The sequence below is a fragment of the Chenopodium album genome, chromosome 18 (genome assembly GCF_948465745.1).
Source record: "Chenopodium album chromosome 18, dcCheAlbu1.1, whole genome shotgun sequence".
Taxonomy (NCBI): domain Eukaryota; kingdom Viridiplantae; phylum Streptophyta; class Magnoliopsida; order Caryophyllales; family Amaranthaceae; genus Chenopodium; species Chenopodium album.
Genome location: NC_137851.1, coordinates 45,151,157 through 45,220,818, shown reverse-complemented (window position 1 = coordinate 45,220,818; position 69,662 = coordinate 45,151,157). Strand labels below are relative to the sequence as shown.

Genomic DNA, 69,662 nt, shown 5'->3' with positions numbered 1-69,662 from the left:
AGAGTTCTATTTTTGATAAATTTCCAATACTTCATTTTGTACGAAGATATAACTTTCAATAAATACCTTATAAATTTGTTATTTTTACATCAGCAAATTATTATTTGGTACTAAAGTATAATATTATTTTCATATATTTTGTAAAACTTTGCCCAAAAAAAAAAAAAAAAAAAAAAAAAAACTAAACTCTCACATTACTAGCAAAAGTGTCAGCAATTTATTTATTTTTTTTTTTTTTTGAACGAAAGAAGTAGTTCAATACAACATCTATTTATAATATATTTAATCGATTAAAAAAAATATTTCACAATCTACTACGTAGTATGATTTTCATACTGTAAATCATTAGTTGTCGATCATAAAATTACTAATGGTGATATATTTTTTATTTTACATATATAATTATTAAGTGATCATTAAGTCATGAATGGTAGACAAGTATATAATTATTAAGTGATCAATGAGATTATATCTAATAATACCTATGCATTAGTAAGACATGTATGATGTCAAGTTAACAAAATTTGTATATATGTATATTTCCAAATAATAGAAACATTATTTTAGACTTTTTTTTAATGAAAAAATTCTAACATTTCTTATGTACAAAATTTTAAATTTCAATAAATATAGTATAAGTCTGTTATAACGTAATTTTATAAAATGAAATTCATTTTAAAATATAATGTAAAATGAGATCCATTTATGGTATATTTAAATTAATTAAAAATAAAAAGTTCATAAGATTGTTACAATTCAGGCATTGCTCGTGGCACGAAACTAGTCTATATATATATATTCATTACTCCCTCCATCTCCGAAAGAACGACCCTTTTGGGTTGATTTCGCTGGTATTAAGAAATTAGAATAAAAAGAAGTAAAAGTATATTGGAAAGATAAATTTACATGGGGTTTGTAAAAAAGTAGAGAGAGAAAGTATTAAAAATACATGAAAAAACATTGTGCACAAATATTGTTGTAAATTAGTGGATATTTTAATGCAAATGGGTCAATCATTTTGAGACTAAAATTACACTAAAAGGGTCGAACTTTTGGGGACGGAGGGAGTATATATTAAAAGGCGTTTTGAATCAAGTCTACATTCCACGTGGCACTCTCTTGACTTTCTTTATGGGTTATTATTCCATGTCATTACACATTTAAAAATTTAATTAAGAACATGATTTTTACAAGATTTAATTAATGGAAACTTACTCATTGAATTATGTTTTAACATGTGTCTTTAATAGCAAAAAAAAAATTAAAAAAATAAAATAATAATAATAATAATTACTCCCTCCGTCCCAGAATATCAGGGACATTAGGATGGGCACATAGTTTAAGAAAACTTTGATTGAGACCATTTAATACATTTGTTTAATGTAAAAAGATTCCTTTTGATTTTTTTTATCTGGCTGAAATTGTTTCTCAAGAATCAGTGGGCCATGGAAGAATAGAGAAAAATACGGAGTACTCCCTCTGTTTTTAAATACTTGCTCCACTTTTCATTTTCGGCCGTTTTTAAATACTTGCTCCATTTCTTTATTTGAAAAGCTTTTATTTACAATATTAAATTACTTTCTCTCACCTAGTGAACCCAACATATTTATATTTTATTAATTTCATACTCTCTCTCCTTCAATTCTCTCCACTATTTATGTTTAATATAATACTCCGTATTTTATTATTCCACCCACCCCACTACCTCCATATTTTATTACTTTCTCCAATTTCTCCTAAAACTCCGCGCATGAAGAAATGGAGCAAGTATTTAAAAACGGATGGAGTAGTTTTTAACTAATGGTCCCATGCTATATTTAGTAATGTGTTAGTTATTTTGTGACAAACGAAAATGGAAACTGTGTCAGTTATTCTAGGATAGAGGGAGTATATGACAACATAATATACAAAAAAATCATTAAAAGTAGGATTGAATCATGAATGTCATGCACAATCATTATAATACAAGATTTGAATCCTGAATACCATTCACTCTTATTGTAATACATGTAATAACCTGGAACATCGCTCGCGCCCAAAAACTAGATACATAGTGAAATTAGTGGTTTTGGATCCACCAAAAAAGAATTTTTTTGTCATTTCTCTAATTGGGCTAAGGCCTTGTTTAGTTCACCTTATTTTTACTTATTTCAGAAAAAATAAGTTCAGATCAGATCAGAAAAAATAAGTTCAAATCAGAAAAAATAAGTTCGAATCATATCATCGTTTTATGTGCAGTTTTTCATCGCTAAATATCTTTAATTTCTTGAAAATCGCATATTAATAAAATACACATTATTACGAATCTAACAAGACCCCACTTGATATATTTTTTCATATACATTATTGTATATTTAAGGTCAAATTTTGGTCAAATTTGACATTCAGATCAGATCAGACCAGACCAGATCAAATCAGACCAGACTAGACCAGATCAGATCAAAGCAGACCAAATCAGATAAGTTCAAATAAGCTATAAATTTTTACCTACACCCCATGGCAGGAAACACTGCCTGCACCCCCCTTACCCTCTGCGTGTGCCCGCTCCCGCCCCTTTTCATTTGTGAATTTCTTGTAAATTTTTATAACATGTTCATTTTTGTATTGGTAAATGTTCATTTATGTATCATTAAATGTTCATTTTTATCATAAGGAGTTTTTGTTCAAATTAATATATTTTTTGAATTGAATTTTAAGAATTTTCTATAAATAAAAATGATAGAGCAAATTTATTTATAAGGATTACTGCGTTCATACTGTTTTTATTATAAAAAGTATTGAATCATCCAATGTTCATTTTAGTTTATTCGTGTTTCAACAGATGTTTATCTTTGTATCATCAAATGTTCATTTCAAAAGCTATGTGTAAGTTTTATAGTAAGATGTATGCAAACACATACGTCTTAGAATTCTATTTATTTGAATAAAACGCTGTTAAAAAATAATTCCCAATATAAAATAAATTTAATTTAATTACAATAATAACACATTTCTATACAGATATACTATTACATGTAATTGTTTCATATACATGAAAGTGAACCAAATGTACATATGTGCCTTGTTAAATAAACATTTTTTGTTACATTTGGTATAATAAAGTGTATATATATATATATATATATATATATATATATATATATATATATATATATATATATATATATATATATATATATATATATATATATATATATATATCCGCCTTGTTGTACATCTAATTATATATTTGTGTGTTTTCCATAAAACATAATAACAACAACGCATTCAAAACAAAACTACGTGAAATCTAAGGATTTAAAATTGAACATTTACGCATGAATAACAATTACGAATTCAGAAACGAACACACTATAAAGATATAAAAATCTTTCAATATGAGAATGAAAACGTATAAAATCAAAATGAATATATATTAAATTCTAAGGAAACATTTATTAATATGAAAAAGAACATATATCAAAATCCAAATGAATATCTATTAGTATGTAGATGACCATTAATAATAATTCAATACGTCAAAATACAACTTAATATATATTGATATTATATGTGGATGAAATACCATAAGATTATATTATATTTTAAAATAGAATCATCAAAGGTTTATGATGAATGAACAATATGTGATTTATTGTTGAACATTATTTAATATGTGAATGAACATACATTAATATATGTGTGAATATACACATATTCAAATGAACATCTATGTATCAAATTCGAATAAACATCTATCAATATTAGAGTTAAAATTTATGTAGTATAATATTCAAAAGGTGGGCAGCCCGGCAAATAGACATCCACAACAATTAGTTTATCGATTCCTCGAACAGTACTATAAGAATCGGTACTGAACATCCCCCCTGTAATTGTACACGCCCCCATAGCAATAACATATTTTGGTTTAGGCATTTGCTCATATAATCTCACTAAAGAAGGTAGTTGCTTCTTAATCGTAAAATAATTGCACAAATAGCTATATTCAATCCAAATTGTATCCGATCCTTTGTAGGAACTACCCGTAATAACGAACTTGCCAAATGACGCTCATAAGCATATATTAATTTAATACAAAACTAGGGCAATCTTCTGTCAAATTGTGATTGATCATTTTATAAAATATAAATGTTCATTATCCTTAATTACAATGATTCACACTTAAATGGAAAAAGGATCACATTAATATATTTGTACATGCACATTTATACATGTTCATAAGGTTACCATATGAACAATTAGCAACAATCAACATGTGATTAACCATATATCCATATGAGACTGAACATATATTAAAATTCCAATTGAAATGAATAGTTGCCAATATGTGTGATGATTGACCATGTACCCATATGAGAATGAACATGTATCAAAAATAAATGAACATTTTAGGTTATTGAAATGAAGGAGTATCAATAACCAAGTATATATTTGTTAATATGTAATACACAAGTATATATCAATATCTAGATGAATATGCACACAACGTTATTTAAATGATCATATTTTAATATGAAAATGAACAATTATTAGAACTCAAATATGCATCTTTTATATTAGTATGTATTAACGTCAAATAAAAATACAATTGAACATCATATTATCTTGAAATAATTAAGCATCATATTATCTTACAATGCACATTTGATTTCATATATATAAATGAACATCTATTAAAGTAAGAATGAACATCTATCAAAACGAGAATAAACATCTATCATTTTATTAAAAAGGAAAATTCTTAGCAATTATACGAAATAGATTAATTAATCCAGAAAATTACAGCAAACGTACATGTATTATTGTTCTCAAATTTTTTTGTCCAACAATGATAATCTAATAAATTTAGCACAAAACTAAAAAAATCCTAAGTCTCTCCCCAAAAAATAGTGAAATCACAAACTCATACCTATTTTTTTAGATTTATTGGAAAATACTAGAGTATATTAAACGTTTCCATGGTTTATGATTCAACCAATATTTTAATATTTCCTTCTCTATGATTTGATAATTAAATTGGGGAAAAAATTAGGGTAAATAAATAAAATCAACAATTAACAATTATACCAAATTGTTGAAATGGAAAAGGAGAGAGAAAATAGTACCTTGTCAATCAATTTGTGCCGATTATAAAGCTCCGGCAAGGGGTGACTTGAATAGATGATGATGAAACTCTTATGAGGGAAAACATGGAGAATTTTGGAGAGAGAAAATGAAGGTTGAAAGTTTTTGGAGAGAGAAAATGAGAATAATAAAAGTTTTTGGAGAGAGAAATGATAGGATGGAGCTTTTTAGAGGATAACAATGGTGATGATGAGTATTTTTTTTTTAACAAATAATACGTAAAACTTTAATTGGGAGGTGGGTAAGGAGGGGGGTGTAGGCTGTAGGTAGTGCTGTCAAATTTCAAACCGAAGCCGTTTAACTACCCGAAACCGACCGACCCAAATGAGAACCGAACCGACTAAAAATCGAATTTTTTGAAACCGAAAACCGACCCGAACCGTATTTTAGTAAACCCGAAACGGAATCACCCGAGTAATGGTAAACCGTTTAAGAACCGAACCCGTTAACAAACCGAACCGAATATAAACCGAACTGAATGAAAACCGAACTGAAAAAGAACCGAACCGTATCTAAACCGAAACCGGTTCCAACCCGAAACCGTTTAAACTGGCAAAAAAACCGGTTACACCGAACCGTTAGCAAACTGCTACCCGTTTGCACCGAACCATTTAAAAACCGAACTGATTGTAAACCGAACTGGTTATAAACCGAACCGTTTATGAACCAAACCGCTTCTAAATCGAACCGTTTACAAACCGTTAGTAATCAAAACTTTACTTACAAACCGCTGCTTATGCTTTTTAGTCAATTGCATCCAATATCAGAAAAGCATACTTACAATTTAAACAAGTAGGTATATATCTCTGAGAGACTGAGATAGATAATATTAAATATAATTTAGGAAATAGTCTATGCAACTTATATGGCATGTGGGCAGTGTGCCTAATTGCCAAATTTTGTCTGCTCAATCTGGTACAAAATACAGTAATATATATTACATGTAACATTTGATTAAAAGAAAGAGAGTATTAAGTTACAATCTATATACTCATATCAGTCATATGTAATATTTGGTAGCAAGACATGATAAAAGAAAAAGGGGATATATTGAAACATCTGAAAGTTGATCATGTTACGAGTTTTGGAAGCAATTACATACAAATAGTTGGGAAATCTTCCTGCCCAACTAGGTCCTTAGCCTCACAAAAGCCTACACTAAAAATGGCTGTGCTATTTTGCTACAAGCATATATGAAGTCTAACAAAGTCCTAAAACTGTAGACATGGCAGCAGCAGACACAGCAGAACAGCATACAAGCAGAACAGCAGACCCAACAGAACATCAGATACAAAAATGCCTAATACCTATTGCATAAATCCTGAAATAAAATCAAGCAAAAAATAGAATAATCAAGCACTAAAGACTGGTCTAAACTTAGAATAATCAACAATTTAGATGAATAACAGGACATAAAGCAAGGAAACATGCCACAATAACATAAGCACATACAAAAGATACATAACATAATAACATGACTTTCTGAAAAGTGAATGAATAACAGAATATCAAAGAAAACTACCTATAAATCTAAACATGTATAACAATGACAAAACCCAAAATAATCAATTAAAACACTAAAAAAAGGCTAAATACAGGATACCAATTTGATATCTCAGTATAAATTGAGACTTCCACTAAGTAAACGAAACTAAATTGACTGAGGGTACATCAAAAAATATATGCCAAGTAGTGATTATGCCTCTTATCCATGCAAGGAAATAAGGAGAGTACAAAACTAATATATCCTTAATTCCTTATAAACAAAACCCCATTCTTCAACACTTTCAGTCAATTCATCCATTCATCCCCAAATTTACATTTTCAATTGCCATGCATTACAAGAAATACATATACAAAATATAAATAATAATAAAAAAAAAAAAAAAAAAAAAACAATTCATACCATGATACCAACAAAACATATCAATTAAAATCTAGAGAGAGAGTGGTTACCTGAATTTGGAGCATTTAGGGCAGCAAACACCAATGACTCAATGAGAGAGAGGCGCCAGGACAGCTTCAGAATCAGGACAGCAAACACCGTGAATGAGAGGCGCCGTGAGACGGAGAGGCGATGAGACGAAGAGGCGCTTAGCCGTGAGAAGGAGAGGCGCCGTGAGGATGAGTGGTAAAGTGAGAGTGGTAAAGTGAGAGTGAACGGGTTTCAAAAGGGTGAGAGTGGTTTTCATGTAAATCTAACCATTGATTTTTTAATCTATGGTTCAGATTGGTGATCCGTGTGTGTTGTGGGAGAAAGAATCTAACCATTGATTTTTTTAATCTATGGTTGAGAATGGTGATCCGTGTGTGTTGTGGGAGAAAGAATCTAACCATTGATTTTTTAATCTATGGTTGAGAGTGGTGATCCGTGTGTGTTTGTGTGTTGTACATTCATCTACAAAAATATTATTCCCTCAATTCTTTAGTATTTTTTTGCCCCATTTGATCGGGATCAGTGCCCAAGACACGTATTAAAACATCTACTAGTATATCTTTATTTTCATACACGTAAAAATTATACAAACGTTATATTAATAAAATGTATAAATAGGTTAATTTAAAAAGATCACTAATGAGTCTATAACATTGTACTAATACATACGAATAACGATGATACGAATATTTATCTATGAGATATTGAGATGGTTAGATGCCACGTGTTAATAATGTGTACATATGATCGATTGAACTAATCAATATGACCTTGTTAATTAGTCATTAGTGTTTTCTTTCATTATACAAATCAAAGCACTTTGTAATATCTTCATAATTTCATGAAAATATATAATGATAAACGAGTCATAATTATAGTCTTGTTGACTAATCAAGTATCGAATTACCAAATTGCAAATTTCCATTTCACAAGAAGTCAAGAACTCATCAAGTCATGATTATGATTGTATGCGTAGTATATAAATGATTAAATAAGAAGCATATAATAACCTAATTGTATAACAATAATACATTAATACACTAACTCTTATAATCTACTTCGTAATAAACTAGTAAAATCAGTATGACTAAACTTGAAACAGAACATAATATGTATTTATAAAATCAATGAGAATTTGTTTATAATGATTCGCGACTTGCCGACTTTATTTAAAACTTGTGAACGCAAAAGGTTAGCAAGTACTATCAAATTTCAAACCAAAGCCATTTAACTGCCCGAATCCAAACAACTCGATAAACAATTTATTTTTTGAAACCGAAAACCGACCCGAACCGTAATTTAGTAAACTTGAAATGGAACCGATATGAATAACGTTAAAGTGGTTAAACCATCGAAGAACCGAACCAATTATAAATTGAACCGAAAAAGAACCGAACCAGTTAAAAACTGAACCGAAAAAGATCCGAACCAGTTATAAACTGAACCAAAAAAGAATCGAACTGTTTCTAACCCGAAACCGTTTCCAACCCGAAACTGTTTGAACCGGGATAAAAACCGTTTACACTGCACCGTTAACAAACCGCAACCCGCCTGCACCGAACCGTTTACTACCCGGGCTGTTTACAACCCGAACCGAATTAAAACCGCTTAAGAATAAACCGAAACCGAATCGAACCGATAACTATTTAAACCGAACCAAAACCGACCCGCGAGACAATTAAACCGATTCCAAACCGACCCGATTAACTACCGAACCGAAACCGAACTGTCAAACCGTTTTGACAGTGCTAGCTGTAGGTATCCCTACCTATAATGGGGTGTACGCATTAACTATTAAAGATAAGTAAATATAAGACGAACTAAATAGAGCCTAGGACCTAGGCTATGCCCAACTGCCCAAGGCCCAAAACAAATTTTCATCAGATAAAATACTTCGTAATTATTTATTTACCAAAAAAAAAAAAAAAAAAGGTTAAAAATCCTGACCTTTTTAATGACACATGCTTTTAGTTAAAATTCATCCGTTATGTTAGTTACTCGTACGAGTACAATGTTTGAATTCATTCAAAAGTATAATGCCGACAAGATGTTGCAAAAATCCCAAGAAATAAAAAAAGGTGGGGTCAACCCCACTCATACTACGCCAACTTGTAGTTTTCTGATTTGTAAATCAATCTATCCACTAGTATCACAATCACATTTTATATTGGCTAATTTGTCACTTCCCTCTCTCACCACATAACACTAATTAGTCAACAACTATACAATTAGTAAGCTCCTTAATTAATTATTTTTTGGATTACTTAGCATCTCAATCAATGTCCCACCAATTTTTTTGAATCGACCAATCTTTTGCTAAATCCAATTTCACCAACTGTACGTGGAACCATTTAATACCTGCAATTATTTATCAAATTTCCCTTTCAAATTTTTGAGGTATATGAGTGGATGCTATATTCATTACTACATTACAGTAGTAAACTTGTTAATGGGCCTTAATTTAGGATTATAATATCTTCATTAATTGATTATGTAAAGTGCCTTTCTTGAGATTCTGTTCATATTATAAAATTTGAGCATTGAAATCTGTAAAATTTGAGGGTTTTGGTTCAATTTTTAGTATCCCCTCTTTTTTTTCTATGTGGGTTTGCTTGATTTGATCAAATTGAAGAGAGAAAATTTCTGGGTTTGTGTTTATTTTGGAAGGTGATTACAAACATGGGGTTTTTGAACACAATTCTGAGTGTTTTTGGGTTTGGATTTGGATCTTGTGTTGGGCTTGTAATTGGGTACTATTTCTTCATCTTCTTCCAGTCTACTGATGTCAAGGTTTGCCTCTAAATTTTCTCTGTTTAATTTTCTGCAAATTTTCAATTTTTGCTGATTAGAAATGCTAATTTGTTTATGTTAATACTGTAAATTAAAATTTTTTATTAGTGATATAAACTTTGCATAAAATTAAGGCAATTTCCGAAGATTAATTTAATCTTGTTTAACATGTAATATATGTTGGTGGGGTTGAGTAATTTTTGTATAGTCTAATATTTCACTACAGGAAGATTTCATCAAGCAATGTGACAAAAATTTGTAGAACTGTTGATGATGATGTTTGTGTATGCTTTATTACTTATGATCCATTTGGCTTTGGATTTACACACTCATCTGAATCTTAATTGATTCTTAGGATCCCGAAGTTCGTTCGCTGGCTGATCTCGATGCCAAGGACTTGCTGAGAGTTCTTCCTGAGATACCACTTTGGGTGAAAAATCCAGACTTTGATCGTGTATGTGCTCGTTCTCGGATCCTTATTATCCTAAATTGACTAAAATTTAGGGTCATTACTCATAAGTGAAGCTAATTTCTATTTACTTTTGTGAAGGTGGATTGGCTTAACAAGTTCATACAGCATATGTGGCCCTATCTAGATAAGGTGCTTACCGTCAATGCAATTTGTTTTAGAAGCTTTTTCAGGTGCAATTACCTGACGAATCTTATGTCATCAATTTAACGATTTTTGTAGGCGATTTGCAAGACTGCAAGGGATATATCAAAGCCCATTATTGCCGAGCACATTCCAAAGTACAAAATTCAGTCAGTTGACTTTGAAACACTTAGCTTAGGCACCCTGCCTCCTACTTTCCAAGGTTGGATTACTTGTTCTCTCTTGCAATGTATGTACATTGTGTACAGTGAAACATGACATAGTCCCTCAAGTACTTTTCACTTAAGATTGCTTGTTGGAAATAAGTGAAAATTCTAGTTCAGTTACTACTTATTAGGAATTACAGGAATTGAATCAGGTTTTACTTTTACAGACATATAAGTCAAACAAAATGTTTCAATGGAACTTTGTGAATGTCAGTTATGCAGTTGAGATGAAAATAATAGAAGATATGTGCTGCACAGGTTACAATGAGCTTTCATTATATGTCAATCTTGCAGTTAAGATAGAATGCTGGAAGAATGGTCAGATATATCATGTACAATTTCAAACATCCTTAACGGATGAAGGGTTATCTTGCTGATTTGCTGAAGAGAGTGTTTTCACTGTTCTGTGGACTACCTTTGTACAATTTATTGCTACATATCATGCAAGCATTTGTAGATCAGTTGTTTGTACATGTGCTTAAGGTGGTATGAATGTATGATAGCATATATTATCATTCTATATAATGGACCGTGGACGGAATCTTGTACAAGGCATATTGGAATTGCTCCATGAGTCAATGTTTGTTGAGCTTATCAATCTGGAGATGGTAATGTAGCTTTTTTTATATTCACTGAGATGTATCAGTGACTGTTTCTTGAAATAATATCAGGAATGAAGGTATACACTACTGAAGAGAAAGAGTTGATTATGGAACCAGCATTAAAATGGGCAGGGAACCCTAACATTCATGTGACAGTCAAAGCATTTGGATTGAAAGCCACTGTGCAGGTATTAATAAATCCAAAAGGCAACCACCCCCCCCCCCCCCCCTCTCCTCCTTTCCCTTCCTCAAACTGTGCTGTTTAACTACCTGCGGACTAATGTAACATGTGATTCCATCAGTAAAGTTAATATAGCTCATATGCTTCAGGTGGTCGATTTGCAAGTGTTTGCTCATCCTCGTATTACATTGAAGCCTTTGGTGCCAGCATTTCCTTGCTTTGCCAATATATATGTTTCTCTTATGGAGAAGGTAGGTGATTTCAAGTGCCTGGTACCTCCACCCTTTGCATTTTTACCTAGAGGCTAATAGTCCTCTTGCAAAGTCATTTATATTGTACATTATTTTTGGATCCTCATAAAATCACAATATTTATTCTAAAGAAGTCACTTTCTAGAAATATTTCCTACTGTTTAACCGATGAGGCTTGCCCTTGGCAGCTTGGCTGTCTTGTGAACTACAAATCAACATTTGTTTGTTATTTGTGAATGTTGTCCTTACATTTTGTTGGCTCACAAAATGAATTGTGGATTTGGGAAATCTGCAGCCACATGTCGACTTTGGCTTGAAGTTGTTAGGTGCAGATGCTATGGCGATTCCAGGCCTGTATAGATTTGTTCAGGTATGTCTTTGTCTTCTTTTATATCTGCCTTTATTCTTCTCATAATGCTATAGAATGTGGAATGAGCACTCTTTTAATAACAAACATTAAGCCCCGTGGAATTTTGTAACCGGCACCCTAACTTCCCTAACAATTTGTTTTACCTTGTCCCGGAGAATATTATGTCCATAATTGAATCAACGTCTGTCAAATCCCAACTATCGTTATGATTAAGACAATGGAATAATAACAATACTAATTTTCCCTAATCTAATATTGGCAGAAGCACACCCATTTAAGAATGAACAAATAAACAAGTAATGTTGGAGGTAGCAGAAGTATAATGGGCAATAGGATCAAATTATTGAGAAATATATGGAATTTTATATATGGGAAATAAGTAGAGCCGCAAACACCTATTATATCAATCATCCATCAATCAATCATCAATAACTATATATTAAAGACACACCAGCAATGACACGTGTTATTTTTTGGTTTTTGTCCATAATATTTTTCTTTTTAAAATAGAATAATTTATTTAAGGAAGTTAAAGTTATTTATTATTGATTATTTATATGGTTGAATTAAAGTTGTTAAGAAATAGACGAGGATCGAACAATTTAGGTAATGTGTAATATGCGCGAACCATAGACAACAATGTGTAAAATGGATGATATGCCATGTTAACTCATAATGCAACAAATAATCTTTAACTTTGACTAAAGACTCGGTCCACTGAACCATAACTTATGCATGAAGATAAAAAAAAACGTCTTTATAAAGCTTGTAATGGGGCTAGGGAAGAGGTAGGATGATACATTTGGGGAAATATGACAAATGAGCCAGGTGAGTAATAATGATTTACAATAACAAAACAACCAAATGCATGTCAAAACAACCTCTCTTAGCATTTAATCTCCCCAAAACGTTATAAAAGCCAAATAAATAATAATAAAATACCAAAGTAATTTAATTTCCTCTTCTTTCTTTATTTCTTTCGGCCCTTTTTTCTCTTTATATAACCCCTTGTCTTCTTTTTCTTTTTCTTTTTTTTTCAAAACTCTCTTTTTGTTCCGTCATTTTTAATCTTTATTAGGGAATAGTAACCAATTGAGGTTAATGGCTTATAATATGGCTATTCAAACATGCGTAACAATTAGGGAGCAAATGCACAAAACCTTATTTCTGGAGGCTTATATTAAGAAAAATAGAAGACCTTTATCATTTCAATCATATACTCATCGCAACCCATTTATTAAGAGACTTAAGACAAAATCAAGATCAGTGTCGCATTAGCAACTATCACACATACAAACAAAAATATAGATGGTTATAAAAATTGCAGTTAATCAGTCATGTTTTAAAAAATCACATGGATTTGGACATTTGGTCCACAAATTTCAACTAGCTAGACTCAAAAGGAACAAAACATCTTACCACAAACCAATCAATCGCAAGCTACATTGCCACGTAGTTATCAACGTCTAAAGCACACCAAGTGAATTTCAAAATCATAACAAAGGTGAGAAGAAGCTCAAAAGAGTTTTATCTAGTCCGTACACGGTTCAAAGTCAACAATGCAAATAGAGGCACATGAATACGTAGACTAAAGGAAAAAAAGGAAAACAACTAAACTTAAAAAGTAATACATGATTTTTGTTACATGTTAACTTCCATCCCTAATAGATAGTACAAACCGTGTAACACCTACGAAAAGCAATAAAAACTACTGTATGAAAACATTAAAAGATAAATTCCCCTCCTTAAGCTAGAATTGAAACATAGTGTCCTTACCGTAGAAAATTAAACACATGCAAGAGGGAGAAGAAAGAAAAGGTCACTCAATAGGAGCCTCATTGACCGAAGAGGAGTCGATTGGAGTCTCAATAGATGTAATGGTGTTGTCAGAAGCTACTCTTTGTTGGTGAAGAGAGATGACCCCCGAATCAATGGTTTGGAATTGTAGCTCCAAACCAGATAAATATCAATGACCTCTTGAAGAAAGGTACTAATGTTATCCATGAATTCCATGAACTCCTTTAGAGTGAGTGGATTTACGCTAGACCCCTTGAAATTGACATTATGGTTAAAAGGGTGGGCGAGGAAAATGAGTTGGATTTCTTTAGAGTGTCTTCACCAAAGGTAAAGGATCCAAAAAAGTGATTTGCTGTCCGCATGATCGGCTTGATGTTGTAAGTAGGTAGAAACAATAGAGCATTTGGTGTACCCATAAAGGAAGTGAGCATTTGGTGTACCCATAAGGAACCGGGTGAGAGTCCTCCTCTCCTTTAACCTTCCATACAAACATATCCATCTTGGGTATCATCAACAAACCATACCGTTTCATGCTCACATGATCAAGAGTATATTTATTTAACTGTTTAAAGGAAGACAAATTGAACTCCACATTCTTAGCAAAGACCTTAAGGAAACAACTATAGTGATAGGCTCTTTTGGATTGATTCTCTCCACAAGAAATGCAACAATTAGGAATTTCCCGAAATCAAGTTGTCCCATCCTGTCCCAATTTCCATGTAAGAACCACTATAGCGTCTTGAAATCGCTAGTAGCAATTTGCCCCATCTCCGTCTTTGGATTGAATGCTTGTAAAAGTAGGCAATGTAATATACGCGGCACCAAGTTTACAATTGAAAAAGACTTAGTAGAACCAACTTTCCAACCCTACACCCAAAAGGTCTCTCCAAAAGACCTTTTGGTGAAATCTAAAGTCATCCTTATCACCACAAAATGAACCAAAATTTGTGGGACTAATGGTTCCATCACAAGGCCACTCAAAAATTTCATTAACCTTTTTTGGCCTCATTGTATTTTCCACCCCATTAAGAAAGAACAATATATCATTATCTTAAAAAACTATCAAAGATGCAAGAAACTCCACAACCAAATCCTGATAAACCTCTTCCTTCAATTAAGGACCTTAGACCAGCCACACTTCCGAGCAATTGCTTGTAAACAATCATCAACTCCAATTTTCTTACCATCTTCATATGAGAAATGAAAGTGTTGTCTTGATTTCTTGGCCTTGAAGTGAAAAGTTGTGTTCTTGATGAGACTTGCTTAACCTTGAAAAAGGGTGGTGAGTGAGAGGTGAAGTGGTGGGAGAAGTGAATGGAGGAGTTTTGTGTGGTGGTTTGGGTTTTTTTTTTTTTTGTTTTTTTTTTTAAGGTGGAGCTCTCGCTTTTCGTAGAGGGTTTCTTTTTGTTGGAGTGGATCTTATGGGTGTAAGTGGGAACTAGTTGTTCTTGTGGTCCTCATGGTGCAATTTAACAATCAACTGAGACTATATTATTGTTAATTACCTCAAATTATGAATCAATTGGATTGCATTGATCTCTAAGATTACACTGATCTCTTTAATGGCCCATTGTAAAAGATATTCTATTTCGATGAGTGACATGCTTGCCATACACCAACCGATACAAAGTTCTCCCAACAAAGTCTTGTAATTGTAGGTCGTTCGCGAAGCCCATAATTTATCATCTAACTTAGACGACCAATCTTTTTGGATCTTTTTGGGACTTATTGACTACCTTTTCAAGTATTCTCTTTATCTGTCGACCATATACCTCAACTTCGCTGCTTGTTTAGGGATGATAGGCCAAGTCGACCTTGTGGGTTTGAAAGTTCGTTAATGGAAATGAGAACCCTAATCACTAATCACAACCCTTGGAACTTCAAAATGCAAAAGATGATCTTCTTAAATACTCCCTTTGTCCCTTTAAAGTTTCCGTTTAGCTAAAAACACGGAAATTAAGAAATGGGAGGAGAAAGTACCTAAAGTACATAAAAAAGAGAGTAAAGTACAAAAAAAAAGTGGGTGGATGACAAATAATAAGTACATGAAATAGAAAAAAGGACATGCACATGGGTGGGGCACATATATTTATAGAGAATATAAGGGTATTGTAGGTAGTTTAGTGAATAAAAACAAAAAAAGTGGGGGTAATTTGGTATTTTCATTGTGTATAATAATAGAAAAATATGAAATGGGAATATCATGTTTTAGGCACCTAAAAAGGAAAATGGGAACTATATTTGGGGACTGAGGGAGTAGCTTCATAACGACCTTAGAGTCATTAGTTAACGACACTATAGCTGCAACCCACTTTGTAACATAGTCTCGACGATAACTAAGGTATACCGATTCCCACGAGATGAAGGGAATGATCCCATGAAATCAATGGCCCATACAACAAAAGACTCGACGTCAAAAATCCCATATTGCAGCATCTCTCGCCTCTTTGATATATTCCCTGTTCGTTGACACTAATTACATGCATTACAAAAGGCACGAGCATCCTTAAATAGTGATAGTCAATAGAAACCACATTTAAATTCTCCGAAGACAATCTCAATAAAACCAAGGTGTCCACTAGAAGGTAGGTTGTGGCGATGATGAAGAACACCATAAGTATTATAATCCTATACACACCTTCTAAACATTTCATTAGCACACTTCCAATTCAAATAAGGACCATCCCAAAAGTACCACTTAGCATCATGGTAGAACCACTTACGTTGTTAGCAAGTCAAATCCGGAGGATGTAAGGATGTGAACCACCTAGCATAGAACATAGTAGAAACAGAGTAAAGATGATCAAAAGGAAAATAGTCATCAATAAGGCTATATGAAGATGACTCAAATCTCAATCGAGGAAGGTGATCCGCAACGACGTTCTATGCACCCTTTCTGTATCTCGAATCTCATAATCTAACTTTTAAGGAGTAGAATCTATCAAATGAGCCTCTGGAGGGCGGCATGGTTAGTGTAAACAATCACTTTTGAACCAATGAGGGAAGGTCGAAACTTTGTCAAGGGCATAAACAATCACTAGGAGCTCCATCTCAGTGGTAGTATAATTCATTTGAGCTTCATCCAAGGTTAACTAGCATAGTAGATGACATGCGAAGTCTTGTCCTTTCATTGTCCAAGCACAACTTCCAAGCATAATCACTCGCATTACATAAATCTCGAATGGTAAATCCCAATCCAGAGGTTGTATGATTGGAGTTGGTATCAATGTTTCTTTTATCCTACTAAAAGACTCCATACACGCGTCAATAAATAAAATTATGGCATCCTTGAGCAAAAATAGAATGAAAGGTTACGCAATTTTTGAAAAATCTTTTATAAAACGGCGATTTAACATGCGTGACCAAGAAAGCCTCTCATTTCCTTGACATTCTCTGAAGTGGGAGGTTCCTAGATCATCTCAATTTTTGCTTTGTCAACTTGAATGCCATAATTAGAAATAAGATGACTAAGTACCACTCTTTCATTGACCATGAAAGGGCACTTTTCCCTATTCAAAATTAAATTCACTTCCATACAACGTTTAAGCATCAGTTTGAGGCTGTGGTAAATACATGAATTAAGGTTTGAGTGATTCCAATTGATTTATAATTTAAGGTAATCAACAACAATTTAGTTTCAATTTATTGTGTAATTGCACCATGAGGACCACAATAACAGCTAGTTCTCACCTGAAATCTACCCATTCTCATCTTGTCTAGATTACCATGTAAGAACCACTAAAGCCAAATGGGCCTATCACTATAGGGATCTTCTTAACCATCTTTGCTAAGCATGTGGGGATTGATTTGTCTACCTTGAAGTAGTTGAACAAATATACTCTCCTTGATCATGTGAGCATGGAACAATATGGTTGGTTGATGATACCGAAGATGGATATGTTTGTATGGAAGGTTAAAGTAGAGAAGGACTCTCACCCGATTCCTTATGCTATGTTTCCCACTCCCTAGACTCGTATGGGTACACCAAATGCCCTATTATTATTTCCTACTCTCGATATCAAGGCGATGTACATAGCAAGTCACTTTCTGTCTTTCTCTGCTCCTTTACCTTTGATCGACTAAAGAAATCCCACACTCTTTTTTTTCTTGGACAGATCCCACCAACCCTTTTCATCACAATGGCAGTTGGGAGGGGTCTAGTGTAAATCCAGTCACTGTAGGGGAGTTTAAGGACTTCATGGATAGCATTCGTACCTTTGCTCAGGAGGTCATTGATCATTTAGCTTGTTTGCTTGTTTGGAGTGTTGATTCCAAACCATTGATTCGGAGGTCGTCTTTCTTCGCCAATAGACAATAGCTTCTGACTACATCGCTGCATCTACTAAGACTCCAATAGACACCTCTTTGGTCAATGAGGCTCCTGTTTAGTGAGCTTTTCTTTCTTCTCTCTCTTACGTGTTTTATTTTCCACAGTGAGGATACTGTGTTTTATTCTATTATTGGGGACGGAAATTTATGTTTTAAGGCTTTCATAGTGTAGTTTTTATTGTTTTTCGTAGGTGTTACACAATTTTTATTGTCTATCAAGGATGGGATTTTACGTGTAACAAAAAACATGTATTGCTTTCTTAGTTTAGTTGTTTTCTTTTTTATTTGCTTTATTCTATGCATTCATATGCCTCTTTTGCATGGTTGACTTTGAACTGTGTACGGATTAGATAAGACTCTTTGAGCTTCTAGTCACCTTAGTTATTATTTCGGCCGAAGTGCTTTATACGTTGATAACTACGTGGAATGTAGCATGCGATCGATTGGTTTTTGGTAACATGTGTTGTGCTTTTTTAGTCTAGCTAGTTAGTTTTGTAGACCCAAGCCATGTGAGTTTTTGAAATTTGACTAATTAACTGTCATGTTTTTAACAGTATATTTTTGGTGTGTGATAGTTCCTAGTGCAACATTGGTCTTGATTTTATCTTAAGTCTCTTAATAAATTGGTTGTGATGGGTGCATGATTGAAATGATAAAAGTCTTGATTTGAGCATCCAGAAGTAAGCTTTTGTGCATTTGCTCCCTAATTGTTACCCATGTTGAGCTTTACCCTTCATTGAATTAGCCATATTACAAGCCATTAGCCTCAATTCCCTAGCCTAGTTTGGGGGAGTGGTTTATGTTTAGATTTGTGACTTTTATTTGGCTAAATGTTCTATTTGAGGTTCAATGAAGGAGATTCTCAATGGAAATTCAAAGTTATTTTGAAATTGAAAATTTTAAAATTGAAAACAAAAATGATGAACAAAAAGAGTTTGAAAAAGAAGAAGAAGAAGAAGAAGAAGGCAAGGGGTTATAGTTGAAAAAAAAATAAAGAGAAAAAAGGCGAAAGATAAAAGAAAAGAGGAAATTAAATTATTTTGGTATTTGGTGATTTTTTATTTGACTTTTATGGTGTTTTGGGGAGGTTAGATGCTAAGTGAGGTGGTTTTGACATACATTTGATTGTGTTGTTATTGTGGAACATTGTTACTCTCCCATGTGGCTCGTCTCTCACATTTTCCAATATGTATCATCCTACCTCTCCCCCTAGCCCCATTATATGCTTTATAAAGGCCTTTTGATCTTCAAGCACAAGTTAAGATTGAGTGGACCCGGTGTTTATTTCTCGTCAGTGAATTCTGAGATAAGTAACATTAGAAATCTGAGAGACAATCAATTTGTTTTCTTCAAGATCAATAAAACTATTACTCTCGCCTCTTTGTGCCAACACGTTGTTGGTAAACCACATAAATTTGTGTGTTTTTTTCTTGTTAATTTAACTTTCAATATTTGATCTTTCTTGCATCCGTTATAACAAAAAGAAAGAGATGTAACCCTTTCTTTTTTTAAACTTCAAAGGCATGTACATTTGTATTGGCAAAATGCTGCTTCAATAAGCTTGGGCCAATAATTTGGTCCAATAAACTCCATGGTATCAATATTGACTTCCAACTTGCAAAGTTGTAAACTAGTTTTCAATCAAATCCTTCTTTACGTGGGGGTATGCAACCTAAATTGTTAGTATCTTCAATTCGACTGGAAATTAACTTATTCACCATTCTTGCCGTTACAAGTATATGTATTTCTGGATTGCCTTTCTTCCTAAACAAAATACATTAGTGATTTCCTGGTTCCTTCTGTATTGATTGCTTCCTATTGAACTAGAAAGGACAATGATTGACTAAGGCAAGGCACAAGTCTATCCACTAATAAAAGTTCAGTTGCACCTAAAACTAAAGTAAGAGAAATATCTTAAATCTTTTTTCCCAACATCTAGCCACAATGATACACCCCTCGTGTTGGTATATAGTAACCAGATCTGATCATAGACTGATCGCTTCTGATTGATGTTTCAAACTAGAAATTTGTTATAGGGGTTATCAACTTATTTCCTTTGCGACTTCATTCTTGAATTCTGTTTAAGTATGCCTATATGCAGTGGCACCAATGTCATTGGTGGTCCATTTTAAGAAAAACATGATCTTTTTACTCTTTTATTGATGAAGGGTCATTCTCCTGATCCCTAAATATCTTTTAAATTTGGTAACATTTTTTTTTCTCCTCCTTTAGCTGTAGTACGTTTTTTTTTTCAAAAATAAATTTCATCTCTCACCACTTATGTACTGTATGCAGGAATTAATTAAAGAACAGGTAGCCAACATGTACTTATGGCCTAAGACCCTTGAAATACCTATATTGGATCCTGGAAAGTAAGTGACTTGTCTCTTTCAAAAGTCTTCTCTTCTCTGTTGCTCTTTCTATGTTCCTCTCTGTCTCTGTATATATCTATTTTTCTCACAACTAAGTGGTTGCATGTTTGCATACCTTTCTTTATTATATAATGTGCTTTCTCCAACTTTACAGGGCTAGGAAGAAACCTGTTGGAGTTATACATGTCAAGGTTGTGAAAGCTATGAATCTAAAAAAGAAAGATCTTCTTGGAGCATCTGACCCATATGTCAAATTGAAACTTACAGAGGATAAGCTTCCTTCAAAGAAAACTACTGTAAAGTACAAGAATCTGAACCCTGAGTGGAATGAAGAATTCTCTATGTCCATCAGAGATCCACAGACTCAAGTTTTAGAGGTCTTTGTCTATGACTGGGAAAAGGTATATAACTGAATGCTAATGTTGCCAATTAAAGTTTACAAATAATAATTTACTTAACATAAGGTCTTCCTTCTTGTAAATTAGTTCGGCAGCCATGACAAGATGGGAATAAATGTTGTTCCGGTGAAAGATCTTACACCAGAAGAAACAAAAATCTTGACTTTGGAGCTCCTGAAAAGCATGGATCCTGAAGATGTTAGAAATGAGAAGTCACGTGGACAGCTTGTTCTAGAAGTTACATACAAACCATTTAAGGAGGATGAGATGCCTGATGATCCTGAGGATTCTGGAACAGTTGAGAAGGCTCCAGAAGGGACACCTGATGGTGGTGGTTTACTTGTAGTGACTGTCCATCAAGCTCAAGATGTTGAAGGAAAGCACCACACAAATCCTTATGTTCGCCTAATATTGAAAGGCGAAGAAAGAAAGACTAAGGTACGGCACCAAACAACTCTCTGCAAAAGCTTAAAGTGCTTCCGTATTTTCATATTCTTACTGCTAAACTGGATAATTTACACTATTGCTGTTTTAAATTATCTCTTCATCATATAGCATCTATACATGTAACTAATGTAAGACTTGAACATTCATACTGTCGGTATTTGGTGTGGAAAAAGAAACGGATTCAATAAGGAAAGTACACTGAGGGGGGGGGGGGGTTGTTATATATTACTTCCTCTGTTTCTTTTTAGTTGACACGTTTCTTTAGTTACGTTTGTCAATGCACAACTTCAACCATTCATATCTTTAATTACCGATAAGCAAAAATTATGAAAAGTTGATATTTTAAAAATATATATCGTGACGAATCTAACAAGATCCCACATGACTATATTTTTCATTATGTATAAAGCACAAAACACAGTCAAAGGGGAGTGTGTGAATAGTGCTAAAGTCAAAACGTGTCAACTAAAAAAAATGGAGGTAATATCTATTAAAGTTTTCACGTTTTGTTGAAGTGAACTATAGCCTTGTTCAATTCCTTTACATGTTTATAGCTACTTAATTTTGTTATGCACAAATTTAAAGAAGTGAAGCGATTGCATGTTGGAATGGTAGGTAGCCAAGAGCCCGACTAAGAATACAGCCTTTCTTGGCTGGATTAGGGACATCATCATTGGATGCCAACTTGCCAAGATATCCATGTAACTGATGTATTCCAGTGGAGAACCCCTGGTTTGATTTAAAAAATAGCATAAGTTACCTAGGTTGATCTGAACTTTGCAATTTCCAAAGAAAAAGATCAGTGACAAGCTTAGTTGTGACTTGTGATTCAAAAATTTCTTGCAATGCTATCATTGCTCACCTCTCATCTTCTGTAGTCATTTGTCTTTATAACTGGATCAATAGAGATCTTATAATGTTGCAACGTAAGGTTCTAAAAACGAAATATCGGGGCTTTATAATTTGTTGATTTTTATCTGTTTAGTGCTTAGAAAGAATTGTACATTGTAGTATGGGCTTAATTAGCAAAATAAGTTGTTACTTAGCTGTAGCTATCAGCTATTAGAAGCTAAAATTAGTTATTTGCTGTCAAAGTAATGTTGGTGCTCTCAGCATTATTTGCTGCTCAAGCTGTAACATAAACAGACTTTGGTAGCTTTCGAAAAATAATATCCCAAAAGTTAGTTTTGCAAACCTTTTGAAACACTTCCTTTATGCCTAAAATCTAAGTGACTAGGTGTTCAGCACTTTGCCAAACACTGCTCTCAGCATTATTTGCTGCTCAAGTTTTAACATAAACAGACTTTGGTAGCTTTCGAAAAACAATATCCCAAAAGTTAGTTCTGTTAGTCTTTTGGAAACACTACCAGACACCTAAAATCTGAGTGACTAGGTGTTCAGCACTTTGCCAAACACTAATGTTTGAAATCAGTATAGTTTTATAAATATGTCGAAACACTAAAAGTTTACTTCAAAAATTACTCACACACGCCCATAGGAGCATCTGCTTTGCTATACAAATAGACTGCAGAAAATTATATAGACGTGTATTTTCCTGCAAAATGTAATTGTGGAGATTGAACAAAAGGTGATCTAACTGAACTTGCTTAAGGTCAGCCTTAGAATTATATTAGATGATACACAATGGAGATGATAACAGTGATTCAGTGTCCACACAGAATGCGATGTAATTGATCACCTGGATGGGCGAAGTTACTTTGTGGTAAATGTGTGGAATTTGCTGTTTGTTGCTATTTTTCCTCATCCATTATGAACATATTATTATCTTTGTTATTTTGACAGACGATAAAGAAAAATAGAGATCCTAGATGGGAAGAGGATTTTGAGTTTATGTTGGAGGAACCTCCAATTGATGATAAGCTGCACGTGGAAGTGCATAGTGTCTCATCCAGAATAGGTTTACTTCATCCAAAGGTATGCGCATTGTAATTTTATTTCAGCTTCATGCTGGCTCATGTTGTTGAATCCGTTATGCTGTGTAACAAATCCTCCAAATTACAGCAATTCTCATACCTTTGTTGTACTTGCAAACAGGAAAATCTGGGATATGTTGACATTAATCTCGCGGATGTGGTGAGTAATAGAAGAATCAATCAAAGTTACAATCTCATTGACTCGAAAAATGGCCGCATTCAGATTGAATTGCAGTGGAGGACTTCTTAGGACTTCGAGATTATGATACTAGTCTATATGAAGTTTCCTGGATATGAAACAAGATCACACATTCAGACCCGTATTTTTGTTTGTAAATTTAGTATTTAATTGAGCTGCTTTGTGAAATATAAATAATAAAATCTGGTGCTTAATATTTTGAGTATACTTTTCCAAATAGATTTGTAGTTTGTGAATTATTGTCCACTGTAATTGTTTTGTGTGTGACTCACTCGAGTGATCGTTCACTGTAATTGTTTTGTGTTAGTTACTCACTCGAGTGAGATACAATTCAACAGCAAGTCATCATATGAATTAAGTTGTGACAATGCTGCTATCAAGCTATAATTTTGTGGGAGGAAGTAGATTAGTTGGTCAGCTCTCCAACTTAGAAACATATGGTTAAGGGTAAGGTTGAATTTAGCATAAGTTGATCGTATTCATAGTAAAGGGGGTATTGTAATTCATGTTTAACCTAAGAGATCAACAAAGCAGTTATATCTTATGTATGTCGCTTTTTGATGTATTTGTTTATGGGTGTCAAATCAATTGCTCGGGTCTGGTTATTTATTGTTGTGTGGATTATAGTTGGATTTGGATCAGCCTGGTTTGAGCTTGATCATATAAGGTAGAGATTTTTTGGTTCAAGTCGACTTTGAGTTGGGTTAGTTTTGAGTTCAATTCAACTTAAGAGCATGGATACACATTGGTTGTCCATTTAGGGTGGACATGAAGAGAGAAAAATGTTTTAAAATCTAAAAGCACCAATTAAGAGAAAGAAACCTTGTGACCATATGACTTGACACATAGTAAGTAGTTTGAGAATTATTATTATTATTATTATTTTTTAATTTTTAATTTTTATTATTGTTTCATGTGCAAATCTATGCCCACAAAATTTAAGGGTATCCAATGAGATTATATGAGCATAAGTAGACATGTGATGACATTGGGCATAAATGAGGAGGAAGAAAGAGATACTAATTAAAAAAATAAAATAAAATTGATGAACACTAGTGCATTGGACAATTGACGGCTTTGCTCTGAGAGTTTCAAGTCGAGTTTTATTGGGGTTTGATTTGTATTAAGTTGGGTTTTTTTTTTTTTTTTCAAATTTGATTTATTTTAGGTTGGGTTGTCTTTTATAGGTTAGAGTGTCTTTTGTCAACATGTGACAATTGACTTACTCAACAAGTGACGCGTATAATAACAATTGATCATGGAAAATCATATTATTCCAATAATAGTAACCTTCTTTTAAATCTCCAAAATGGAAATATTCCTTTCCACAAACAGATAAATTTTCCTTAAATAAACTTCCATACATATAAATTATAAAAATTTAGAATTTCCAAAAATAACCTTTCCAAAATTAGATTTTCCATAAATAAAACATTTCAAAGATAGAATATTCTAACTTATAAAAATAATACTCTTAGAGATCAATCTTTTATGGGAAATTTTCAACGGGTAACCCCCAACTTCTTCTGCTGCGTACACATGATGACCCTCTTGAAAATAGATTATACAAAATGACCCTATTTAAAAATTCTATCTCACTTATAACTACCCTTATTTCATTAAATTGTAAATAAAAATTAACTATGGTTAGATTATTTTTTTTTTAACAACAAAATTTTATCTCACTTATAACCTTATTTCATTAAATTGTAAATAAAAATTAACTTGGTTAGGTTAATTTTTTTTAACGAAAAAATTTAACCCAGCCACCCCCACCTACCTAGCCACCATCTCCCTTTTCGGCGACACTTTTCCAGGCTCCTCCGACCACCGGCGACGCTACCCAGGCTCCCTCGACAACCGGTGACGCTATGCCAACTGCACCTCGACCACCGCCCACCAAGAACCCCAAACCCTGCCCACCTCGGTCCAGATCGAACCCCCTAGCTTTCCCCTCCGCCGGCCACTCTTCTCCACCCATCGTAACCCCCTAGCTTTCTCTTCCACCCAAATCAAACCCAAACCACCCCACCTCAGTCGAAACCCTAAACGGATAATGGTTGTGGTTCGGTCAAAACCCTTATTTAAGATTGGTTTGTGCGGAGGAGAAAGGTAGGGGGTTGTGGTTGCGGTGGGAAGAGGAGAGAGAGGAAGGATCATTTGCAGGGGGAACGGAGAAACCCTAGGTGATGGTAGTTAGGGGAGAGGGAGGCTAGAAGGTGGAGATGGACGTGGTGGTGGACTGGTGATGGGGCTCGCTAGGTTGGTGGTAGGTTAGATTTTTTAGTTTTTCTTTTTTTTAAAAAAATAAAAAATAAAATAAAATAAATCCAACCATAGTCAGTTTTTGTTTACAAATTAATGAAATAAGTTTATAAGTGAGATAAAATCTTTAAATAGGGTCATTTCGTATAATCTATTTTCAAGAGGGTCACTATGTTTGCGTAGCAGAAGTCGGGGGCCACCATTGAGAATTTATTTTAGGAAATTCTACATGGTGGCCTCAAGGTTCCATGTTTTCTATTTGTAAAACACACTTTTTTCCAACTCTCTTAAGTGCACTCGAGTTTTGAAAATTAACCAAAATGCTCATTTTTTGGTTTTATGGCTAACCTTTATAATTAAAATGGTTAACCTTTGATTTTTATATTATAAAATTATTTTATAAGCATTAAAATTTAAATTATAAAAAAAAACCAATCATCAACCCTGCCACCACTACCTCGCCAAAACCCTAACCCCACAGCCCACCCCTCGCGTCAGCCGGCTCACCAGCCCAACCCCAGTCACTCCATTTCCTTTCCCCGGCCAACCACACAACCACGAACCATTCCCCTGATTCGACCTCCCCTTCCTCCACCGCGAACCAGCGACCCCAAACCTAAAACCCCATAGCCCAACCTACCCTCAATTCGTTAGGGTTTGAGTTTTAGGTTGGGGGTTTTGGGAGTTCGTTTTGCGATATATTCTGGCAAGGGGGGGGGGGGGTCAAATCGTGGGAAGGGGAAGGGAAAGGGAGTGGCTGAACGGGGAAGGTAAAAGGAGGTGTTGGGGTACGGTTGGGCTAGTCGTTTGGCTGGCGCGAAGGGGAGGGATAGGTCTGGGGCTTGTGGGTTAGGGTTCCGGCGATGTTGTAGTGGTAGTGGGGTTTTCCAAGTGGTTTTTTTAAAAAAATTAATTATATATGGTTAACCAAAAACTAAAAGGGTTAGCCATAAACCTAAAAATGGGCACTTTAGTTAATATTTCAAAACTAGGGTGCCAAAGTGTGTTTTCCAACTAGAAAACATGGAATTTTGAGGCCATAATGTAGAATTTTCCATTTATTTTAAAGAAAGTAATAAAATGCATACTTCATTAATATATGTACTTTGTATATACTCATCACTTAATAACTTTATGTGAGCAATATATAACTATGAGTAGCAATATCTCTTGTTTAAAAGAGTTTTATAATTAACTAGGTTAAACCCCGTGCAATAGTGCATGGTTGTTAAATAATTATAATGAAAATCAAATTATAAAAACGGTATAAAAATATAAGGATTCGACACACCAATTATTCAACTGTGAAGTACGTACTCCCTCTGGTTTTTTTATAAGCTACAGTCAAACTTGCACATTTGCCAAGATATAACTTTGACCATCAATAATCTTGATGAGAGATTAGTAAAAATTATGAAAAATAAATAAATTTATAAAACTAGACATTATGACAAATCCAACAACATATTATATGATCATATTTATATTATATATATTGGTAAAAGAAATTAAGTCAATGATGACATATGAATAGTGGAAAATCTCAACTATAGCTTGTTAAAAAAACGGAGGGAGTAGTCTATAACTAACCACATGTAATAGTTATAATGAACAATTTAATATTTTAGAAAGTATATTTTAGATTTTATGTAAATCAAATGTCATTATTTAGATACAATTTAATCCTTCGTTATGGCATGATGTAGGGTTTTGTGGTGTCTGACACTGCGCGAAAACAAAACCCGCAAAATGGATTGCATGCATAATAACTACAACATAACAAAATATCATGCAATTAATAAAACATAAACACATAAAGAGAAGAGAGAGAAAGATCAAGTCATCCTTGACGCGTACTTCGCTCGTATCTCGAGCTCGGACTTGAAAACTACTAGACTCGCTAATGCAAGACCTCCAACGTCTCACACCCTCGTTTCCCGAACCGGCCCCTACCTCGTGGCTTAGACGATGCTAGACCAAAATTACTAGAGTTTTACGAACTTAAGGCTTTCTCACTCTTTAGGAGATTCCTTTTGAATTCTACTCAAGTTAGTAATCCCATTACCCAAGGTGGGTATTTATAGGGAAATGCTCCCAAGAGTTTCCATCAACTTTCTATGTGGGAGAGTTGTTGAAAATGAGAAAATGAATGATTAATTTAATTCCAAATTAAATTAATATATAATTACAATTCAATTAGCAATCAACAAATGGCATAAAGGGAAGAAGAGGGTAGGTGAGGACCACAAGGCCTCCTTGCTCCGTAAGCCAACCACTCCACAAAACCGGCTCCAATAGAGCCGCGCCAGCTGGCACTTTGCCTTGGGCACCAAGGCTGCCTTACTGGCGCCTGGTCCCTCGTCTAGGCCTGCCAGCCGGCCCACGCACCAGCAGCCCCGCACTAGTACACCAGGCATCATTGCAGGCCGATGTTCGCTGCTAGGCGCTGCTACCAGAAGATAGGCCCTTGCGCAATGGTAGGCTGTTGCTTGCTTGCGGCAAGGGCTGCCAGCCCAGCCACGCATTGATGCGTGCTAGTGCTTGCGTGCGAGCGACTAGGCGCACCAGCCTGCAAGCATGCTCGACCAACAGGCCTAGCACACACATGCATGCTAGGCTTGTGGCACAGCCATGCCTTGCGGCTGGTTGCCTTGGCTAACCTAGCCCTCGCATGGCCGGCTAGACCAATGCGAGGCTACAACTTGGCCTTGACTTGTTGTTTGACTAATTTCTCATCTCGTCGATTCCTAAATTCGATTTGACACTTGGATTCGACGCTCTAAGCTCGGAATCCGACGTCTTTGTTCGTAAAAACTCTATCGACTTATTTAATCCTCCAGATTAATTCGTCGCTTTAGTTCGGTTTCACGATTGGGTGTAACCCGAAAGGATCAATTAAGAGCAAGCTGTAATATTGACTATACATTTATATTACTGATCGGAAGTAGCCTCTAGCTAGGTATTCCGATCACTTGACCTCAGTGAATAATTAGCTTTCCTAATTAGTTCCAAACCCTCTATCGGAAAAATACAATTTCTTGTTCGAAGGACACCATTCCTTTCACATGAATACTTTTTCTTAAGCAAATATTTTTTTTAGGTAAAATTTTTAATGACGCTACCAAGTATCCTTCTAAGAAAACACTAAATTAGTTGCATATTTCAACATACACCCGGATGTACCATGCACACCCGGTCAAAATACAAGGGTAATAAAAAAACGTGGAAAAAACATTGTGTACAAATATAAAGTACACATACGAGCAAAAAAATTCCAAAACAATTCCCTCCTTGGTTTAAGGGATCGATTTATTATTTATACTCTTTGATTAATGGAATTGATTTATTATTTGCATTCCATATTACTTTTGGTAAACATAATTTCTTTTTTTTTTTTTAAAGAGAGATAAATTGAGTTGATATAGAGAGGGAAACCATGGTAAATTTTGAATTTCAAATTGATTCAATGTTATTACGAGGTCGTTTCGATGAATCTTTTAATCAAAAGATGTAATTGACTAATTCGTTGTTGAAAAAAAAGGTATTTATCTTTTTTTTTTTTCCATGTTATTTTTTGAGGTTGAAGATGATGTTCTTTATATCGTGATGAATGTTCTTTTATCGTTTCTTGGATTCATATTCATTTTTGAATTGGAATGAAATATGTTCTTTAAGTATGATTAATATGTTTTTGGAGTCTGAAATATATGTTCTTTACATTACAAACAATATTCTTTAAGGTATTTACAATTGATTAAACATGTTGTTTACGTATCAATGATACAGATTATATATGCTCTTTATATTCTAAACAATGTTCCTTTATCATGAAGATGAATATGAAAACTAAATATTAAAATAAAAAATATGGTGAAAACATATGATCAATATTTTAGAGAATTTTTAAAAAGAAAATGATTGAAATAAAATAATTTAGAAAGTGAAAGTTTGAAAATTAAATTCTAATTTTTGAATTTTTTTAATTTTGAAAAGAAAATCTTGAATTATTTTGAATTGAAATTGTGTTTAGAGAAAGAAATTCTAAAAACTGATATTTAAGAATGATTGACATTAAATGTGTGGTAAAATTAATTATTAATTATCTTTTATCTTTTTTACAAACTGTTTTTTAGAAATATACTGTGTTTTTTTAAAATTTTAATGTTCTTTTCTAAATTCATAATGTTCTTTATAATTATAAATTTATAAGTCATATTCTTTCTGCTTAATTTTGGTGTTCCATGTGCGTGGTATCCCAGGAGCATAAACCGCCTATTGGAATTAATTAACTCTTAATGTCATAGCTCATAGGCCTCATAGCCATCACATATTCATATCGCACATGTACCCCTGTCCTCCAATATCTACTAGCTCCAATTTGATTGAAAATACCCTGCTACGTACATATTTATTCTCCCGGGAAAATAATTGAATTGTTGAACACAATTTGTGCCCAAAAATCCTCAACAATTGTGTGATTACTACAAGTATGATATATCCACTCAATATACGGTTTACCACTCATCAAGTCACTTCCATCCCCTCTTATTTCAATCCACAGATGGAGTTTGGCCAGCCTTTTGATAGAACTAGTAAATGGAGCTCATCATTGTAATCTTCTACATAAGTGAAGCAAGCACTAAATTGCTCAATAATTCAATACACTAAGCTTGGCATTCAAGCGCGAAACTATTTTCTTTAAATTAGTAGGTCGTGGTTGCATTACAACTAGTGCATTCATAAGTATGTTACTTTGTACTCGTATTTATTACTTCCTCCGTTCCAATAATATTATAATAATTGGACTTTTGTACTATTTATCACTCTTGTTTAACCATATAATATGATTTATACGTTAAGAAAAATATAATCATGCTTGTTAGATTCGTTTTAACATTTCATTGGGACTTTTTATGAGTGTGTGCACACATGATTTGAGATAACTAAGCTTATTACGAGTGTACGGGTATATAACAACGCTTTTTTTTTCTTTTCTTTTTTTTTTCTTTTTTTTTTTTTTTGGGTGTGATTGCTCTATCCGCTTCACCAGAACTTAGCTCCGACCACATAGTGCTTACCATTTGAGCGAATTCTTGTGTAGTGCATTTTTGTTACTCCCTCCATGTTTTATTAAATGTTTTACACTTACCACCATATAGTTTTAGACAATTTAATTGAATTATATAAAATAAGAGGTAAGTGGGTAGTTGAAGTATTAAAAAATTATAAAAGAAATTTATTTGAGATAATAGTTTATTAAAAAGAAATGAATATGAGGAAAAAGAAATAATTAAAATGTAGTAGTGAGCTTGGACAAGGATCATGAAAAGATAAAAAATATAATATTAATGTAGCTTTTTTTTCAAAAAAAAAAAATAAAAGTACTTCGTATCACACTTATTAAAACTCGAGGAGAGTATTATTTGTGTAGTTTCCCATGTTAATACTCCATAATGATTTATGAATGCATGTTTGAAGGTTAAGGTCTAGCGTATAGCTTTTATATGCAAATATATTGCATATAGGGTGACAATGTAGTAATAAAGTTAAAATTGTAGTAGGAGTATAAAGTACCATTTAATAGGTAAATAGTACCATTAAATGTAGTAGTGGTATAAATATTATGCTAATAATACAAATAAGTATGTATAGTGGTATAAATATTATGCTAATAGTACAAATAAGTATGTAAATGGTACATCAAAATATTATACTATTATGAGATATAATAGTACTATTAAGACATAAATGGTACAATATATATGTATAATAGTACAAAAAATGTACCACTGAAATCATAAAAAGTATCATTCTGAATGTGTTCTTCCACTTTTGCCCTACTATATGTAACAAATACATATAGGGACTATGCGACAAGATGCACCGATGGTTTGAACACTATCGTATTTTTGGTACGTTTTTAGGCTTCTTTTTTGCCCCAAAAAAAAAAAAAAAAAAAAAAAAAAAAACATATGATTACTTATGTCAGGTTCTTCCTGCCGTGTAGATCCTGCTCAAGTAGAGTAAGTGCTCCAGGCTCCCCTACGAATGACTAATGCTAAGCCCCTAGGAACCTAAAGTTCTTACTCGGTTATCATATCGAGGTGGACGCTATCTTTCCAAAGCTAAAAAAAAAAAAAAAAAAAAAAAATTGAAAAGGAAGGAAGAAGTGGAAAAACGAACATTGAAATAATGCGGTAATACTCTATATTTTGTGCGTTGATTTGGGTTCACTAGAAGGTCTAGAACCAATCTTCACCAGGAAGAAAAAAAAAAAAATATATCACCGGTTATTCAAATCAAATAACTATTCATGTTTATTGTACTTTCCTTACTTTTGGAAAAAGAATTAACTATACTTTGTAATGATAGTGAGTGATAAATGAGAATTGAATGAACGAGAAATTAGGGTTTTCTTTAATTTCCTCTTCTTTTTTTTTTTTTTTTTATTTATTAAATTCCAACAATTTAGCTTTTTGGTAATTTGGGTCATTTTCATCTTATCATTTTGGTTACCTAATCTGAATTCTTTAACACTTTGGGTAACCTAATATTCGGATTGGTGGAATAGGTTTTTGGATTGTTTTGCTCAGCTCTATCTCGTACAGAGTACTATAGCATCTATGACAACTTAATGAGTTCAATCTAGCTCATTAATCAAACCTTGTTTATCAAAATTTCTAAATTGATCTAGGTGGCTTAAACTCGGTCTAGAATATAGACGAGCAACTAATGAATCAATCTTGAATCCTTGCCTTTTAAAAAGTTTAGTAGAGTTCTTATTAATAGTACGTGTACAGACATTTATACTTCTAAAAATGTTTATTTACATATTTATCCTCATTTAAAAGGTTGATAAACTTTTTTCTTTTTTCCTATTGCATTTAAAAAATTGTAACCTTAATTAAGGCTAAATGGATTATTAATCATAAATAAAAGGAAAATTTATCAAGAATAAGTCAACCTTTATGTGATTTGCTCAAAATAAGCCAACCTTTCAATTTACTCAAAATAAGTCAACTTTTCAGGGTATTTCTTTGAATAGGTCAAATGATCTACAACCTACCAAATAGGTCATTTTCTAAATTAAAAATACTTTATTAAATTTAATTAAGTAATTTAACTATAATTATATTAACTTAACATTTCCTTAAAAAAAAAAAAAAAAAAAAAAAAAAAAAGCCCAGCTATCCCCTTCCCCCAACCACTGCCCCTTCCAGCGGCCGGCGTCGGCGACCACGTCCATCCCCTGGCGCCGGCCACCCCACTCCCCCACCCACGACACCCTATCCTCCCTTTTACCCATTCCCGCTTCCTCCACCCATACCCCGACACCATCCTTTTTCCCCTTTCCACGTATTAGAAACTGCCTTGGCGCCTCCCCTCGTTCGCCACCTGAATCGACCCCCTCCCCCTTTCCTAACCAGAAACAGCAGCCCTAAACCACCATAAATGACACCCCAAAACCACCATAAACGACCCAAAAACGGGAATAGGAAAGGGGTTTATGGTGGTTTAGGGGTTGGTTTAGGATTAGGGGGTTGAGATAATTAGGGACGGGAATGGGAAAGGGAGGGGATGGGGTCACCGGCGACAGGGGAAGGAGGTTGTAATACCCCATATTTTTGAAACGTATTTTCTAATTAATTAATTAATTAGTATTTTCTAAAAAAGGTATTTTAAGTAATTTATTTTTCTATTTGAATTTTGGAGTCAAAATGATATTTGAATTTTGGCGCCAAAAGTATTTTAAAACTCAATTATTATTTTTGGATTTGGATAAGATTTATTATCCATTTATTTTATTTAAAAACCGGATTATTTATATATATTCCGGATGTTTTAATTAAATAAAATTATATTTTATTATTTATTTAAGATGGCCGAAAATTCCTAATTTAATGACTATGATTTTCGGATTTTCCATGTATATAAAATCTGATTTTTCATAGTTATTTTATTTAGTGAATAATTGGAATTTTATTAATTAATTATTTTATACAATAAATATTATTTACACAATTATTTTTAATTCCTTAAAACTAGCAAATTAATTCCCTAAATATCTAAAGCCACCATGATGGATTTTTGGGTGACTTATTTTGGTAAATTATGTTTTTAATTATCTCCTCAAAATCTCTTAGTTTCCTTAATTCTATTTCTCCATCTTTTTAATATCTAATCATCATATTTTCTTGTCAATCATTCTTCTTAATCATTCCCCAAGTAATTCTAATTTCCTTATTATTTTTCATGACATACATACCTTCCATATTTTTGTTATACACAATAACCTTAATATCAAAAGTTTCCATATTTCTTTATTCACTTCTCCAAGTAATTCCTTAATTCTTTTTACCATAATTCTTCCCACATTCTCTTGCCATAATTCTTGCATGAGCTAGCCTATAAATACCCCTTCATACCTCTCATATTCTTCACACCAAAACTCAATTCTCTTCTTCTCTCTTATTCTTCTTTTCCCTAAACCTTTTCATAATTTTCTTCTTCTCTTTTCATACAAATATTATCCCGTATATCTTTAAAGCCAGTTTTCGGGCACTTCTAGTCATTTTTTGGGGTATTGATGTTTCAAAGAAGATTGTTCCTCTCAAAAACTCCTTGAGGTTAGGCTCAAGAATCACCCAATTTGGAGTTATATTGAAGGAGTTATGGCCTCTGCAAGTTCTGCCTATTCTTTCCAACAAAAATTCAATTCTCTTTAATCCTATTCCTTTACCTTCTTCATGGTTAGTTTTCTAAAATACAAATACCTATTTCAAAGCTATAATTTTATATCAAAGTATTATTTTATATCAAAGTATTATTTTAAAAGAGTTTTATAGTCCTTGCACATTAGATTTGAGTTTATGTTGTAATAACCTTATGGTTATGTTATTTGCAAGGTGTATTCGTTATTGAACTTTGAAAGTGCGAAGTGTTGATTGATATTCGGAATCAAGGTTCTTGAGGTTCTTTTTGTGTGATTTTTCTAGCAAGGATCAAGATACGTTTAGGTGGCTAGATACCTTTGGAAGTGATTGGTTTGAATAACATGTTTTACATGATTTGATTGGTGATTGAATTAAATTGATTTGAATTATGATTTTAAAATAAATTATGTTTGAAGGTATTGATTTTAATAAAAGTATTTTGAATGATTGATTTTTAAATCATGTTTGAATGGTTTGAATTACTTATCGCGTTTAAATAAAGGAATTGATTTTAAAAGGTTTGTTGAATTTAATTAAAGGTTTTTCAAGAAAAAGTTATTGATTTTGAAAAGTTATTAATATGAGATTTTATTCTCAAGTATCTAATTTAGCAGATTTTGATTTTCAAAGTATGTGGAATTATTAGAAAGGAGTTTGAATTATATTGGAATTTATTGGATATTAAAAGGATTTATTGAACCATTGAATTATTATTATTAATGCTTTATAAGCATGTTGGTAATCCCACTATGCGGATTTGGTTTATTGATAAGGCCTTGGACTTTGTATGACCGGGTCTTTCCTCAAGAATAACCTTGTAATATAAGGAGACTAGCTTGGGGGGTGTGCACACTTGGGTGAGGAATTGGATTAAAAGAAATTGGCTCTTAATAAAGGAATTGGTTTTATTAACTATTATTTTGAATATTGAATCATTGGAATCGGTTTTGGAATAATGAGTTTTGAAATTATTGGAATTGATTTTTAAAGCATGTTTGCAAATAAATTGAGTTTACATTATCTTGCACTTATTGTACTTAGCATATTTTGCTAATCCGTATTTCCTATTTGTTTTGGTTTGCCCTGTTTACCATAATGGTAAGCAGTGTTGACTATTTTCAGGTGGAGTCATGAATGAGCACATGGGAGTCCAGGGATTTGCTTCACCTAGTTTAGGAATGTTGGTCTTGTCTTTATTTTGAGTACTCATGACAATGGTTACTATTTATAAGTCTATTATTAATAAGAGAAGAGTATTGAAGCTTTCCGCTGCAAATTATTGGTTTTGTTTAGTAAGTTTGAGTAGCCTTGCGTAATCACGCGGCGGTATTACGCTCAAGTCTATCTCTACGGTATAATTATACGTATTATATTGGTATTTCCGTAGAGGAGATTTGGGGGTGTTACAGAGGTGATCGTCGGCCAATAGAAGGGGAGGGAGCTGACAGTGTGGTGGCTGGGATTTTTCAAGTTTTTTTTATTATTTTATTTATTTGATAATATTATTTAATTGTAAATTGAATTTTTTTTTTTAATGATTAATCAAAAATAAATATTAATTATTTTTTTGAAAAAAGGACCAACCACATAATGACACGTGTCACATTTTACCTTAACAATCGGTTACTATTTAATCTAACAAGTTTTGACTCATTTTGAGAAGATATCCAATAAAAGTCGACTTATTTTGAATTAATTGAAAGGTTGACTTATTTTGAGCTAACCACGCAAAGGTTGACTTATTCTTAACAAATTTTTCTAAATAAAAAGTCGTTCATTCCAATTATATTCAAAGCTACTTCGTATTTTACCCTCTCCAAATTTATGTAATATTTTGTTTAGTTGATTTATCTTAATACGTACTTCTTAATTTGTTTAGGAAATTTTGTATTTTACCACCCATAAATGATACACTTTTTGAAATTACCACCAAAAAAAAAATATTTTAAAACACCACCCGTAAAAGACGAAAAAAAAAAAGATTTCACCACCGAAATCATTAAATCTAACATTAAAAAAAAACGTCGATTTTTATGTCAAAAACATGTTCTTTAGAGATTTTGGGAGTTATTTTTGTCTATAAGGTTCTATTTTAAGTTAAAATTGACAAATAATTAACGATAATGCCTCATTTTGCGTGTGTCACGCAAACTAAAGTATTTTTTAGTATTTAAAACGAGGTATTTTTAATCAATTTTAGTAAGCTTTGACTACAAATCGGACCTAAAGAACATAAATGACTCTTAAAACATCTAAAGAGCATGTTTTTGATACGAAAATCGATGAATTTTTTAAAAGGTTATATTTAATGGTTTTTTATAACTAAAAGTGTTAAATGGTGGTGAAATCAAATTAATTTTTTTTTGTCTTCTTTGAGTTGTATTTTAAAATAAAATATTTTTGGGTGTTAATTTCCAAAAATAAATTATTTGTGGGCGTTAAAAATACAATTTTTCCTTAAATTTATCAAAGATTGCATTTCTAAAAAAAACTTCTACTTCCTCACTAAATCTTAGGGCCTGTTCTCTTTAGCTTATTTTCAGTTCAGTTCAGCTTCAATAACTTCAGTTCAGCTCAGTTCAGTTCACTTCTTAATTTCCTTCTTTCATAAAACATTCAGTTCAGTTCAACTCCAAAAAATTCAGTTCAGTTCTTAATTTCCTTCTCTCATAAAATATTCAGTTTTATTCAGTTCAGTTCTTAATTTTCTTCTCTCATGAACTGAAGTGAACTGAACATAAAAGAGCTGAAATGACTATTTTATGAGAGAAGGAAATTGGAGTTAAACTGAATTGATTGGAGCTGAACTGAACTGATTGAAGCCGAGCTGAGTTGAGCTAAACTGAACTGAAATTAAATTGAAGTAAACATACCCTTATTTGATCTAGCTTGGCTTAAATTAACTCAATCTCAAATTTAAATAAGCAACCACGAGTCCATCTTGAATGATAACATAAATTTTTAATGTTTTGTCAAAAAAAAAAAAAAAAAAAAAAAAAAAAAAAAAAAAAAAAAAATTAATGAGCCAAACTCAAATTACGGCTAGATATAGTTAAGTATATCAAAAGAGCCTTAGCTTGGACAAGCTAATTACGGAGTAATACTCAGCTCGTTGACATCCCAAAGTTTAAGTGACTACATTATTGGTTAGATGTATGCTGAAATTAATTAACTTCTAATTGCAGCTAGATATAGTTATAAATATATCTAAGGACTCTAGTACATTACCAAATATTTATCAATTTACTTATGAATATAAAAACTTGGGTATTTGGTTATCTATTCTTCCTTCTTTTATAAAATGAGGGAGTACTTACTACTCCGTAATATTTAAAGATACGGAGTATTGATTAAATTTTACATTGACTATGCACTTGTACCTTGTAGTTACATTTAGAGGTGTTAATTCGAGTGTTTGGATCATCGGATTAATTTTTAAAGTTGAATCATGCTAAGTTATCGTGTCCACACAAGTCAAAATTTAAATCGGATAATTTTCGAATTAATTTCGAATCAGATCGAATTGAGTAGGATGTGATTTTGAACCTCTAAACTTGTATCTTGTACAAGTATGAAGTATGTGGTACTGGAGAAGCTATAAATTGTACAAATCTTTTAAGTAGCTAGGTCAGTGAACTGACATGCTGTCACACCACCAAAGAGGTCATAAATTTTGATGCAAATCGATGGAATCCAAATCCGAACTGGAGTAATAAATTTCCAAACCCCAAAATATAATAACTATAAAATCACAATTAACGGTAGACAAAACAAGAACCCTCTTGCTCAAGAAGTCAATTCTCAAACCACTAAACATGCAACTAGTACCGTGTCAAGTACTTTCATGCTCTACTAATTATTGAATTAGGAGCATCTAAAAGACAAAGAACATTCTTTCCATTTCAACTCTCCACTAAAATGGAGACCTCCAATTGTAGGCAATTATTTAAATACAGTATTTTCTAGTGGTATATTTCAATCTTCGCTTTTTTAAGATCAGACTAAGGTCATGAAATTAAATTTCACTTTTAAGGTTGAATTTCATGGTTTGTTTGCCACCCACAATGTATTTAAACCTAATAGTAATAACGCCTGAAGTCTATAGATAATAACACCCTAATTATAACTTATTTCATTACCTATTAAAAAAAAAAAAAAAAAAAAAAAAACATAGTACGTAGTATTATATAATCACGTTAACTTTATTTACTTTTTTTTTTTTTTTTTATGAAAAAGACTATTACTAAGTATATTCTTTGACCTATTCAAATGAACCCACAAGGTTATAGATTCTTAAACAACTTATTAAATATCTATATTTATAACGTTAGTGTTCTTGCCAACTTCCAGTAAGATTTATGGGGAGAATATGATACGTTCTCCTGTAAATTGTGATGCTAGTCCATCACGATTTTAAGTGGAGTGGGGTTACACGAATATATGCTTCTTTGCCCTTTAACGTGGGGTAGGTACTTGTGATTTTAGGAATAATACTCCTACCCATTATATATATATATATATATATATATATATATATATATATATATATATATATATATATATATATATATATATATATATATATATATATATATATATATATATATATATATATTATATAATATATATATATATATATATTTACACAAAACTTTTAATTTGCACAGAAAAACCTAAGTCCACTGTATGACACTTATAAAGTTACTTCCTTCCGGCTATGGGATGCGTTTTGTTCATTGTAAATTGTACTACGTATTTGAGTTTATAGCAATATGGGCAATATATTCTAAGATTCCGTAAAACTTTACGGCTTTGACATAATTTTATAGATAATATTATGTGATTTGGCGTGACTACACTATCTATACATTGTAGATTGTATACGTGTTGTTTACAAATTCAACGAACTAATCTAACTATGATAATATACATATTATATTAAAGTAATAAGAACCACAATTAATATATGCACAAGTAACGCAAGTACATAATTCGTGTTAGGCCCCTCTATACCCGGCGCGAATTAATTTCACTTTAAAGCAGGGACAGATGAGATTTAAACTCATAACCTCTATGTCACGTTGGCTCTGATACCATGTCAGGGGACCATCTCAACCAAAAGGTTATAAAAACTAAATTGATGGTTGAGGTCCAAAAATATGACTCTATCAGTTACTGTTTTAATTATGGACCAAAATACATGAACGAGTATAATAGCATTAGGGAAAGGTCTTAAATTATTCCATGTCTAATTATGCTTGTTGTATGGAGAACAAAGGGGTGATACAGAAAATAATATTAATTACTGTTATACAAAAAACTCAGTATAATGAATCATGATTTGATCATTTTATTATAGAAAAATGGGGAACAAAAAGTCTTATTCCATCAATGTTGGATTAGTGGTGTTATGCGGGAAACAAAAGTGTGCTAAATCTCACTTAAATTATGATGATATACGTACTTTTTGGAAATAGAAATTACTACTGGTATAATTCTATATTATAATCTAGTAATCTAGAAGGAAATGGATTGACTTATTTGTTAGGTCATTTAGCAGCAATGAATAAATAAAAAAAGAAAAAAACGATGTCACACAAGATAAGCAAAGACGAGGTAGCAGGTTTAGTTATTAGTATAGAGCCTTTCGCCCCATGTGTTGTTGACGCGTTTTTAGGTCATAGTTAGGGGCCGTTTGGTTGGAGGTATTCATCAAAGGAAAAGGGAATCAACCACCCTGATTCCCTTTGTTGCTGTTTGTTAGTCGTTTTTTTTCATTCCCTTTATCCCTTCCGTTCCCCCAAATCCTTCCAAGTTCATTCCCCACTCCCCCTAGGTATTTCCATTCTTATTCCCTAGCCACCACCACACCACCACATCACCACCTTCCTACCTACCCACACCACCGGAAGACCCAACCACCTTCCTACCTGACCGTCGCCGCCCCTCCCCCGAACGTCGCCGCCCCTCCCCTCCCCTGCAAGAACATCCCACAGTGGAGATACGAAACCCTAGCGGCTACACTCAAAATCGAAATCTTCGTCGGCGAGGACATTGACGATGTAATCAATAATGGGTTGGTCTATGTCTTCGGCTCGTCTTCCCACTTCGTGTACTACCGAGCTCACCACCTCCGTCATCCTCTAATGGCGGAACAAACACTAGCGAGAATGAGAGAGTTGAGGAGAGAGAAAACTTTGGTATGTTCCTCCTCCTTCGCCAATTGTTTGTACCTCTGGTATTCGATTGTTGGAAGAAGGTGCGGGAAAGTGGAGATGCGGCGTTTAGCTGATCTGCAGGTGTTGAGTTTTTGGATGGAGGATGAGTGCAGTCGTATGGTGCGAGAGGAGGGGTGGGGAGAGGCGACAAAGTGCAACGGTGGTGGGGGAGGTGCGGCGCATGGTGAGGTGGCTTAATGGTGGTTGGAAAAGGTAGGAAGTGAAAAGATAGGTTGTTGTGTGGTGGTGGTATGGTGGTGGGACTAGTGATTTCATTCCCTTTGTTTTTTAAAACAAACAACATTGGAAATTTGAGGGATTTTCATTCCATTCTCCTTCTTTTCCTTTGTTCATTCCATTCCGTTTACCCCATGCCAACCAAACGGCCCCTTAGCGTTTTGACTAGCTAGATAAAAACATTAGTTGGAAAAAATACAAGTGTTTGGCAAGATAGTGATTTAAGTAGTGGTTAATGCTTGAGATAGCGTGTGAAATAGTGTTTTGATACTTCCTTCATTCCAATTTAGTTAACACATTATGAATTTTGCCACTATTCACATAAGCTATTTTGACTTCATTGTGTGATATAATCTTAAGAAAAAAATAGTCGACTGAGGTCGTGTTTGTTCATCTCAATGTCTATTTCAAATGTCAAAATAGCATATTATTATTTGAAGTTAAGCATGCATTGGCATGGCAAACAAGTCTGAAAGAAATGTGTCAACTAATATGAAATTGAGAAAATATCTTATTTTAATATGTAATTTTTGAAAAAAATGTAAGTTTAGATAAATTTAAACAAAATAAGTTTAGACAAAAAATTCTTGCAAAATAAACTTAGAAAAAAAAAAAATTCAAACAAAATAAGTGTAGGAATTTCAAATAAAATAAGTTCAGAATTAATAATTTATTGAGTTCGAATAGAATAATTCTAGAAAAAACCAATTGAACTAAATAGAACCAAATTGTCTAGTTGTTTTTTGTTTTTCAAATGTGTCAAGAACTAAGTAGACAAAGTAATAATTGAAAATTCACATTTTAATATATATAAGATAATAGGAAAATTTTCCAGGAATAACACGACCTTTCAGTAGTGTTCCAAAAATGAAACGACCTTTAGATTATCTCAAAATAACACTACCTTTGACACATATCTTCCAATAGAACAAAAAACCGATAATTTATTTAATCGATCACATTTGACACGTGTCTTGTTGTAATTTGTTAAGATTTTTTTTAACATTTTATTTATATTAATGATCTTAATTTTTTTGAAAAAAAAAAAAAAAAACAACAACAACAACAACTGAAATTTTGAAAAAAAAAAGGGTAAAAAAAAAACTCAAACACCACCCTCTTCCCGTGAACCTCCTCTACCTCCCCATCCACCGCGAACTCCTCGGAAACTACCCCTTTTCCAGCACCACCCTCAAAACCGCCTTCCCTTCCACCCCTATACTTAAGTGAAACAAAGCCACAAATCCCCACCCATCACCTTCGAACTCGCTGCGAAACCACCACCCACCCTGCTATCACCGTGAAACTGCGCGCAGATCCACCTTCGAAACCCAATCTGACCCTAACCTATGGGAAAAGAGAGAGCTTGCGTGAAGGAAAAAGGGGTGCTAGCATCTGAAATGGGGTAAGGAAAGGGGACAAAATCGGAAACTGGGTAGGACGTGTGGTCGGATCGGAATCGGGGACAAGAATGGGAATGGGAGGAAGGAAACAGGGAAGGGAGGGAAAGGACGACGCCGGCGGGGAAGGGGTGGGACGACGCCGACCGAGATAGGGGAACTGGGCAATGGAGGAAGAGCGGTGGTTGGGCTGGTGGGATTGGGTAGAGAGTTTTCTTTTTTTAATTAAGGTTTTTTTTTAGGGTTTTGTTTTTAAGGTTTTTTAAAAAAAGAAAATTGTAAAAAAAATAAATAAAATTGACCACTGACAATGAGACACGTGGTATAGGTAACCTATTAAACAGGTTACTAACAAGTCACGTTCTATTTACGGAAGATATGTGTCAAAGGTCGTGTTATTTTGAGATAATCTAAAGGTCGTTTTATTTTTGGAAGACCGCTGAAAGGTGGTGTTATTCTTGGAAAATTTTTCAAGATAATATAAACTCCTTAATAAAAGTAATTTCCATTGATCAATATTTATAAGGTTACAATGAGAGTCCTAATAATCATATTAGATAACTAACAAAATAAGTAAAAATAATATCATAAAGATATTCTTATATCTACAAAATATATATCCTAAACCTAAGAGGAGAAAATTCAGTGGATATTTTCTATTACACCCCCACATTCATACAGACGGAGAAGGAGAAAATCAAATGCTCAGACCGGATTTGAAGTAGCAAAAGTTTACTGCCTTACTGGTGATGACGAGGATAAGCAACAGTCACAATCTACGTAGAGTAAAGAAAAGCATTGCTAGGTAGGAGAAAGGAGAAGGGTCGCTCATATAGACTTGGGTCAAGTTGCAGATCTAGAGAAGAAGAAGCTAAGAGATCAGACCATCTTCGGCCTTCGAGGAGAAGGCACTAGGGGTGAGCAAACCGGGTACATACTCGGTCAAATTTTTAGGAACCGGACCCTGAATTGGTTGGTACCGGATCCTAAAATTCGGAATTGGAATTGAAACCACTTCAACCGGGTCCTAAACTTTAGGAATTGGAATTGGAACGGCCGGGTACCGGGTCCGGTTCCGGGTACCCACATATGTACATAATTATTAAATTTTAATACAAATTTAATACTTATTTTGATCCATTTTCATTTTTAGCGTTTAATACTTATATCTATATATGCATGATTGCATGAAGCTATTTTATTTAGGTTAGATATTAATAATATATTTTATTATTTTACTAACTAGATACATTTAACATATTTTTTATTTTTAAAAAGTATATTTAGTTTAATATAAATATTGGGTAATCGGGTACCCAACCGGTTCCGGGTCTAAAAAATTGAGAATTGGAATTGGAACCGGTTGCAACCAGTTCCTAAATTTATTACCCGGAATCGGAACCACTGAGTCCAATTCCAAATCCGGGCCCGCCGGTTCCTTACCGGTTCCAATTCCAATTCCGGGTACCCGAAATTTTTGCTCACCCCTAGAAGGCACTACACTACTGTGGGAAATCATGGTTAAGGAAAAGCAAAAGTTTTTGGTTGAGCTGATCTTTTAACATGGTATCAAAGTCAACGTGATACAAATGTCCCCCTCCCTCTTTTCAAGTGGAATATTTCACATAGGGTATGCAAAGAGCCTATGGTATCTACATTTTCAAGTCCAAATGATTCTCATGCGAGGGGGCATGTTAATAAACCAATCTTGGAGTTCAGCCATTAGAATATTAGATTAAGCTTTTGATTGTGTTAGTCTTTTAACAAATTAAATAAAGTTCGTGATGAAAACACACAAAACTTTATATTACCAATCACTTCAGGGATCTTAATAATGTTTCTAATACCAATTATGATACTCCATATTTTAATCTAGCTAGTAATCTAGAAGGAAATCAATTGACTAATTAATTAGGTATCATTTAGTAGGTTAGGTTTAGTTCCTTTAATAGGTATATATATATATATATATATATATATATATATATATATATATATATATATATAAAGCTAAACTTTAGTCAGGTTACGAGATAGTGACACTTGACATTTTAACTTTTCGTCAAGTGTCGCGCCATGTTGGATAGATTTAAATGGACTTCATAGGATTAAAAAAAAAAAAGGTTTAGAATTCTATTTTCAATCAAATTTAGATACAATTTTAGGATAAAATTGTTACTTTAGAGTTTTATTTTCGATAAAATACCAATATTTCAGATGTACATATTGAATTATAATTTTATTCAAAAAAAAAAAAAACAGATTATAATTCTCAAGAATCATCATATAAATTTATTTTTTATATCATAATATTTCTTAGAGCGAAAGAAGTAGTTCAAAATGTATTACATCCAGTTATATATATATACTAATCGGTTGAAATAATATATTTTACAATCTAATATAATTTTATTACTACGTAGACTTACCAATCGGGGTCGGGTCATGAGTCATCTCGGATCAGGTCACTTCAGGTTACGGGCCAAAAAATGTTCAACTCTTGTCCAAAGTTTTAGGTTCGGGTCAACCCAACGGGCTATGAACATTTTTTTATTTTATTTATTTTATTTTTTCATGTATTTAATCGAACATTTTCAACAATATTATTATTAGTCATTACATGCCTACTAGATAACAAATCATCACAAACATACATCAATTTCTTGCTAACTAATTTTGTATCAATGATATATTTTAAAATTTGACATACATGTTAAACATTTATCTTAAAATTAAATAAATAACCCGGGCATCGCACGGGGCACAAAATATATATATATATATATATATATATATATATATATATATATATATATATATATATATATATATATATATATATATATATATATATCTATCATGCAATGGTTCAAGATAAATTTAACACATGGTCAATAATCCATAATTGACAATTTAATTAATAAAGATCATGGTGCAAACTTTTTTAAAATCAATTGCAGTTAACACTTGGATACTACATTTTTACTCTGCCCGTAGGATGAATGTTCTTTTTTGATAGAGCAATTATGATATGTCTCAATCAAGTAACTATTGATCTCAATGAAAATTGAATACAATAAACATACTGTATAAAAATTACTACTCTCGTCACATAATATAGTTTTTTTTTGTGTTTTTTCACGTATTTAAGAAATAGGAGAACAAAGTGGATAAAGTACATTAATAAAAGGGAAAAACACAATTATAGACAAAAGTTAGAGAGAGAAAGTTGAAAAAAATACAAAACAAGTGCAAAATTCAAGGGTAAATTAGAAAATACGATAAATAAAGTTAAAAAAGTAAGGGTATAATGATCTTTACATATTATCCAAAAATAGAAACATGAACAACACTTTGAATCTCCAATATAGAAAAACATGAACTATATTATGGGACAGAGAGTACTGGGACTTATTACAACAAATTATGTATTATAGTAAAGGAGAAAAAGAAATTCATTTTTATAAAATTGGAATAGAGTGTTCTAATAACTTCTTTTCTAATATCTTAATTAAATTATTTTTTTTTTAATGCAAAGAATATATTATGTCATGAGCGTATTATTATTTATTTTTTCACTAGTGTTTTCTCATATACTTCGTGGTTCGGGTGAAAACAATGGGACCTTCAGATTGGTCCTTTCTGGTGGGCTAAAGACTGGGCTCGGTCCAAGTGACTGCTGGGCCGAGGGTTTTCTGCACAGCAAGCACACATAAACTGGCCTCGGAGGTGGTGCTGAGGAAGGCTCCTCCGATGCCTAAGTTAATACGGTGTTTAGAGAGAGAAATCTATGCAAGAGTATAAATTGTTTGAGGCTTGAAGTGAATGAATATAGAGAGAAGATTGATTGCTTTTATACCTTAACATATGAGGAAGAATGGGCCTTGAGTCAATTGGGCTTGCCATGTTGATTGGGCCTTTGACTGACTTGGCATGAATTGGAGAGTGAACCTTGAATTTGGGCTTGATAATTGAATCATTTATGGAGTGGGCCAATCAGAGTGAATTGGACCCAAACACTTCGTATATATTCGTATCCATATTTATACAACCTAACTACTTCGTGGAGAGACGACTGTATTGGCGTATTGCTATCTATGTAGTGGTCGGGACTTCATAGATCATGGTATAAAGGATGAGATCGTTACCCTAATAAAGGTACGTAGTTAACAAACTAATACTTCGTAAAAACCATTAGGATAATAAGATTGAGCTACAAATGTTTTAGATTGGACCCAAAGTAGAGCAACCTGATTGGTTAAAGAATGCAAACAAGAGAAAAGAGTGGACTTTTAAACAAAGCCAAATTAGAGTCAGAGTAAGAAATTAAAAGTTGTCTATTTAGGAAAAGACAGACACTGCCTTTGCAACCCAAACTTTTATTGCTATATCCTGTAGAAAAGGACCCCAAATGGCCCATTTTCTGCCAATAATTAATCTTATTTATAACAATATAATTATTTTATTAACATTTACTCCAATATGAAGGACATGCATCAACTTTGATGTTTGTCCATCCAATTTGGAGTAACTTGTGCTGTACTGAAAGCCCAAAAAATGCCAAAAAATTGAGAAAAAATTGCATAAAAACAAAAATAAGCCATAATTTGCTAAGGGTAAAATTAATTAAATAAATTTGGATCTGAAAAAATAAAGACCATGAGGCAAGTAGATATATGGTCCCCTTCTTTCTAGACATGTATGGAAGTGTTTTCCATCTTGATAAGTTCATATCTTTTGGTTTCAATGGCACCATGATTATATGAAGCATGTTCTTTGATCATATAATAGCTATAGCGAAAGTTCTTCAAGAGGAACAAATGGCTAAATTCGTGGTGATGTGATAATTTTCTACTCAATATATGCTCTAAACTCTAGGAGCGTTTAGGTATGGTGAGTAGGGCAAGGATAAATATAGCTAATGACTGTACGTGAATAATACAACATATTAAGATTTTTTTTTTTTTTTTTTTTTTTTTTTTTTTTTTGACAAGAACATATTAAGGATTTTAGTTTCCAATTATTGTGTGTTTCACGTTAAAGGAGAAGAATAATAACTAACATATGCTTCATATAGTTCGTTTAACATGCTCCAATGATCCTACATACATAAGTCAAACATTGCATATACATGACACATGCTCGATCTATAAGCATCTATTTGCAAACTCGGTACTTCGTATTACAAAATAATACGAAGTATGATGTTAATAGATTGGGCTATTCTGCACCTTTAAAGGCTCAAGTCTATGTATGTTGTCTAAAGTTTTTTTTTTCTTTTTTTTTTGAGGAATGTTGTCTAAACTCTAAAGTCTATTTGAAGTGAAAAAAGAGGTTAAGTATGATTAATCTTCAAATAATATACCATATTTTAGTATTGGTTTGTCTACTACCCTAGTAATATTTGTTTCCGTAACGGGTAAATAAGAACTAGATAGACAAAATTGACACTTGAGCAACATGAAGACTTTTATAATAAGATGGTCTCATAGTTTTTGATAGGGATCGAAAATATAACTACTCCCTCTGTTCCTTTTTATTAGTTACGTTTTGATATTTGATACAATTCATAAGATGAGAAAATCTTATAATTTATTCCTAATATATAAAACATAATAGGAAAATTCTCAATTGTGACCTCCAAATTTTGCTACACACACGTGGTGACCTTCTTGAAAATGAATTATACAAAATGACCTTAGTTAAAAATTTTACCTCACTTGTAACCTTATTTCATTAAATATTTTATTAAAATTAACTATGATTAGATTTTTTTTTTTAAAAAAAGGAAAAACACTTTAAAATATAACAACCACCAACATTCTACCTCCACCACCACCACCACCGTCACTGTCACTGAAACCCTAACCCTACCATCTCACCTAAGCCAAAACTCTAGCACCACGGCAAAGGGCTTGGGTAGGTCGTCAGAGGAGAGAGAAGGAGGAGATGTTCAGAATTCGGTTTTGGGTCAGAGCGGAGAAGAGAGAGAGGGGGAAGGTCGTGGGTTGTTGTTGAATTGGAGAACGAAGGAGCAGTGGGGAAGGTCGTGGGTTGGGCGGAGGAGAGAGATAAGGAGGTTTGTGGGTTGTGGTGGAAGGAGGAGTGTTGGTCGGGGTCTGGATCTGATGGTGGTGTCGGGTCTTGGTCTGGTGGGGGTTGTCGGGTTGAGGTGAGGAAGAGGGTAGAGGTGGTGGTGACGGTGAGGAGGAGGAGAGAGAGAGGGAGGTTCGTGGGCGGGGGAATCAGACTTGGCGGTGGTCGAGGTGGAGCTGGCGCAGCGTCACCTGCGGTTGGGGGGCCCGTGTAGCATCTTCGGTGGTCGGAGGAGCCTGGGGTAGTGTCACCGGAAAGGGAGATGGTGGCTGGCAGGTGGGGGTGGCTAGTTTTTGGTGGTTGGGTTAATTTTTTTTTAAAAAATAAAATCTAATCATAGTTAATTTTAATTAACTATTTGATGAAATAAGATTATAATGAGATAAAATTCTTAAGTAAGCTCATTTTGTATAGTTGATTTTCGAGAAGGTCACCATGTGTGCGTAGCAGAAGTTGGGGGTTATCATGGAGAATTTCCCAACATATTATAATCTTGCGAGCTTTTGTTTAATTCGTTTCAATGAGAATTTTATTAACGTATAATCGTTATAATTTTTGCAAGTATGCAATGAAGTGGTCAAACAAGTGAAAATTCAAAACGTAACAAATAAAAAAGAACGAGGTAGTAGCAACTAGTCTTCGTAGAATTTTCCGTTATCATCCAATGCGGGAAATTTTCTTTACAACCCGGTAACCCCCAAGAATAAAACTTTATTTTCACAATTCATAACTACATAATATGATGATACGTTCTACGAAATACATGTTTTCTCTATTTTAATTTTCTTTAGTTTATTACGGAGTACTTTTTTTAAAAAAGGCATTACGGAGTACTTCGTATTGAATTAGTCTTTATATTTGATTTACAATTTTATTTTATTTTATTTATTTATTTATTTATTTTTATTTTTATTTTTGGAAATTGCTACCCACCTATTGTAGGTGGGTGATTTATAATAATTTATATTAATGTAGAGTATTATCTTTGTTGCTTAACTGTTTCATTATATTTTCACGTATTAAAACTAAATTTGTTGGTTACTTAAACATATTTTCATATGCAATCCGTCTTATAAAAATGTGTACTCCGTAGTATTTTTTTTCTCTCCAAATTATAGCTTGTTAGAAAAATAAAAAAAGGTACTCTCTCCATCCCTTTATTTTTGCCCCATTGCTATTTTTGGGATCAAACTTTGAAAACTTTAATCATAAATTTTTGTTAATCCATAAAAGATAATATAGTCATGAGTGGTTTTATTAGATTCGTCTCATTGTATAGTTAATTAATATCACGTTTTTATAATTTTTTCGTGTATGGAAATACAGATATAGACGTTTTAATATACGTCTTGGATACGTGTAGAGTCAAATGAGGCAAAAAAATAGAGACAGAGAGAGTAACAAAGAGAAGTTAAGAACTCATATACATATAGCTAGATTAGGAGTAAGTGTAGCCTTAATTTTGAGATATTTCTTTTGGTGAAATGGAAAAAGAAAAAATCAATTAACTTTTCATGAAAGAATAGAAATTTAATTAAAGAACAAATTAAGGCAAATATTTAGCGAAATTAAACTTAGCCGTCCTTTATAGCATTGACTAAACCTTAATAAATGTAAAATCTTCCCAACTTTTTTTTAAAAAAAATTTAATACTCCGTATGTGAAAATAAGTTGACAAGAACTACAAATTTGTAAATGCCACAGAGTACCTAAAATGTGGCATCTGATAGAGGATATCCATAGAATATTCTCATCCTAGGTTTAGAATATATTTTGTATAAGATTATCTTTGATACCTATACATATCTTATAGTTACCTAATATGATTAGGTTTCTCATTGTAACCCTATAAATATTGATCAATGGAAATCACTCTGATTAAGGAGTTTATATTATCTGACCCTATAAATATTGATCAATGGAAATCACTCTGATTAAGGAGTTTATATTATCTGACATGGTATCACAGCTTAGGTGAGATCTTGGGATCATATATGAAAATTCTCACCCTGCCGGTGGGTTGGAAAATTAAACCTACCGGCGGGATATACACAAATTTTTTATGCTTCCGCAAACACACACATATAGATTTTTTTTTTTTCCTTTTCTCAAAGTTTTTTTTAGAATCTTTATGTAACCTTGCGCCTCCCACCGACAGTAGCAACCGCGAAAGCCGCCTCCATCATTGGTGGCAATCGCATACACTACCGCCTCCCACTACTGGCAGTAACCACATCTGCCAACCTTCTCCATGTGCCGCACTCTATTTCCACCTCCTCATGACCAACAATGATTCTTACATTGCCCTATTGGTTTTTCTACACATAATCACATAGATTTTGTTTTGGTGGTCGTATATCAGAATAAGGTCAACTACTTTTGCACATCTCTTTTGCTATCAAATTGGCTCCTCTTATTGTTGCAGCACTTGGAATCTTTGTGGAGTATTGATTCTTGCTACCTGGGTTTCTCTTTTGAGATTAATTTCAAGCGGTGAAATTTAATCTTTTCTTGCGCTATTTTATTTGTTTTTATTCCACTGTGATTTCACGTAGTAGTGTAGTGTCTTCTCCCCGATGATGGTTTGATCCCTTAGCTTCTTCTTCTCTGGATTTGCAACTTAGCCCAAGTCTGTGTGCGGCTCTTCTCCTTCTCCTCCGGCCTAGCAGTGCTTATCTCTACTCTACATAGGTTGTGGTTGTTGCTTCTCGTCGTCATCACCGACACATGTCTACTACTTCTCTTTTGATCATGGGTTATCATACTATCCTTACCGTTCGATGCGTGATTCAAATCCAGTCTGAGCATCCGATTTTCTCCCGCTCTGACTGCGGGGTGTGATAGAGAATATCCATAAAATATTCTCATCCTAGGTTTAGGATATATTTTGTATAAGATTATCTTTGATATCTGTACATATCTTATAGTTACCTGATATGATTAGATTTCTCATTGTAACCCTATAAATATTGATCAATGAAAATCACTCTGATTAAGGAGTTTATATTATCTGACAGCATCGAATTTCATATACACCGTTGCATTATATTATTACGGAGTATTATATAAAGCCAATAGAAAACAGAAAGACAGCGGGCATGCATAATTGCAAAAGGTGGAGTGGAGCATCTACTATGCATCACTCACTAGCTAAGTGATTGAAATATTGATTATTGAATGAATAATCGGGAAAAATTCTCCACGTCTTAACATAGGATCGGAGGGCGCGAAATACTTTATGATGCAACAAACAAACAACATAAAATGGTTGGTCCATAAAATCGAATGTCAAACTTTAGTAAAAGATTATCGATCAACTTGTAAAATAAAGAAACACAAATTAAATAATGGAAGTGCAAGAATAAAATCTTACGAAAAGAGAAAAAAAGAGTGATTATATTTTATACTTTTTTTTTTGTTGTTGTTTTTTAAATGTATATTTAGTAAATGATAAGAAAAGAAGAAAAGAACACGTCACGAATGCAACTGGCAAACGTAAAACCTGAAGAGCCAGAATTGAGTAGAGGAAAGGAGAGCAACATGAGAGAGAGAGAGAGATAAGAGATGGATGGATGGGGCCTTTCATTCAGAATACAGACTTATTACGCCGTCAAAGTGGGACTTGTCATGTCTGGTTTACCATCCCTTGACTATGTTCTATACTTAGGACTCTACACATTAACCCTACTGTAAAATTACGCTCAGCAAAAAGATATTGGTATTTACGATCTTTTGCTTTACTCTCCTGTTTCATCTTGTTCATATTAATCCTACAATTACTTGTTTTATTTTTTATATCCATTTAAATATTTGATTAATAATATCTTTAATTACCACTGAGTATAAATTATAATGATTGAAAATTAATAATCTATAAATTGACACGATTCAAACAAGTACCTAGCTATAAGACTATATTTTTTGTTATAATACTTCCTTAATCCAAAACGTTAAAATTTACCAATGTATACATAGAGCTTGTTCTCTTCAACTTATTTTCAGTTCAACTCCAATCAGTTCAGTTCAGTTCCTAATTTTCGTCTCTCATAAAATATTCAGTTCAGCTCATTTCAGTAAATCAGTATTGGCCCATAGACACTGCAGATGACGTATATTAGATCATTAATATCTTTAATTGTTCCGTATGTATTAACAAAAGTATTAAAACACTAAATTTATTAATATATATATTGAGATAAATCTAATAAAATTTGACATGAGTACCTCCTTTCGTAAACTTACAACACTATGATATGTACAAAGTTTTAGGAAAATTACATAGTGGGAATACAAGAAGATTTTTATTTTTTTTATAATATAAAGTTGATTAGTAGGAGTGAGATATAATAATAATATGATTATTATTATTATTATTATTATTATTATTATGATAAAGGTATTGTATTTCATTTGTTTCAAATAAGATGACACACTTTGACTTTATGCACTATTTATATACACAAAGTACTTGGGTGCGGGCAGTGTTTGTGTGATTACCTCAATCCTCTCTTCCCTTTTCTTTCTTTCTCCTATGCTCTCCTCCTTTTTTTTTTTTTTTTTTTTTTTTTTTACTATACTCCTTTGATTTTTTTTTCATTCATAATTTTCATTAACACCCACAAAATCAATCAATCATCAACCATTAACACCCACAAAATCAATCAATCATCAACCCTAATTGAACGAATTTCAATGCATCACCGTTGTGCTTCAACAGGGAGTACTGTTTTCCCGGAGAAGCGGCCGCCATTCGTTGGTTGTGACTGATTGGTGGACACTTTAAATCGAAATTGGGATTGCGAGTTCGGTGGTGGCTCAATTTGGGTGGCCTGGTTCGAGTACACTATTATTTTCGCTGCCGGTGGTTGGGGCTACTTTGGTGGGTTCGACTTAAGGTAGAGGTGGTGGTAGGTGGGTTTGGTGAACGGCGGTAGGTGATGTTGTGGTTGGTGGTGAGGTGCTTGTTGGTTGTGGTGGGTTCGATGAACGGCGGTTAGTGATGTTGTGGTTGGTGGTGCGGTGGGTTGGTGGTGCGGTGGAGGAGGAAATGAAGGAGAAGTGAGGAATGAAGGAGGAATGAGGGCGGCATGAGGATTTGTGGGTTTGTTGGCTGATATGTATGAGGATTTGTTCCTATTCTCATGTGAAAGAGAGAGGAAGAGGGAAAAGAGGAGAGAGAAGGAAATAAAAATAGTTAATCATATTAGATAACAAATTATGCATATAAGCCAATAAAAGCAATATATCAGCCAATTGATGTCTGATATCAATTAACATTAGGGACATATTAGTCATTAATAAAAATGTATTAGCTAACAAAAGAAATATATCAGCCAATGAAATATACATATCATCTAATAAGAGGAATATATCAGCCAACAAAAGGTACTTATCAGCCAATAGAAGGAACATATCAGCCAATAAATGGAACATATTAGCCAACAAAATGATGAAATCAGCAAACAAAAGCAACATGTAAGCCAACAAAATAAACATATCATCCAACAAAATAAAACATATAAGCCAACAATTAAAATATACATATCAGCCAACTAAAGAAACATATAATCCAAATGATATTTGATAAAAGCTAACAAAAGGAACCTATCAAAAATTTTAAAATATATATATATATATATATATATATATATATATATATATATATATATATATATATATATATATATATATATATATATATATATATCATATATCAGCCAACAAGTGAAATGTATCAACTAACACATGAAACATATAAGCCAACAAGTAAACATATCAGCCAAGTCATCCGCAAGGAAATTTGCGTTCGGGCATCCGCACGCAATAGCTTCTCATTTATATAACTTACTTTGACTTCATTTTATGATTTTATGTTGAGAAAAAGTATACTCATGTGGGGGGTTTTGTTAGATTCATCTCAATGTCTATTATTAAAATATTAATTTTTTTTAACAATTTTTACTAGTAATATAATCAAGGATGTTTGCATTAGAAAGTATGAATTGGCAAATTTACCTAAATGAAATGTGTCATCTAATATGAAACGGAGGAAATATATGGGGTTGGTAGAAGAGAGAAATAATGAAGTATTTTTAAAAGTGGGGTTAGTGGATGAGAGAAATAATAATAAAATAATAGTCAATCATCTCCAATTTAAAAAGTGTGCAATTATTATAAAACGAACGTAAAAGAAAAGGGTTGTAATTATTACGAATCGAAGGAAATATATACTCGCGTGATTTAATGATTTAACTCTTATAAATAGTATTTGGATGTGATCATACCATCTAAAATGTTTAATTTCTTGTTTGCCCTCATTAATTTTAATTATTTTTATTTTTATTTTATTTTTAAGTATCCCTATCCCTACTTTATAAAAAGTTTAACTAAAATCTTATGAATAGTGCATGGACATTTTTATCCCTAAACATGTTCTTTTACATATTTTACCCCATTTGATTTTAAAAGCCTTAAAGTTGTCTATTGAATTTCCTAAATTGATTTTAAAAGTTATCTTTATTTCAAAAAATTGTCTCTTGAATTCACTATGTTGATTTAAAAAGTTATGTTTATTTCAAAAAATTGCCTCTTAAATTCCCTTAATTGATTTAAAAAGTTATGTTTATTTGATATTTAAAGCCATCTTTTATTCTCTTCATTTCTTTATGTTTTAATTTTCCTATTTAGAATTTATTAGAAATTTATTTTTAGATCGAACTCAATATCTTTTTACTCCTCCGTCCCATAATATAGTTCATGTTCTTATATTTTGGAGACCAAAAATGTTGTTCATAATACTATTTTTGGATAGTATGTAAAAATCAATATACCTTTTTTTTTTTTAACTTTATTCATTGAACTTCCTAATTTACTCTTAACTTATCCACTCGCATTTTATTTTTTTTCACTTTCTCTCTCCAACTTTTGTCAATAATTATGTTTTTCACTTTTTTCCCATAAATTATCCACTTGCTTTATACTTTTGTCTAGCTTTTTCCCACTTTTAATGTACTTCTTCAATATCTCCTCCCATTTCATAAATACCGTGACAAAAACACAATAGGAACCATATTATGAGACGGAGGGAGTACCATTCAGTAACTAAATTAAAGTAATAGCTCAACTAAAGTTTTCAACATTTCACAACTACATATGAAAATAGTTTTAATAAAATATTACTCAAATAGGCATAGGACATAAAAGTCATTGATAATAATTTTTTTCAAAGGGCTAGCTGCCTAGCCATAGGTAAAGATGGCACTAGGCCGGTCGGCCTGAAGCCCAACACGACCTAGCAAGAAAAAAACACGGCATGCCCGGGCACAAAAAAGCACGGCACGGTACTATGCATGTAGGCCGTGGGCCGCCTTTATATGGGAGAAGCACGATAAGGCACGACACAACTGGGCCCGGAACGAATAAGCATGCTAAAATTAATGTAATTTTGCTTTGGCACGCAAGCCTGGCACGATGACACGTGGGCCTGGGTTGTGTTTGGGCCAACCTTTTGAAAACTTCTACCCGGTACGGCACGACACAAAACTCGTGGGACGAGCCATGGGTCGGGCCTAATTTGCCCCAAAGTACGTGGGCTTGGCACGTGGCCCGACTCGGCACGGCCCAGAGCCATCTTTAGCCATAGGCTAGCCATACCACATGTTAAAATACCTTTACTAAAAACTGAACTATATGGAGTACTTAACGAATTTCATAATTTTCTCCCTAATTTCATAATTTTCTCCCTTTGTCCTTAATATTTTCTTTTCATTGTTATCTTTAAAATACATCTTAAATTCTTCAAAAAAAAAAAAAAAAGTTATATCTTAATTTTCATACATCTAATTTGGAATGGAGAAAGTAAGTTAAATGTATTTTATGATATTCCCTCCATTTTTTTAAGTGCTCATATTGACATGACACCCATACCGTTACAAGACTTTAACTAATAATATTTTTAAGTATCATCAACTATGATATTATAAAAATTGAATATTAATTATTTATTCGTTGAGACGATTCTAACAAGCACCCATAAGATTATATTTTTTTCTTATATATAATTCACAAACTTTGGTCAAATTAGGTTTAGTGAATAATACCAAAATCCCCAATGGGACACTTTAAAAAAACAAAGAGAGAGTAAACGATTTAAAGTGAAATCTAATTTTTTTTTAAGATCCTAAGGAGAAGGATCCTGACCATACCTTAACTCTTACAGTTCCTTTTTTTTTTAATTTTTTTTTAACATGGTATTATATGTTTGACACTTTAAGAATGAGGGGGGAAAGGCAAAAGAATCTCTGCCCTCAAAGTGTTTCTAGTAGAGAATTAGAGATAGAACCCCAACTTCAAAATTGAAAAATACAATCCTTATCACTAGATCAACCTTAGCTTAAGTGTTTATATTTAAGGAATTCTTGAACTCTAACTATTAGAGTCATAAAATGACTCTAACAGTTCATGTTGGTATTTCACATGATACCAACAACAAATTATATCGATACCAACAAAACATTTGTACGATCGTTGGTATTACTAAATAAGGCGATTGGTATCATAGTGTTACTATATAAAGTATAATGAAATAGTAACATGTATTATGACATTATTTTTTTCAAGTGCGGTAAATATAAATGAACGATTATGTCCTTGTTAGAGTCAATTATCGTTTAAATCTTTGTACTGGTAATGGAAAAAAAAATAAAATAGTGACGGACAAAGTGCAGTATAGATGTAGCCTTTTACTTGATTCATGTCGTCACAGTATTTAGGGGTAAAAGCAAAATATCCAAAATATAGATTGATGCTAAATTTGAGTTTTGAGTTTTTGACCCCTCTCTCTCATTACACAAATAAGACAAACCCCGTCAATCTTCCGTCTACAAATTCGTCAAAACCCGCAGAAACCTCAACAGCAATATAGGTCCCACTCACCCCTCCTCTATCCTTCCCTGCCCTTCTCTGCATGCAATTGCAATCTGCTCTCTCCTCTCTCCTCTCTCCACTGGAATACTATATTATTCACTTTCATTTCTTTATTTACTTATTTCCATTACTTAATTATATTCTTAGACCCTTCCATTCTTATATATAAACCTATTCCAGTACAATCATTCACCTCCTCCTATCTATAAACTCAACAGAATATATCCCCCATCTATCATCTTTACTTAATTTTACACGCAAACTTAACTTCAATTTCAATTTCAATGTCATCTTCATTTTCAAATTTCACCAATTTTTTTCTCCTTATTATTCTCCTTCAGTCACTTACTATTTTTAGCAATGCTATTTCTGATTCCGATATCTTACTCAAACTCAAACATTCATTCTTAGTCTCAAACAACAACAACAGCGGCAGCCTCCGTGACTGGACCTCTGGTAATGCGCACTGTAACTTTACCGGTGTTTCCTGCGACGCCGACTCTCGTGTCGTCTCGCTTAACGTTAGTTTTGTGCCTCTTTTCGGAACGCTGTCGGCGGATATTGGCTCGCTTGATAAGTTACAAACTCTCAATGTTTTCGGGTGTAATCTCACCGGAGAAATACCCTTTGAACTTTCATATCTTACTTCTCTTAGATACCTCAATATCTCAAATAATAACTTTTCCGGCGAAGTTTCCGGCGAGATTTTCACCAACTTGTCGGAGCTTGAGTTTATTGATGTTTATAATAATAACTTAACTGGGCCGCTTCCGGTCAAGCTCTCAGGTTTAAAGCGGCTGGTTCACCTTGATCTCGGTGGAAATTACTTCTCCGGCGAGATTCCGGCGAGTTATTCTGAGCTAACAACAGTCAAGTATCTCGGGTTGAACGGAAACTCTCTCTCCGGTGAGATTCCGGGGAGTTTGGGTAATATGACAAATTTGACTAAGCTCTGCTTAGGCTACTTTAACTCGTATAACGGCGGAATTCCGCCGGAGTTCGGGTCGTTAACCTCGCTTGAATACCTCGACATAGCGGGCTGCAACCTCTCCGGCGAAATTCCGAAAACGCTGGGAAATTTGAAAAACCTTAATACTCTGTTTTTACAGAAGAATCAGTTATTCGGCGAGCTACCTCCGGAGCTCTCGAAACTCGAGAGCTTGATGTCATTAGATTTATCCACAAATTCAATCACCGGAGAAATACCCGAGAGTTTCTCCAACCTCAAGAACCTCACACTTCTCAGCCTGTTTCAGAACAAATTCTACGGCAGAATTCCGTCTGGTATAGGCGACTTGCCGTACCTTGAGAAGTTGCAAGTGTGGAATAATAACTTTACTTTTGAATTGCCGCAGAATCTCGGCAAAAATGGGCGGTTAAAGACGCTTGACATTTCGGCGAATCGAATAACCGGGAATATTCCTAAGAGCCTCTGCAATGGTGGTATTTTACAGTTGTTAATTCTGTTTAATAACGCCCTCTTTGGTCCGCTCCCTAAAGAGCTCGGCGATTGTAAGTCGTTGCAGCGGCTTCGAATCTCGAACAATCAGCTCTCAGGGGAGATTCCTGCTGGTATATTTAACTTGCCGGGATTGACCACTGTTGATCTTAATGATAATGAGTTTTCCGGCGAGCTTCCGGCGGAGATGACTGGTGGTAATATCGGTGAGCTTGACTTGTTTAATAACATGTTCACCGGAAAAATACCGCCGGCAATCGGAAACTTGAAGATGCTTCACAGGCTTTCTTTGCAGAATAATCGATTTTCCGGCGAGATTCCGGCGGCATTGTTTGGCTTGAGTCAGTTGCAGGGGTTGAATGTGAGTGCTAACAATCTTGAAGGTGAAATTCCGGTGGAAATTGGACGGTGTAAGTCATTGATCGCGGTTGATTTCAGCCAAAACAATCTCGCCGGGGAGATTCCGACGTCGATTTCAGAGCTAGAAGACCTTGGCATTCTCAATCTGTCTAAGAATTCTCTGACCGGATATATTCCAGAAGATATCGGCTCGATTTCGAGTCTCTCTGTTCTTGACCTCTCCTACAACAATTTCTATGGTACAATACCCTCCGGAGGTCATTTCTCCGTCTTCAAACCGACGTCGTTTGCAGGGAACCTGAACTTGTGCTGGCCTCACAGAGCTCTACCTTGTCCTATCTATAACCCGCCTTCGAAAAAACACCATACGTCGTCGTTTTCCTCATCCAAGTTGATCATCTTAACCATAGGACTAGTCACTTTAGTCCTCTTATCATTAGTGACTCTAAGCATTTACAAGAAGAAGAGTCTAGAAGGTTCTAAAGCGTGGAAGGTCGAAAGGTTCCAACGTCTCGATTTCAAGGCGGATGACATTGTTGAATGCCTCAAAGAAGAGAATGTCATAGGAAAGGGTGGAGCCGGAATTGTGTACCGAGGTGTGATCCCGGATGGCACCGATATTGCAATTAAACGGTTGGCCAACCGGGGGAGTGCCAAGAATGATCTTGGCTTCTCAGCCGAGATATCTACCTTGGGGAAGATTAGACATCGTAACATAGTAAGATTGTTGGGGTATGTAGCGAACAAGGATACAAACTTGCTAGTGTACGAGTACATGCCGAATGGGAGCTTAGGGGAGAAGCTTCACGGATCAAAAGGAGCGCATTTGCAATGGGAGATGAGGTATAAGATAGCAGTGGAAGCAGCAAAGGGGTTGTGCTACTTGCACCATGATTGTAACCCCAAGATATTTCATAGGGATGTCAAGAGTAATAATATACTCTTGGACTCTGATTATGAGGCTCATGTTGCTGATTTCGGGCTTGCTAAGTTTCTATGGGATGCTGGTGCTTCCGAGTGCATGTCTTCTATTGCCGGTTCTTACGGCTACATTGCTCCAGGTAACACTCTTTTGGAACACTTCTTTTCGTTTTTAATCGCATTTATCTACTGTAATTTAGCTCCTGTGTTGCCTATGTATATTGGTTTTAATTGTTGCAATGTTATGGGATTGAAAACTGGTCAGAATTACTTGTTTATTTAAAGAATTGAAAATTTGGAAATTATGGCTTGTTTAATATTGAAATGTGTGTATTAAGGCCTTAACTATTTAAGGGTTATGGCCTAATAGCCAGTTGCATCTGATGTGGAGTGTATGTGTCGAAACCAATCAGATATCAACCATCAAAATTCTAATTACTATCTCTTATCGACTTATCATAGATTAATTGCAAGAAATCTCATTTTTAGAGGTTGTGAATTGCCAATTGTGACTAGTGATAGAATTGCACTGATGTGGACATGTGGTTCATCGCACTCCTATTGTATAAGAAAATCTCGATTTAAGCTGGCTATAATAGGCAAAAATGTTTGAATGTTTTGTGGAATCGGCCAAGTAGTAATTTTGTTGCCCCAAAAATGTTGCCTGGCTCTGGACTATGGTGGTTTCATAATTTTCTGTCAAAAGAGTTTAAGTCGGTTGGATTTTGGACTAGTCCTGCTGAATTTTTTATCCATAGAAAAAACCTGGCAAATTCCAGTTCATGGCAAGTTTGGTATACTCTACCTCCCTCTCTTGATACCTTGTACTCGATAAACTTGAGACTGAACAAGGATATAACCTATCTTATATTTAGTTTGTCGATTTCAACTATTTAGCCAAATTAGTTTATGAAATCTAAGCTTTGGAACTTTACTTCATACTTTGTAGTTATGAAAAAGAATTTATCTACATAAATAACCTGCCTTTGTCGCCTTTACCTGCGATACTCGCTTGAAGTACTGAACCGTCCCAGTTTTTGTTTCAATTTAGATTAAAATGCATCAATGATTATAGTACTTAATTCAAGGCTGGTGATTTGAGTATGTTTAATTGTGTACCACAATTGTTGGGATGAACAGAAAAAGAAAATGCCTGTATGGCAATATGCACCTAATGTTGACCTAATATGATTATGCTCTTTTTCATGAACAGAATATGCCTACACACTGAAGGTAGACGAGAAAAGCGATGTGTACAGCTTCGGAGTAGTGCTGTTAGAGCTAATTGCAGGACGGAAACCAGTGGGAGAATTCGGTGATGGAGTAGACATAGTAAGATGGGTGAGGATGAATGAATCTGAGATCTCTCAGCCATCAGATGCAGCAACAGTCTTAGCTATCCTCGACTCTAGGCTACACGATTACCAGCTTTCTAGTGTTATCAACATGTTCAAGGTTGCAATGTTGTGCGTTGAGGAAGAGAGCTCTAACAGGCCTACTATGAGAGAAGTTGTTCATATGCTCACTAATCCTCCTCAGCGTATCGTCTCTACTCCCAGCCTTCTTTGATTACGAGTACAATGTTTGAGCATTTCCAGATTTTTGGGGTCTGTTGTCTATCATGGTAATAGCTAATTCTTGAGTAAATAAAAGCACATACATAATTGTACTAATAATCTGTTCCTACCAGCAACCAAATTGAGTTTCTTGTGCTGAAAAAAGAAGGGCTATATGACCTAATGCCTATGTAGAAGAATGGTTGTCCTAAAAAAAAAAAAAAGTAGAAGAATGGTTCATTCTAGATTTTGTATGTAATATACTGATTATTAGTAATGCCCAGTAAGTTGTATATAAATATTTGTGGATGATTTTATTACTATAATTAAATGCTATTTTCTTTATGATTATAATATGGGTTAATAAATGGCGTGTCTGTTTTACGTATGTGATAAAAGGTATCTCTTTTCCTACTTGATTTATCATATATTAACTAGCCTTTTGACCCGTTCGATGCACGGGTTGTTACTTGGTTATTTCATATATAGATATGCTTTTCAATAGTTGAAATTTTTGATATGAAATATGAAGTAATTGTTTCATTGCTAAAACTTAAAAGAAAGAAAAAAAAAAAAAAAAAAAAAAAAAGAGAGAGAGAGAAGGTAGAACTGTAGAAGAAGATGAAGGAATTTAGTTAGTTATATATACATAAAGATCGTGGAATATGAAATGACATATTAGTTTAAGTTATATTTTAAGTCTAGGAGTTGAAAAGACATTTTTTTTTCATTATAATTCATATGTTTATGTGATGTGTATTAATTGGATCAACTTGATTTTATTATGGCGGAAATAAAACACTTTATTTTCTTTATTGAATTTGCAAGTTATAGAATGCATAAACACTTAAACAAAAAGATTTAGAAAGGTGACATGTGTCATATGGGGTAATGGGTGAGTAGTGACTTGTGATGACATGTGTCATATGAAAAATTTGTGGTTTGTGTTTTTAAATACTAAGTATGGATATATTATTGTAAATGGTGATCTTGAAACTTATTTTGAAGTTGTGAATATATCTTATTTGAAAATTTTGGGTAAGAAAATACTCCGTAGCTTATTTATATGCAATGAAGAGTATCAATTAACCACACTCCTTCCGTGTTTTAATAAGTGTTACACTTCGAGTGGCACATAGTTTTAGGGCCTGTTCACTTCAGCTTAATTTCAGTTTAGTTTAGCTCCAATTAGTTCAGTTCCGTTCCAATCAGTTCAGTTCCTAGTTTTCTTCTCTCATAAAATATTCATTTCAACTCTATTCAGTTTAGTTCTGCTCCAATCAGTTCAGTTCAACTCCAATCAGTTCAATTTAATTCAGTTCAGTAAATGTGAACAGACCCTTAGGCATTATGATTGACTTAAATAAATATATACTCCGTAAGAGGTAAGTGCGGTAGTTGGAGTATAAAAAATTGTAAAAGAAAGATATTAGTATTAATAGTTTATTTAAAAGTAATGAATACGAAAGGAAAGAAATAATAAAAAAAAAGTAGTAATGGGTTTGGATGGGGACCATGAGAGGAAAGATATATTATACTCCCTCCGTTTTTTTTTTTAAATGCATCACTTTGATTTTTGCACTATTCACATACCATGGTTAACTTAATTTTTTCACCTCTATAAAATAAATAAATAAATATTATTGTATAATATATTATTAGATTAGTCATATTGTCTAGTTTCGTAATATAATTTTGTTACAATTTTTACTAATAGACAATAAAAGATATTAATGGTCAAAATTGCGTCTCGATAATGTGCCGGTCAAATTGATGCAAATAAAAGAAAATAGAGGGAGTATTTAAATGTAGCTTTTTGTCGAGGAGGGAGTAATATTGTATACTTATTTGTTCTTTTACACATTTTGATTTTAAAACTATTCACAAAGTATACTTAAGTTAGTGATTTATAGTTATAATACAACATTTTATTTTGAAGGTAGTTATAATACAACATAATCAAATGGGATGATGGAAATGTGTAATACTTATATTTTCATAATATCAAAGCACATAATTTTTTTTTAAATTCATCACTGCATTTATGCAGAGGTTTAGGGGAGTATTTGCTTTAATGTTATTAGGGTGACTAACGCGTGTGATGCGCGCTCTATAGCTAGTCATTTTCGGAGAGGTCTTTTGGTTGTTGTCAACATAATGAAGGAAAATATGTAAACAAATGTTTTTAAAGGTAAAATGTCTGCAAAGCTATTCTTAAGTTTTTTTTAGAGATATAATTGTCCAAACACTATTCATAATAATTAAATCATTAAATCAAAAAAGAAGATTTTAGAAGCAATTAACAACATATTAATAGGGGCATATAGGTAAACAAACATTTTTAAGGATATAAGTCCTCACATTATTCATAAGTGTTTTCTCATACTTTTTAAGATTTTAAATTAAATTAGATTTAAAGTTAGACATATTAGATTAGAGACAATTAACATTGTATTAATAGAGGCATATTGGTAAACAAACTTTTTTAAGGATATAATTGTCCTCACACTCATAAGTGTTTTTTCATACTTTTAAAAGGTAGATATATTACATAATTCTCATGCCATGCTTGATTTTAAAAATTAACTATAATTGAAATTCAAATATGGATTCATTAGAAAAACGAACTCAAAAGTTAATCATAACAATAAATAATTAAATATTTCATAATAAAGTTCTTAGGGAAATTAATAATTCTACAAAGAAACTAAAAAGAAAAAAAATTAGAGTAGAGTATAGGAGGGAAATTCCCTCAAAAAAACACTTTACTTCTGTTTGTAGAACCCTCCAGTTATTAACAATCTAGATAGGTAGTCTCTAGCTAGGTTGTAAAGAGGACTATAAATAGGGATCCTTCCCCTCATTTTTATATCATCCACACAGTTGTAATTTAAACTCTATTAAACATTATAAATCATCCTTTGAGAAACCTATTATCTCTCTTTAAAACTTTCTAACTTGCTTTCTTACTTGTGCTCTCTAAGTTTTCCGCACTTAACTTTAAAGCATCAACACTTAGCCTTGCTTATTACTTTAGGGAGCCTTGACTAGAGTCAGTGGTGATTCTGGTAGGTTGTGTACTTGTGTACATCACTAATTCATTGTAATTTTTCAATTAAATTTCAGGATGATGTTATTGAAATAATTTTCACTAATTCATTGTAATTTTACAATTAAATTTCATAATGATGTTATTTTTTTTATGAACAATAATAAAAATTTCAACAAGTTTCCACAAACTCACAAATTGCAAAACCAATAGAATACCCCAAATAATACGAAATTAGGGTTAATATAATTTTAAAAAAATTCAAGTGATTAAGATACTTACAATTATTATTAGTGTAATCATTTTTGGTTGTTCATTGATGTGATTAGCTAGGGGTGAAACTAAACCAAACCGCAAACCAAACCAAATTATAAATGTGGTGCAGTTTTTTTTCTAATATGGTTCGGTGCGGTTTAAGGAATCCCAAAATTGAATTAATATGATATGGTTTCGATTTTAAGATTTGAAAAACCATAAACCGAAATCCAAACCGAATTATGTCCCATATCCAAATTATAGCCTAACCCAATACTAATTTCTACCCTACATATATATAAAGCCCAAAATAATAAAACTTGTGTTTTTTTATGCCGTAGAATGCCAACCAATGTGGGCAATGTTAGAGTGAATGACCAATTAGATGGAGCAAAAAGGAAGAGGATGAAAAATTTCAGTGTGGTTCGGTTTTCTTTTGAAAAACCGAATTTAAAACGGTGTGGTTTGGTTCGGTTTCAATAATAATATGGTATGGTGTGGTTTGAAAAATCCCAAAACCGAATTAATGTGGTTTGGTTTTGGTTTCGGTTTGCACTATAAACCACACCGCAAACCGAACTTTCACCCCTACGATTGACATATTACGGTTTTTGAATACTTTATCTGTCGAAATTTATATTTTGCAAAATTAGTAAAAGGCCATTGAGATAGATCGTTTTTTTTTTTTTTCAGAAACAAAACAAGAAAGAACAAAGAATTAAATGGTCATAGAAAATCTGTGAAAAAAAAAAAATTGAGTTTAGCAAAATTAGTTTAAATTAAGTAAATTTGAACATTGTAATTGTTAATTTTTATACGGCCATTGTTGATTTTGTGTACAACCATTTTTGATTTGTATACGGTTATTGCACATCTGATATGAGTTTTTATGTTTCTGTAATTTTTGTGGGTTTGATTTAAATGTTATCGTTTCAACAAAATTGTTTTCCTTTTGTGATTATATTGTTATCTTTGATGAATTTATAGTTATTCTTGGATTTTATACTATTATTGGTCGAGAAAAAGAGTATTTTTATAGCGTTGTAGCTAAATGAATTACTATATAACAAAAATTGCATACTCTCTATACCTCTAAGTGTAAGAGCTCCGAGGGATGCCCTGCCTTGGGCATTCTCAAATGATGGCTTGTACACTCCACGAAGACTTCTTATATGCTAGTTACGGGCTGCAATTTTGATGTGCTTCACCAAGTTAGGGTTGGAATTTGGGGCCTTGATGTTTCTCTAAAGGTCAAACATTTCCTTTTGCGAGTGTGCATAAAGACGCTCCCTACTAGAGAGCTGATAGAGACTCGTCAGTTGCTTGACCAGGTTGCCTGCCCCTGGTGCGGTCTGGCGAGTGAATCAACAAACCATGCTCTTTTAAGTGTGGTCGAGTGCAAGATTTGTGGGAGGAAAGTGGTTGTGCATCACTATTGCAACATGATGGAAAAGATATGGCTGAATTGTTGGCTCGGTGGATGGTGATAAGCTTAAAGCAACAAACCGCTTGGCATGGATGATTTGTGGCGAAAGGAATTTGAAAATATTTCAAGGCAAATACACTCCAAATGATGTCTTGTTGGCTAGACACTAGAGACTTGTGAAGGAAAACGGTGAGTATAACAAGAAGATTTATGCCACAACCCAAAAGAGATCTAAGTCAAGCAAGAGATGGCAGCGCCACCAGTTGGAAGGGTAAAAATAAATGCTGATGCAGCTTTGAGGGAGGAAGGATGGGTGGGGTTGGGAGTGGTGGCCAAAGATCATGAGGGGGAAGTTCGTTGTGTTTGATGCAACAAGGAGAACACAAGCTTGGTGGCCTCTGGAAGTAGCTGAAGCAAAGGCACTCTTGCTTGCTGTGAAACTTGCCAAACAGCATGGGTTGGAGGAAGTAGTATTGGAGTCGGACTGCCAGGTTCTTGTGCATCATCCCTCGAAAGCTACCATTTATTTTACTAATTTCGATAATATTCTTGAGGATATTATGTCTTTGAGTTGTAATTTTAAGTCCTTTAGTTGGTCTCATTTAAAAAGGGATGACAATTCTATTGCACATCACCTTGCTAAGCTAGTGCCGTTTGGGATTGAACAAGTGTGGGTGAATCACTGCCCTTCAGAGTTCTCTCCCTATGTACTTTCGGACTATTTGTCCTTAAATTAATGCATTAGCTCGGTTTCCCTTAAAAATAAAATAAAATATTGTGTATAACTTTTTGCTTGAAAGTACATTTTTGCCCTAAGGGCCTGTTTTGATTGACTAAATTGATTGGAGCTGAAGTGAACTGAATTGAATATTTCATGAGAAAAGGATATTAAGAAGTGAACTGGACTTATTGGAGTTGAAGTGAAATGAAAATAATATGAAAAGAACAGACCCTAATTATGGTCCTTCCCGGGTACGGGGCATCACGGCTCGGGATCAAAGTAGAAAAAAAAAAAAATGGAGGAAAGATTTCACTCCCAAATAGGTGAAAACCAAGTTCAGTTGAGTGACGTTAAAGATTTCTGAATTCAAATTTTCGTTTCTTCCCCCCTTTCTCATTTCTCAACGATACACCAACTCAAAAAAAGCGAGATGCAGAGAAAAATGGAGGAAAGCAGTCCACAACAATGTCCGACCACCGTCACAATCCGCCGGAATCCTCCCCAGCGAGCAAGACCCTCCTCCTCAAAGACCGCCGCAAAATCACCTTCCTCTCATTCTCTCTCCTCCAAAAATCTCAACATCCCCAATTTTCTACTCGATGACATCTTAACAATAGATGTTCAACTCTTACAAAACCCTAAAATTCCATCCCCAAATCAACCAGATTCCTCAAATTCTCTCAATGTCTTCCTCAGAGTTCGCCCCCTTCCAATTGCTCCTTCCAAACCCTCTAAATCGAAGCAATCCATTTCGAAAAAACCCAGTAAGAGTTGCCTTACGATCAATGATGATTCTCACTCTATTACGATTATACCCCCAATTTGCGATTCTAATAGGTTGAAGTCTGAAGTTTACAACGGATTTTCTCATGTTTTTTCTTCAGATTCTTCTCAGGTTTGTTGTTTGAATTTCCCCTCGATTTAGGTTTTTGGGATTTTCTTATGTGATTGATCGATTGATCGCATAATTTTTTAAGTGAATTGTGGTTATATATGTGCAGGATGAAGTGTATGATAAGCTCATGAGACCTATGGTTGAGGGGTTTCTAAATGGAAAAAGCGGGCTTTTGGCTGCTTTAGGGCCTAGTGGTTCTGGGAAAACTCACACCGTTTTCGGGTCTGTCAACGAACCCGGTTTGGTTCCTCGTGCTCTTCGCCACATTTTCGATGCTGAAGCCAGTAAATCGTCCATGATGTCGAGGTGATTATGTTCACATTTTGCTTTTTGAGGTTCAATTAATAGTATAGTATTTGTGTGAGATGGTAATTCGTTTTTTCTCTATGTTGCTCTTTAAAAGTCTTTGTTGTGTGATGTTATTAAAGGTAGTTTACTTTCTCTACTATTAATCAGATATCAAATGAAATTTGTATGTGGCTTGACCCTCCTTCAGTTAAGTCGCTTGGGTAGGCTAATTGATGCTTTCATACTGTGTTTTGTCCAGTTTATTTATAACCAGAATTCCACCTTACTTACAGGAAGAAATTGGAAATAATGATTTTAACTGTTTTCTTCTATTACGGAGTAATAAAGTAGCGAAACTTTTTTTCTAGACTTTTATTCCATTATTGATGTGATTACTCAATTAAGTTTTTAGATATGAATATCATAAGCTATAGGATAAGGGGATTGACTGATATTCTTGGAACTTTTTTTTTTTTGGTTGCAATATGTAAGTTTCTTGGTCCAGTCACAAAATCCTAGCTTTGCTCTTGCTACTATGTACATTTTCTATTGGTTAGGCTAATATTTCAGTTATATTATGATGATGTAGAACCTTAGCTATATGGTGACAGCTGGAAATCTCATTTGTTGATTTTGTTTAATATTTGCATCATTTGTAGATGTTTCTGTCACTTATCATGGAAGCAATCTGGAGGATAAAGTTATCAGGATCTTTTCAGTTATCTTGTGTCATTATGAATAGATAGAGGAGGGCTTATTGGTTTTTTTCCTGTTGTTCTATACAGGTCATTTTATATATCCATATTTGAAATTTATTCTGAGAAAGGAAAGGGAGAAAAGTTGTCAGATTTGTCTCCAGATGGATCTGATATCTACTTGCAACAATCTGCTGTTAAAGGCCTTAAAGAGGTAAGTTGTCTGTTTTAGTAATCCATTCACGCGGTGCTGAATTATATGACTGTCTTGTCTTCTTTGATGCATTTAAATGGTTTATGTACTTAAACAGGTTTTAATCAAAGATGTTGCACAAGCAGAATATCTATTAAACCATGCAAAATCAAAACGTGTCAGTGCAATGACAAACTCTAACAGTCAATCCAGGTTGGTGAAAGTTACGTCACTAGTTTTGTGAATTGTTTGGCTAGCCTTGGCTTTGGAGTTCTTGTACCCATCTCTGTTACTCATATGTATGTTCACTATATTGTAGCCGCTCACAATGCATAATTAACATTCGCTGTGCTGTTGATGAGACTGTGGGGGGGAGTGAATCTTGGCCTAATGAAGCTGTATTGACTTTTGTTGATCTTGCTGGTGCTGAAAGAGAAAAG

At 33.5% G+C, this 69,662-nt stretch overlaps 3 protein-coding genes across 4 annotated transcripts in view; all 3 read left to right on the top strand.

The window, feature by feature from the left end:
- The first annotated feature begins 9,306 nt into the window (after positions 1-9,306).
- On the top strand, positions 9,307-23,754 carry LOC145592445 (synaptotagmin-2-like). Its single transcript, XM_081648893.1, has 12 exons — positions 9,307-9,850; positions 10,206-10,304; positions 10,401-10,451; positions 10,542-10,665; positions 11,341-11,459; positions 11,602-11,703; positions 11,999-12,073; positions 20,495-20,571; positions 20,726-20,972; positions 21,057-21,407; positions 23,220-23,351; positions 23,472-23,754. Exons 1-12 carry the CDS (start codon positions 9,740-9,742, stop codon positions 23,598-23,600), a joined length of 1,617 nt encoding a protein of 538 aa, XP_081505019.1. The 5' UTR covers positions 9,307-9,739; the 3' UTR covers positions 23,601-23,754.
- A 33,668-nt stretch (positions 23,755-57,422) lies between these two features.
- LOC145592444 (uncharacterized) lies at positions 57,423-62,075 on the top strand. The gene is made up of 2 exons (XM_081648892.1): positions 57,423-60,284; positions 61,358-62,075. Exons 1-2 carry the CDS (start codon positions 57,689-57,691, stop codon positions 61,711-61,713), a joined length of 2,952 nt encoding a protein of 983 aa, XP_081505018.1. The 5' UTR covers positions 57,423-57,688; the 3' UTR covers positions 61,714-62,075.
- A 5,445-nt stretch (positions 62,076-67,520) lies between these two features.
- Positions 67,521-69,662, top strand: part of LOC145590922 (kinesin-like protein KIN-6) — an 8,368-nt gene continuing 6,226 nt past the window's right edge. For both annotated transcript variants that reach the window (XM_081647312.1, XM_081647311.1), the window contains exons 1-5: positions 67,521-68,046; positions 68,153-68,352; positions 69,120-69,243; positions 69,341-69,435; positions 69,542-69,662. The exon at positions 69,542-69,662 is cut by the window's right edge and continues 15 nt beyond it. In XM_081647312.1, coding sequence (XP_081503438.1) covers positions 67,582-68,046; positions 68,153-68,352; positions 69,120-69,243; positions 69,341-69,435; positions 69,542-69,662 — 1,005 coding nt within the window. In that variant the 5' untranslated portion in view covers positions 67,521-67,581. The remainder of the gene's footprint in view (positions 68,047-68,152; positions 68,353-69,119; positions 69,244-69,340; positions 69,436-69,541) is intronic.

Coding starts and splice junctions, on each gene's coding strand:
- LOC145592444 (XM_081648892.1), top strand. CDS start 57,689: ATGTCATCTTCATTTTCAAATTTCACCAATTTTTTTCTCCTTATTATT. Junction 60,285..61,357: donor TTACGGCTACATTGCTCCAG/GTAACACTCTTT, acceptor TTTCATGAACAG/AATATGCCTACACACTGAAG.
- LOC145592445 (XM_081648893.1), top strand. CDS start 9,740: ATGGGGTTTTTGAACACAATTCTGAGTGTTTTTGGGTTTGGATTTGGA. Junction 10,666..11,340: donor CCTGCCTCCTACTTTCCAAG/GTTGGATTACTT, acceptor AAATAATATCAG/GAATGAAGGTATACACTACT. Junction 20,572..20,725: donor CCTATATTGGATCCTGGAAA/GTAAGTGACTTG, acceptor CCAACTTTACAG/GGCTAGGAAGAAACCTGTTG.